The following is a 72089-nucleotide window of genomic DNA, read 5'->3' on the forward strand; positions in this document are numbered from 1 at the left end:
TAACGAGCTATTGTAGTCTGATGAGCCAGTGAGGAGAGGGCAACACAGTGACTCTGCCAGCGCAGAAGGGGGATGTACTGCCCGGACATGAGATAAGGACCAATACAATCTTGAAGGAAATATTATTACCCTATGTGTGAAATTGCTCCCCAAAACAGGCCTATCAAGAGAGGTCAGACTCTTCTTACAAACTGAGGTCATACTGTTGTTGAATAACACTTGCTATCTTTAATTCCATGCCCTCACATGAAGGCAACACATATTGCATGTAGCTGAAGCGCTAAAACAATATTCCTACCTCCCATGATGCTGTGCGAGTGAATTATGTAACTTATAGCAAGCAATAAACAGCCGGCGATCATGAATAAGGTTGTTTTGCTCAGAAGAAATAAGCATGTACGACTGATTTCGTTAAATGGCACATCACTCAAAGCACACAGAAGACTCACCTGGCTGAAGTAACAATGTGACACTCTAATAAACATATTGTATACATGCATTCCATATATAATTTCATAAAACTTTTTAAAAGCCGTTTTCTGTACAAAACTGAATGCAGTACATTGTGGGATTGCATTCTACATATAGAATAAATGCTGCTTGCCTTTTGGAAAGGCCTTAGGGAACACAATTAGGATTCCTTATAATATTGTCTAAAGATGCAGCTCACTAAGTTTCTGAACAGATCAGAATTTTAGAATTATGCAAAATGCATTTTTCCCATAGAAACCACATTTTGTATTTCCCCAATGTTCTGCAGAAAAAAATACAATAAACCCACTCTTTATTCCTTAGTATATAAAATGTTTTTAAACATGCATGTTTATGTGGACACTTTCAAGTTAACTGCATTTCTTTTAACCCTTAACACAACACGATGCAATGATTAATTCAAAATATGGGTGTGAAAAATGAATATGTAAAGTCTCTTCATATAAAGACAGTATGGTACATTGGGCCCAATTTTTACAGACTTTTCTTACAGTGCAATCATCATACTAAAAAATACTACCACTTAAGCTAAAATCATGGACATGGATATAGCCAACTTAAAATAAATAAATAAATAAATAAAAAATATGTGACGCAAACCGCATCAAAGTTATAGAGCTAAGAGAGAGAAAGAGAAAAAAACGCTCCGCTGTCTGTCATTGGTGACGATAAAAGATAGTCCCGCCTCCAAAATAATCATTGGTTGAGTCCGTGTTGCTCAAACAAGGCTTTGATAGCACCCCACAGTGTTACACTTTTCAGGGAAATCAACCTACAAATGGCTTAATTATAGTTGTCCCTGCATATTAAACTTGAATTATAGAAAATATTTTAGCACTGAAAAAATTACACACATCAGCTTTCATCAAACGTACATGATTTAAGGCCACTTCAGAACTGGAGCACTTTTCCCTTAAGTGAAGTGAAGTCGGTGATTAAGCAGAGGGAAATATTAGATGCCTCTCTGACCACAGCAGGGGAGCAGTAATCTCATATTTATAGTACACGTTAACTCATTTGTAACTGTCTTTATAAATCAGCAGATAGCTGTGGCTGAATAATTTTGTGGCTTCGTAAAACTAATTAAAACTTCATTAAATATGAAACTAATTAACTGTTGAGTGCGCAAAATCTGACGAGTAAAAACATCAGCAGCCAAAACTCATTAGAATATCTCAGTTTCCAGGTTCGGTATCAGAATTCCCTGTCCTCTGTTTGCCAAGATGTAGAAAGGAGGAATCAAGCTCCTATGTTCATCCTTCAGAAATCTAGAGTTTTAGAATGTTATGAAGGTCAATCTAAGAAATTTTTAAGCCCGAATAAAGATAATTTAAGGAAACTCAATATGTCAATATGTTCTCTGAATGTAAATGTAGGAGAGTTGTTATATCAACAGCCTGAATGACGGAAAAAAAAAAAAAAAAGTCACTAGAATATGGAAATGACTTACTGTATACTTTCTGATCACACTGCAAAAACAATGAAGTTCTTCTTTCTCAGTATTTTGCCTTGCTTTCCACATATTAATTGTATTGTTATTAACTCAGTTAAACAAACTCACTTAGTTTTGTTCAATTTCTCAGAAAAAAAGCTCAACTATCTTCATTTTGCATCTCAAATAAATGTCTTGATTTAAGGAAGTTTAGATATTTGTAAATGACAAATTATGTGGAGGTTTTTTTATTTATTTATTTATATTTTTCAGTACATGCAACGTTTAATGCATGACTTTATGAATTTTTGACTTTCTGTTCCGATTGAAGACATTTTATAGGCCTTCATTTGTGGAAAGGCAAAATAAGACTTTTTAAGACCCATAGAAACCCTGGAAATAAAAGAGCTTGATGTAATTCACACAATGTTCCATCTGAAAAGATAATTTCACACATTAAAATATCACCTTTCACATTTTGCTGCACATAAACAACTGAAATGAGTCAGAGACAGGGTTGATTGCTCTGTAAAAATACAAAAAAATCACTGTTTAGGCAACAAAGAATTGCAGATGAGGTCATGCACAATAAAAAATGGTCACTTTGGGAAGGAGAAGGCTTCATATTCACACAGTCTAATGCTGGATATTGGATTCAGCATGCGTACAGTTTTATAAGCCCTTTGTGCAAAATCAGAATCTGCCGTCTGTGCGTTCACATACTTTTAGGGTGAAATTCTGCCAAGTGCATGAAGGCCCCAGATCATCTCATTATTACATCTAGCACCAGATGCTTATCATCTCAAGATGATAGACACTCATTTATTGTTTTCCAGGTCTGTGCAATCCTCTAGATAGTGCCGGTCCAATGGAGAGGACAGAGACTGTGACAGCCACTGATGGAGAGGACCAATAATATCACAGCCCTGTTTTCACAATCCAATCAAAACCCCATGGATAAAATCAAGTCAATATTTTTCTCTGAAAATCCTGTTTCAGTCAGAAATACATCACATTAAATGTGATGTGAACGCCATATGATTGTGAGCACTGGCTAGGCTACAGTATGTTGCAAGAATAATGCAAAGATTGCACATCAAATCCAGAGAATCTTGCAATGCAATTAAACAAATAATAGAAAAAAGATCTGCACACTGTTATTCTCCTTTTATCCAAAAAAGTTATGGCAACGTTTTGGTCAAAGACCTTCGTCAGGCAAACATCCTTTCTTTAATGGAATTAAACAACCCATAAGGAAGTTTTCTCTCCCATCCAGCCTTATGATATGGCTTTGTCAATGTATTTATTTACAAAAATGGTGTTTAAACAGTAAATGTGACCTAATAAACAACAACACTGAAATCTGTTATGTTTATTATAAATCAACAGCCGAGACAAAAGTACCGTTTTTGCCAAACTTACATTAAAGAAAAAACAAAAAATTGCTGAAAATGTACAAACCCTCGGGCCATTCAAGATGTAGTGAGTTTGTTCCTTCGTTAGAACAGATCTGGAGAAATTTTGCACTACATCACTTGCTCACCAATGGATCCACTGCAGTGAATGGGTGCCGTCAGATTGAGAGTCCAAACAGCTGAAATAAACCTCACAATGATCCACAAGTAATCCCCACCACTCCAGTCCATCAATTAACATCTCATGAAGTGAAAAGCCATGTGTTTGTAAGAGACAAATCCATTTTTAACTTCAAATTGTTGCTTCTGGCTAAAGTATGAGTCCATAATCCATAATAAGACTTTCAAAGTCCATCCCTTGTTGTCATCTCGCATCAAAATCCACCAAAATATTTATTTAGAATGGTTTTGGACTATTTACATGTAAACAGTACATATTTCTCTCCTGATTCAGACAAGATGACTTCTTCAATGGAGAAAGCAATATTATGGCTACACAGTAAAAAATGGGGTGTTAATATTTCAGAGTAAAGTTATTTTAACCCAAATAGAGTATTTTCAACATTTGGGAGAGTAAAGTTGCTCTATCAGTGGAGTTAAAAGTGAGTGTAAAAATCTGCAGAAACGCATGACAATTTCAACTCTACAGCAGTGATGAATACCCGCCACTCTGTTGTGCTGAAGATTGGCACGTTTGTCGGTGGAGAAAGATCGCTCTGGAGTAACGTTAGGCCACTGATATTGCTAGGTAAGTAATAATCCCTGTGTTGTCAACACACAAACGGTATTTTTTAACTTTACATAATTTTAGAGTTGTGCTGATATTAGTTGAGGTCATAATACAACTAACCAGCTAATCTGTATCGGTAACTGTGTTTCTTACTTGCAATATTTTCACGAATGGATTTGGTCAGAATGATTTATGTGTAAAATAACGTTAGCTCGGTCGATATAACAACAAAATATTTAATATCTATTTTTTTAGCTTCCCATTCAACGTTAATCTGGGTTTTTTATACTGGTAATGTTAGCATGATTCTGATGTTGGTCTAGCTCTAGATCACTGATTGCATGATGTGTTTGTTTAACATGGCTTAACCATTTTAACGGGTTACTGTTTGAACTAAAATAGCTAATGAGCTAGCTAACTTTGGCACAGTTATTTGGTAGCTAGTGGGACGCGGTGCCTCTAAACTTTAACTAGCCTAAGTTAACGTTAACCCATTTGCTGCAGAAAATAGCCTAACGTTATATTCAACCAGCATAACTTTGTCTTCTTCAGCCACTCTTTGTAATTGCAGTGTAACATCTAAGTAATGCATAGTGCATTGCCACTACTGAGAGAAATGGATAGATAATTCTTAGTTGAACCAGCCCTAAATTATGATTTTGAATATATATATTTTTTTGTTAACAGGGGCAAAATGCTGTTGCGTGTTCAATTCGGGGAAGAGCAGAAATATGTCAAGCTGTCTGAGCTGACATTCGATGCTTTCTTGAAAGAAGGTGGGTCATTAGGTTAAAGCAATATCACCCAATGATACAGCACCTATTATGTTATGATATCTAGCTAGGTCAATAATCATTTCTGCTGTGCTTTATATTTTCAGTTACATAAAATCGGGTGCAGATACTTGTCTTTCATCATTTTGTGAATACATGAGGCAAACTTAAATATGACCTTTGATTCTTGTGAGGGAATGCATGTTTTTTTATTTAATTTTTTTTAAACAGCGTGTCTAAAATTCAACATACCAGAAAGCAGGCAGCCAGACATTAAGGTGTATGACCAGTCAGACACAGGTTTTTGAAGAAATAGTGAAGGAGTCACCTGGAACTTTCAGAATCATGCTGGGCAATGGAGGACTTGGTATTCATTCAGACAATTCACAAATTAGTTTGTTTAGTTCAAAGGCCGGAATGAGAACATTTATTGTTTTAAAAATATCTGTTTCTTGTAATATGTTTCTATGTTTTGTACAAATTTCATAATGAACAGGTGCCTCTCAATCATCATCATGCTCGGGTACATCTGATGACACCGTCATCCTGAATTTCACGATGTGTGACCCTGTTGAAGAAGTAGCTGCTGCCGAAGGAAGCCAGCCTAAAAGGCCATGTCACATAAACTATGAGGCAAAAGCGGTAAGTGGTGGAAATTGCTGTTAAGTCCAATCTGAATGTTGTTTCACCATGGGAAGTGTTCTTTAGATAGCTCTTTTTTTTCAGCATTACATATGGTTTTACAATAACGGAAAGCACATTTTATTCCACCTATAGTTGATTGAAAAAATCCTAACATCAAAGCCTGGTGGTGAACGCATTATGCAAGAGTATGGAAAAACCAAATCTCTGACAGATGCCACCAGAAGACAGATGATTAACATACTTGCTGCTGAGATGACAGAAACACATGGGTAAGCATTAATCATATAGATGGGCTGTAAAGAAACATTGTTATTGTTGTACAGTTATTAATTATGTAAATTGTGTTGTGCAATGTCAGTTGAGTGTGATGTTAAATTTGAATTCATATGCTAGGACATCCCCCCCCAAAAGTGTCAGAGTGATGTATGCACAGGGGATAGTAGCTTTGTTTCCCTATCTAGAAGACCCATACTCACAGCATGGATATGTAAGTAAATGGGTTATTGCAACATTATGCACATATTCACTCTTTGAAATGTTAATAGTACTCATTTATAATTTATTTATAATCACATAGGAACATTACTACGATCCGGAGAGTGGTTCGGGATACCTTGCATGGCGATTGAAGACCATACAAAAAAAAACAGCAGAGGAGAGAGGTGCCTCAGTCAGCAAATCTCCTAAAGGTATGTTTACTGATCAGTGATGTGATTATAGTGGTGACCTGTGAATTGTACAGAAATCAGTTCTTAACATTGTATTTTTTCTTAAGTTGGTGGGCCAGGCCGTGGTCGTCAGCCCGTCAGCCCTTCAGCCCTTCCGCCATCTGATGAGGATGTGGAAGCAGCTATTTCTGTTTTGAGACACTCTGCTGATGAAAAGACTGTCCGCGAGAAGATGGAAATGACCTTCATATATCGGCAAGCAATGGTCAACGATGAAGCCAAATCATCAGATGTCTTCTTGGTCTTCCCACGATTTCTGATCAGATCAAAGCAGGATTTGGTTTTTTTTCATGTCGACAACCTGCATTACCCTAGGCCTTTTGACATACAAATGTCATATGGAGGGACTGACACAACTCTCCTTGTCGTGCCATATTGCTTTCTCTGGTAAGAGAAAAATGTTTGTAAAAAAACATTGTTATACATGTCTCTGTCAGATACAAGGCATTGTAAATTCAATGTTCAACTCAATTCAACATTGAAATGCTTTTTCACAATAAATTGTGAGTTCTGTGATCTAGTGTTATTGTGCTTGTTTTTATTTGGATAGTATTGATAGTTCTATATAATTCAGTAACAATGCATCTTATGATTTATATATATTTTAAAACACTGTAGAGAAATAAAGTAAACATTACACTTAAAGTGTCATTTTTTTAAGTAAAATTGTAGATAAATTAACTCTATACTGTGTAATCATATTACTCTTAACAGTGTGATTAAGCTACAGTGTTAAATACTTTTACACAATTCATTGTTATTTTTTACTCAATATTGAGTAGAATTAACTCTAAAAACTTGACACTGACCAAAGAGTAAATTTTACACTGATTTCGAGTGGGACCAAATGTTATCTGAAACAGAGTCAAATTCAACTCTTTAGGAGTTAAATTAACACTTCTGTTTTTACTGTGTAGAGAACTCATATTTTAGCCAGAAGCAACAGTTAAAAAAAAAAAAAACTCTTAATAATGGATCTGTTTCTTACATACAGGTTTTCACTTCACAAGACACTAATTGATGGACTGAAGTTGTGTGGATTACTCGTGGATTATTGTGATGTTTTTATCAGCTATTTGGACTCTCGTTCTGACGGCACCCATTCACTGCAGAGAAGGGTGAGTGCATTTTCAGCTAATTTGCATTTTTGGTTGAACTATTCTATTAAAGGAAGGACTGATTTCTAGAGACTTGAGTATTATAAAGACGTTAATGTGGGCTACTTGAACTTAGACTGGTTTGTAAGCACTTAGCACACATGAAACTTGTATTGAAAAGTGCAGATCTGTGTTCTGCTCTTTGTGAGTTTGCATTGATACTGGGGCATGTGCTGAAAATAACTTTATTGTTGCCAACAGAGTCTCTCCAAACAGCAAAATAGGGAAATAAACAGATACATATTTCTGCAGCCAGTAGGGCAGATGTGCATAGAGAAACTGTGTCCACTTACCCAACTTTAACTAGCTCTGAGAGAAGAATCCTGGAATCACATCATGAACAGAATCTCTCAGCTTTTCCAGATCCAGATCCAGGGCAATGCCATTCTTGTCACGAGGATTTGTTCTGTTCTTAGAATGTGTCTGGAAGAGAAATGACAGCATAAACAAGGTTATAGCGAGCTCCAGTTCAACAGCCTGGATTTTACAATCTACTTTCCCTCTGCTGCATCTCCTTTTAATGCATTTCCATAAATGTACAGCTCTCTGTATCTGGATATCTGTATATAATAGCCTCTATAGCCCCGTCTTGAATCCTGCCAGGGATACTGTCAGTACTGTTGCAGGAGATAATTCAGACACACAAAACAACTATTTTGCACGGGCATGACAAGATAAGCAGCTGTGATTAATAGGTATGAGATGCCAGCAACAACAAACGCCTGGTTTTCAGAACTGAGTCTGCTTAAAAAGAGAGAGTGGCAGACTTGCTGAGAGAGGATGAGAAACAAAAGAGACCTTTGTTGGTCTGAACCCAGAGGAGACTTTTAATGACTTCATTTGAATTTCTTATCAAGTCAGTCATCTGAAGTTAAACTAATGAAAAGTTGCAGCGCTGGACGTGGCGTGTGTCCTCGCTTTGCCTCTGATAAAAATTCCTGTTAGACACTTTAGCTTGAATGATAGATTGACTTTTTTAATCACCGTTTCTATCAATGTCTTTAATTTACATTTGTGAATATGGCCGATGTTTTTAATCCAAAGTGACTTGCACTGCATTCAATGTGTACATTTTACACTTCATGCATTCCCTGGAAAGTGAACCTTTGACCTTGGCATTGTTAGCATACACAGTAAAAACAGAAGTGTTAATTTAACTCCTAAAGAGTTGAATTTGACTCTGTTTCAGATAACATTTGGTCCCACTCGAAATCAGTGTAAAATTTACTCTTTGGTCAGTGTCAAGTTTTTAGAGTTAATTCTACTCAATATTGAGTAAAAAATAACAATGAATTGTGTAAAAGTATTTAACACTGTAGCTTAATCACACTGTTAAGAGTAATATGATTACACAGTATAGAGTTAATTTATCTACAATTTTACTTAAAAAAATGACACTTTAAGTGTAATGTTTACTTTATTTCTCTACAGTGTTTTAAAATATATATAAATCATAAGATGCATTGTTACTGAATTATATAGAACTATCAATACTATCCAAATAAAAACAAGCACAATAACACTAGATCACAGAACTCACAATTTATTGTGAAAAAGCATTTCAATGTTGAATTGAGTTGAACATTGAATTTACAATGCCTTGTATCTGACAGAGACATGTATAACAATGTTTTTTTACAAACATTTTTCTCTTACCAGAGAAAGCAATATGGCACGACAAGGAGAGTTGTGTCAGTCCCTCCATATGACATTTGTATGTCAAAAGGCCTAGGGTAATGCAGGTTGTCGACATGAAAAAAAACCAAATCCTGCTTTGATCTGATCAGAAATCGTGGGAAGACCAAGAAGACATCTGATGATTTGGCTTCATCGTTGACCATTGCTTGCCGATATATGAAGGTCATTTCCATCTTCTCGCGGACAGTCTTTTCATCAGCAGAGTGTCTCAAAACAGAAATAGCTGCTTCCACATCCTCATCAGATGGCGGAAGGGCTGAAGGGCTGACGGGCTGACGACCACGGCCTGGCCCACCAACTTAAGAAAAAATACAATGTTAAGAACTGATTTCTGTACAATTCACAGGTCACCACTATAATCACATCACTGATCAGTAAACATACCTTTAGGAGATTTGCTGACTGAGGCACCTCTCTCCTCTGCTGTTTTTTTTTGTATGGTCTTCAATCGCCATGCAAGGTATCCCGAACCACTCTCCGGATCGTAGTAATGTTCCTATGTGATTATAAATAAATTATAAATGAGTACTATTAACATTTCAAAGAGTGAATATGTGCATAATGTTGCAATAACCCATTTACTTACATATCCATGCTGTGAGTATGGGTCTTCTAGATAGGGAAACAAAGCTACTATCCCCTGTGCATACATCACTCTGACACTTTTGGGGGGGGATGTCCTAGCATATGAATTCAAATTTAACATCACACTCAACTGACATTGCACAACACAATTTACATAATTAATAACTGTACAACAATAACAATGTTTCTTTACAGCCCATCTATATGATTAATGCTTACCCATGTGTTTCTGTCATCTCAGCAGCAAGTATGTTAATCATCTGTCTTCTGGTGGCATCTGTCAGAGATTTGGTTTTTCCATACTCTTGCATAATGCGTTCACCACCAGGCTTTGATGTTAGGATTTTTTCAATCAACTATAGGTGGAATAAAATGTGCTTTCCGTTATTGTAAAACCATATGTAATGCTGAAAAAAAAGAGCTATCTAAAGAACACTTCCCATGGTGAAACAACATTCAGATTGGACTTAACAGCAATTTCCACCACTTACCGCTTTTGCCTCATAGTTTATGTGACATGGCCTTTTAGGCTGGCTTCCTTCGGCAGCAGCTACTTCTTCAACAGGGTCACACATCGTGAAATTCAGGATGACGGTGTCATCAGATGTACCCGAGCATGATGATGATTGAGAGGCACCTGTTCATTATGAAATTTGTACAAAACATAGAAACATATTACAAGAAACAGATATTTTTAAAACAATAAATGTTCTCATTCCGGCCTTTGAACTAAACAAACTAATTTGTGAATTGTCTGAATGAATACCAAGTCCTCCATTGCCCAGCATGATTCTGAAAGTTCCAGGTGACTCCTTCACTATTTCTTCAAAAACCTGTGTCTGACTGGTCATACACCTTAATGTCTGGCTGCCTGCTTTCTGGTATGTTGAATTTTAGACACGCTGTTTAAAAAAAATTAAATAAAAAAACATGCATTCCCTCACAAGAATCAAAGGTCATATTTAAGTTTGCCTCATGTATTCACAAAATGATGAAAGACAAGTATCTGCACCCGATTTTATGTAACTGAAAATATAAAGCACAGCAGAAATGATTATTGACCTAGCTAGATATCATAACATAATAGGTGCTGTATCATTGGGTGATATTGCTTTAACCTAATGACCCACCTTCTTTCAAGAAAGCATCGAATGTCAGCTCAGACAGCTTGACATATTTCTGCTCTTCCCCGAATTGAACACGCAACAGCATTTTGCCCCTGTTAACAAAAAAATATATATATTCAAAATCATAATTTAGGGCTGGTTCAACTAAGAATTATCTATCCATTTCTCTCAGTAGTGGCAATGCACTATGCATTACTTAGATGTTACACTGCAATTACAAAGAGTGGCTGAAGAAGACAAAGTTATGCTGGTTGAATATAACGTTAGGCTATTTTCTGCAGCAAATGGGTTAACGTTAACTTAGGCTAGTTAAAGTTTAGAGGCACCGCGTCCCACTAGCTACCAAATAACTGTGCCAAAGTTAGCTAGCTCATTAGCTATTTTAGTTCAAACAGTAACCCGTTAAAATGGTTAAGCCATGTTAAACAAACACATCATGCAATCAGTGATCTAGAGCTAGACCAACATCAGAATCATGCTAACATTACCAGTATAAAAAACCCAGATTAACGTTGAATGGGAAGCTAAAAAAATAGATATTAAATATTTTGTTGTTATATCGACCGAGCTAACGTTATTTTACACATAAATCATTCTGACCAAATCCATTCGTGAAAATATTGCAAGTAAGAAACACAGTTACCGATACAGATTAGCTGGTTAGTTGTATTATGACCTCAACTAATATCAGCACAACTCTAAAATTATGTAAAGTTAAAAAATACCGTTTGTGTGTTGACAACACAGGGATTATTACTTACCTAGCAATATCAGTGGCCTAACGTTACTCCAGAGCGATCTTTCTCCACCGACAAACGTGCCAATCTTCAGCACAACAGAGTGGCGGGTATTCATCACTGCTGTAGAGTTGAAATTGTCATGCGTTTCTGCAGATTTTTACACTCACTTTTAACTCCACTGATAGAGCAACTTTACTCTCCCAAATGTTGAAAATACTCTATTTGGGTTAAAATAACTTTACTCTGAAATATTAACACCCCATTTTTTACTGTGTAATACTTGACAATGTGTGTTATTGAATCGTTTTCATATTAAATAACAATACTTCAATTTTGTGTATTTGCTAACACACACACAACATGGCTGTATTTGCTTGATCAAAAATACAGTACAAATAGTAATTGTGAAATATATTACAATTTAAAAGAAATGTTTTCAATTTCAGTTTTTTTAAAAATATAAATAAGTCCTGTGATGCAAAACAGCATATATTTGAAATATAAATCTTCTATAACCTAATGTTTTTACTGTAACTATTGATAAATTTAATGCATCCTTGGTTTCTAAATTCATTCATTTAAAATTAGTAATAATAATAAAAAAGTCTTAATGACCCCAAATATATATCATAAACAAATGTCAAATTAAGGGATTATAATAACTGTAAAATATAACTGAAGAAATAGATTTACCCACCCTCCTTGGACCAGCATGACCCATTCTATTGGCTGGATTAGGACAGATGCCGCTTGATCACCTCTTAATGAAAACCAGGCTTGAGGCTTGACTTATATCACTTTGATTGGCTAAATTATCATGCTGTCTGTCATCAGGCTCATGAGGAATCTCTCTGATCTGCCTGTAAACACATGACTTAACACTAGAGGCTGCAGCTCTGAAGACATCAGTGCTATATCCATGTTTATAAAGGAATAGTTAACCTAAAAATCAACATTTTAACATCTTTAATTCATTTGTACATCTTGATGCCCACTGTGGTTTTGAGAAAATGACAAAAAAAACAACAAAAAAAACAGAGTCCATATAATAGAGTGAGAAGCAATCCACTTATGCCGCGACTCCTGACTTGTTTCAGGAGTCAACCCCATTGTTTTCTCTTGGTCATAACTGAAGATGACACTTGCTCTTCCTTCCTTTCTCCTCATCATGTATATCTCTTTGCATCTCGTCTTTTGTGGAGGGAAGGCCGGAACTAATTAACGTCTCTAAGAACAGAGTCTAGAGCTCTTCATCTTTAAAGGGGAGAGGAGAGCTGCAGGTCACAACCACAATGAAGAAATCCCTTAGAGAAACACTCTGCATTCAAACAACCCATCAGCTATTGCTCAAATAAAGCCTTTAGACGAGAGTGGCCAATTCCAGTGTCCAACACAGCAGTTGACCTTGCGTTTTAGTTGAAAGCTTAGTTGAAAGAAAAAAAATAACACAATGCAAAAAATTACAAGCAATTTGAATGATTTAGGTTAAATTTAATTAATGAAAGGCTAGCATTGAAACTAAATAATAATAATAATAAAATAAAAATAAAATAAAAACTTTTAGGTCACTAAGTTATATATATATATATATATATATATATATATATATATATATATATATATATATATATATTTTTTTTTTTTTTTTTTTTTTTCTTTTTTTTTTTTTGTGTATGTGTTTGTTAAATAAATCAATTATTTTATTTGCATTAAATTGATCAAAAGATCAATTTATAAAGTTACAAAACATTTATAAAGTTACAAAACATTTATAAAGTTACAAAAGATTTCCATTTCAAACAAATGCTGTTCTTTTGAACATTCCATTCATCAAAGAATCTTGAAAAAACAAAAAACAAAAAAACAGCATAACTGTTTTCAACTTTAATAATAATAGCAAATGTTTCTTGAGCAGTGAACAATGTTGATTTCTGATATCAATAATTAAATTGTTGACATCAGAAATACATTTTCAGATATCAGAAATGAACATTGTCACTAGTGACAATTTAATTGTTGATATCAAGAATAGACATTTTTACTACTAAGAATTGTATTTCTGATGTGAAATTGGAATTTCAACTAGTAAGAAATTAATTATTGATATCAACAATTGATTTTGAATGGCAGCCTATGGTGACATTTAACTAGTGAAAATACAATTACAGATATCAACAATTTAATTCTTGATTGTTGAATTGAATTAAAATTGAATAAAAATTGAATTGTTGATATCAAGAATTCATATCCTGAGAATGAATAAAATTCAAAACGGCTTGCCATAGTACCACACTACTATTAGACAGCAAGCTAAGTTAGCTAAATTTTGCTTGATAAAATTAATTTTAAAGTGAAGTTATTGAAAGTTAGCTAAAGATGATGTGAGCGCAGTGCTCATTCACTTATGTTCTATTGGCCTCTCTTACTAACCAAGGCTGGAATCAATTAGCCGTTAACACATCGCCCACTTAACATTAATTGACTGGGTCTGAGATGGGCTGAGTGCTTCTTGATTAGTTTTTAAATGCTTGGATGATATTAGACCACATGTTCAGAGGAATCATACCGATTTAAACACGCAGTCATTACTTTGCCTGCTTTTTCCCAAATAAATACAATAACATGATTAATTGTAGGTCTTTTCTCACCGTGGTCGGTGTTGTGCTGGTGGAACGCTTATAAAAAGACTTTATAAAAAGACTGATTTTCCATTGCCTGAGTGGAACCAAAGGGTATTTCTCACCAAATTCTTAAGGCTTTAAAGATGGTCGATCCATCAGAGCGAGCCAGACTGCTTTTAACCTCGTTACACTGCATAACCTGAGACAGCCTATAATTGCAAACAAGCGAAAAAAGTTTGTCATCACAAATAAATTTTGACACAAAGCACCACAGGTTGAAAAAAACCCCACACATTTTAACACCCAAAGTCTGAGATTGTGTACCTTTGGTACCTTAAATGGATCAACATGACCCAGGAACAAGATGAAATCATTTAGACGACCCCTCTCAGAGGAGTACAGGTGGCACAACACAGCAAACCTATGGCCTGCTACATTTCAATAATATGCATTACCAGTCAAAAGTTCAGAATAATTGTTATATAATAATATAATATATTATTATTGTGAATAAGGATTACTTTAATGCTTTTAAAATAAGTTTCTTAAGGCTGCATTAAAAAAAATACAATAAAAACAGTAATATTATGAAATAATATTAGAATTTAAATGAACTGTTTTCTAATTTAATATATTTTAAAATAGAATTTATTCATGTGATGTAAAGCTGAATTTTCAGCATCATTACTCCAGTCTTCAGTGTCACATGATCCTTCAGAAATCTTTATTTATTTTAATTTTTTTTTATGTGAAATAGAAAACTTTGTAACATTATAAATGTCTTTCCTGTGACTTTTGGGCAATTTAATGGTTCCTTGCTGAATAAAATATTAATTTCTTTCTTTTTTATATTACTTACCCCAGACTTTTGAATGATTGTTATATTATTACGCAACAAAAACATTGTTTTTCACCATTGATAATAATGACAAATATGCATTCCAAACCAAATAATAATTGTAATAAAATAAATAATCAATTTAAATAAAAAACTTAAAAAAATTATGTAATGCAATAATATTTCACAATATTACTGCTTTGATGTATTTTCAATCAAATAAAATGCAGCCTTGCTGAACAAAAGAGACTTATTCCAACAAATATATAAAAATAAATCATAGTTATTCCAAACTTTTGACTGGGATTTACAAAAGAGTGGGGTCCAAACATCTTAAACCTGGAAATAGTAGTTTGAATAATTTAACCAAAGATGTTATGGCATAAATGAAGAAGTAATATTTCATGATTTTCCAGTAAAAAAAAAAAAAAAGTCTCTCAAATAGTGCTGGATCTGGTTTTGCGCAATATTGGAGTTTATTTCAGCTCAGCATGGTTATACAGTTTGTCACTTATATTATCAATGCCACATATAAACCCACAATATCAATAAACACATAATGTCAACAGTATGTTGAATGTGTGTGTATACAGCAGGGCAGCAGCAGAATAAATCAAATAAACTAGATGGGTCTAATCCTACTATTACCAGATCGGCAGTGACCTTGTTCACAGATGGAGGCCTGTGTATTCACTGTCTGTGCTTGTTCTCTTTCCAGGAAACAATCTGTGGTGACGTTGCCAACAGCCAGTGATAAAGTGGGCTATCAGGCCAAGTGGGCTTCTATGCTCGTTTGGGATCTCTGTCTCTGTGTGCATTTCCCTTTCCGGTAAAGGAAGCAGATGCTTGGACACATAATGATCATGCTAAGACAAGCGTGTCTTTATAATAATGCAGGCTAGAAGAATGAGGATAGTGTCCTGTCTGGGTCTGTAAAAAAAAATAGATCACATATAATTCATATATATATATACTACAATATTTTACACATGTACTCACAATTTTAGTAACAATTTAGTACTTACTTTCTTCTATGGAAGGACATCATGTTCCATATTTCAAAATAGGATTTACACCAATAAGCTAAAAAAGGCTGAATAAAAATAGTTATTATTAATAGTATTTTATGTTTTATTTGTTAGGAACAGATACAATAGACATAGATGAAACTGAAATAACAGTCATGCATGTATTAGTTCATATGACTATATTCTAAAACTTCTGAAGCTATACAAGAAGAACAGACAGAAATATAAAAGGAATAGTAAAATAACAGAAATAAATAAGTACTTAAATATATTTTAATTGTTTTTATCTTTTGCATTTTAGTTGAAAGCTTGAAGGATTTTTTTTTTTTCTTTTTTTATAATTTTGAAGAGATTGGAAAAGCTTATCGCCAGACACTAGCTTAAATCCAATGGAGTACATCAAACTTATATTTTATTATTTTATCTAATTTATTATGTTCCAAATTACAAAAGAATCCCCCCCACCCCCACCCCAACAAAGCTGTTCTTTTGAACATTCTATTCATCAAAAAATCCTGGGAAAAAACTGTATAATTTTCCATAACTGCATGTAAAACTGTTTTCAACATTGATAATCATAGGAAATGTTTCTTGAGCAGCAAATCAGCAGATTAGAATGTTTTCCGAAGGATCATGTGACACTGAAAACTGGATTAATGATGCTGAACGTTCAGCTTTGTCATCACAGGAATACATTTCATTTTAAAATATAACTGGTATTTTAAATTGTAATATTATTTCGCTGAACATATTTTATAATATTTTTATATTAGTGTCTCATGATCCTTCAAAAGTCATTCTATATGCTGATTTGCTGCTCAAAACACATTATTATTATCAATGTTGAAAACTTGATTCTTAGAACAGAAAGTTCAAAAGAAGGCAATTTATTTAAAATATAAATATTGTGTAACAATTTAAAAGCATTTGCTGCCTTTACATAATTTGGCATATCCTTGCTGAATACATTTTTTCAAAAAAAAAAAAAAAAAAGAACTTGAGAACATGAGGATGTTGTTCCTACTATTCCTTTTAGTACAAACTGTGTCCATAGAAATAAGGTTTGTAGGTGTGCATCAGTGTTCTGGACAGTTTCTGAAAGGAAAATGGGACAAATAATGATTATTCCAAACCAAAACCAGAATGAGAAGACTTAAAAAATGATATCATGATGCATACAGATGAACCAACTTTAAAGATTTAGGTTATCAGGTTTACAAAACCCTCACAGCTGACTTCAATTGTTCACTTTGAACAAAAAATACTCATGTTTTCTATAGGCACTCAACACACTAATAAGAGTGTGATATTTCTCCTGCCTCCAGCGACCCATGTGATGTAGTAATTGAGCAATTGACAAGGAGCTAGTGGACAGTTGCCATGGCAAAAGAAAGCAAAAACAAAAAAATAAACATGGCCAACACAGCAAACAAGGCTTTCCCCGCTCGTTTATCTATCCACAGGTCAATACAATAACGACACCAGGAAACACCACAGTCGACAATCTCATCACTCACTCCAAACCTCAGAGAGAAACAGAACATTGAGAGGTGCAATTACCCAGCACTCCGTCTCAATAGTGCATCCCCACTTCACTGGACCACACTCCAAATAGAATAAACATTTGATTTGTTTGTTGAACATGACTCTAGTGGTCCTCGCTGTTAAATGGAGCAGTCTGAACGAGCTATGAGACACTGAGGCCAATTTTCCCAGCCTCAGCCTTCAAATCGGACAACAGATCGGTTTTCTCCTGATTGGTTGGCATTCAGAGAGAAGGAACCCTGGGTTTATTGGGCTGCATGCTGTGAATACACAGAACATGTCAGACGCAACATGTCACGGAAATAGATGGGCTTTCCACTCTCCTGGAGAATAAAGGATGAGGTTTAGAGTTCACACAGATTAAATCCTGCCATTATTGTTTTCCTGTGGAACAAAAAGGAGAATTTTTAAAGAAACTCTTTTCTAATAACAGTTCATAGTGGCCATGTCTGTCAAAGACAAGAAAAAGACACAAAACCCAAAAACTATTTGCAACCACCCAGGGCTGCGTTTCCCGAACAACAACGTAACTCGCTGATTAACCACCATAATACGATGCATCGCTTTGGAAACTAACTAGCTAGTCACGACTGCTTCCTGAACATGGTCGCATCTCCGTCGTTTGAATCACATTAGTTCAACAACATAGGGCCATTGTTCATAACATCACATGAATGTGGTGAAAGAATAACTTATGCTATTTAACTGATTAGAGATCTCTAAGATGCTACTGTACTGAATATGGCACTAGCCAATCACGAGCCTTGGTTAAAGGTTTTGCTAAAGGTTAAGAGATTGAAGAATGTGATGAATTTAAATGCATTTACAATGAAAAAAGTACTTGTTCATGAAAGAGGACAAATAAAATAAATTATCGTGCTTTATCAGTGCAGTCACAAGTGAAACTTGTTATTTTATATAGTTGGAATGAACAATGAAGGCAGCTAAAAGCCAAGCCACTTTCATGTAACCTAAAACTCAGGATTGGTGCAAACTAAACTTCCACTGTCGGGCCAAAAGTGGGCGCGCTAGTGCGTTCCAGGGCCAGTCGCGTTTCCACTGTTACTTCCAGGGCTTGATCGTGCCTCGTCGGTGCTTCCTCGTGTCCAAAGGCCAGGGATTTTTGGCCCAACGAAAACCTTGGGCCAAAGCTGACCAGCTGGGGCTAGAGGAGTGGTTATTAACAAAGGCAGAGTTTCGAGATCGGGCTGGAAAAAAAGGCTTTTTTTTCGGTAGCTCCCTCTGCTACTCAGGTCGTATTTTTGATGGAAAAATATAGAAATGATCATCCTTTCTAAATGTGATGTATACTGTGACTACAAATAAACAGAAACAGACTCGACTGAATGTATGTGTCGTCTTTCTTTTGTGAAATAACGGTTTATACCACTTTATTTTTGTGTGACTAATTTTAAATCCTGATAAATTAATTAATTATGATCATTTATCACTTATTATTGTAAACATTGATGCTTTTGGATTTAAATCTTTAACAAAACATGCAAACAAACGGCCACTTTTATCATGTTCGTTTTGTGGCCGCATGCTAGTTCCAGTGACATATCTCTGATTAGTTTTCTGATAACTTCTCTTTGTTGGTAAAATGATGGGGTTGCGTGTGAAGGACGGGTTTTAGTGAAGTGCAGCGAAGCTTCTGGCCCAACGGTGGAAACGCAGACAACGAGTGAGTTAATTATGGCACAATGTCCATTTTTAGATGAACTATTCCTTTAAAGAGAGGAAAAAAAAAATATTCTGTCATCATTTACTCAACCTCATGTCATGGGTTTCTTTCTTCTGTTGAACACAAAAAATATATATTTTGAAGAATGTTGGGAAACAAACAGTGGTAGCCATTGACTTCCACGGTATGAAAAAAAAAAAAACCTTCAATACTAACTGCAACCGTTTGGTTACCAGCATTCTTTTATGCTGAACAGACTAAAGAAACTCATACAGGTTTGGAAAAAATGATGTCAGAATTTTCATTTTTGGATGAACCGTTCCTTTAAGAGACTAGTGTCCAGGAGTAGTTCTGCTCTAGTTAGCTTGACCCAGCCTCAAACTCTTCTGTATTCAGTGCTGCCGATACGGCTCACTGTATGAGACTTACTCGCTTGAGTAGAGTCCTCCACACTTGTGTTCCATCTTCCCTTTCCACCTTTTTATTGTTTCCCGACACTCTCATTCATTGAGCAGATGAATAAACGGAGAAGGAAGAGTGACTTCCTGGTTTCTAATGTGCAAACGCCTCATTTGTGTAATTGTGTCATGCTTACATTAGCATGGGGCTTCAGGTGCCTAATTGCTCTGCTTTAATATTGCATACGGGCCCTCGTTTCCTCACAGCAACGGCCGCTAGTTCTATCGACTGATCTCAGGAATGAAGGAGAAACAGAAAGTTTATTTTTCAGACACTGAAAAAGAAACTTTCAAAGCCCAGGAGTATAAATATAGAGAAATGACAAGTAGAGTCTTGTTCAATTTGTCAACTCTGAGCTTCTAAGAGTGAGTCCTTTTTTTTTGGGAGTGATACTTTACCACCGAGACAACAATGCAACTTGCGCAATTCCAAGTACATATCACTCTTATCAGTGCACAGCTGAAAGGATGTGGGCGATAAAGTCAAGGGTGGTTACGGTGGAGTGCAGACCAGTGCGCTGAGGATTCATCAGAAGGCTTCGACAGAAATGAGCTGCTGCCCGACTCTCTGTGAGCAAAATAAAGAAGCAGTCAAGTGTTTCCTCGAAAATTGAGTGCTGAGAGAACAAGTATATATCAGTTTATCAGAAGGCTAATGAAGCTAATACATGCTCCATTATGAAGACTGCATGACCTGAGGGGCTTTTGTAAAACAAACTGAGAAGACATGAACGAAGAGGATTAGAATAATTAACATAAATGACTCAATCGGCAAAAAAAACTTCCGCAAAAAAAGTTTCACTGCTCTCACTAGTAGACCTGCACCTGATGCCTAGCAAATGAATTCGAAATTGTCAACAGGTGTCTGGCAGAAAACATCACCACTCAGTTTTTTGTTTGTTTTTTTAAATCATTTTTTTCCGTTTTTTTATATCAATACATGTTGATATCATCATCATCATCATTAAGGTAATTAGAAGTTGATAAATGTACATACTGTCACTAAAAAACAATTGAATTAATAAAAAAAAAAAGGTGTAGGATTTACTTCGAAACATTCAGAATTATTTCTCAAAAAATTACAAAGAAACAAATAACATTTTGGAATTAACAATTTTTTTTAGTAGAAAGACAAAATAAAATAAAATGACCCAATAATCAGTTTTATTTACATATTTGATTTTTTTTTTTCTTTTCAAAAAGTCAAAATCATCAAGTGCAAATTAAACTGTAGGTTTACAGGACAATACTGTACTAAAAATTTATGTATTGATGGTAACGTTCACACAGGTCACCCTTCAAACAGATCTTTGCAAAAATAACTACAAGTTCTGTATTGTGCATGCCATGCCAGTAGTTGGCGATGTCACTTTGTAAAGAAACACTACATGTCTCTGCACATATGCATTCCATGTAATATGCATGTGCTTGACATCACCGTTTTCACAGATTCACGTTTTTATAGTTTACACAGAGATGATAATAGCATTGTTTTCAAAAACTTGCACTTTAAAACCCGTTTTCAAAAGTTTGTATTTGCAGGCCCCCAAAACATTGTTGTGTAAATTAATGAAATGAAAAACGAAAAAATGAAATAATTTTTGATTAGTAATATGCATTGCTAAGAACTTCGTTTGGACAATTGAAGCTAACAATTATTATTTTTTTTTTCAAGAAGTTTTTACAGTAGGAAATTTACAAAATATCTTCATGGAACATGATCTTTACTTAATATTGTAATGATTTTTGGCATAAAAGAAAAATCGATAACTTTGACCCATACAATGGTTGGCTATTGCTACAAATATACCCGTGTTACTTATGACTGGTTTTGTGGTCCAGGGTCACATATAGTTATAACATCACAGTCACGATCCTGATCTGCATTCGTGTCTGTTGCAAATTATTGCAAAATTATCTATATCGATATTTGGATAGAACAGGATTAGGCCAAGACTTCCCCCAAAAATGAAAATTCTGTTTACTGAAAAACTATTTACTCACCCTCAAGTTGTTCCAAACCTAAGAATTTCTTTCTTCTGTTGACCATAAAAGAAGATATTTTGATGAACGTGTGTAACCAAACAGTTGCTAGTCCCCATTGACTTCATAGTATGGAATACTATGTAATTCCAGTTTGGTTACTCACATTCCTCAAAATATCTCCTTTTGTGTTCAGCAGAAGAAAGAAACTCATACAGGTTTGGAACAACTTAAGGGTGGGTAAATAATTACATCATTTTATTTTTTGACAAACTATCCCTAAATCAGATCATGTGCCTCAGAACAATGCACATTCAAAAATAATGAACATTTTTGGATGAATCTCTAGTCCATTTATCATTTCTATAGCAAATATGCCTTTCATGATTTATAAAATGTGGCAATGAATTTCACTCCATGAAGTTTCCTATTTAAAGTTCACACAAGTTACCCAGGTTAAAAAAAGTACACGGCATAATGCACTTAAAGTGCTTTATTTTTCTGGGCTAATTTTGTTCTTAATATACTAAAAAATGATTCTTTAGTACTTCTTAAGATAAACTTAAGATCAACTAAGTGTACTCAACTGTGCTATTTTGGGACACCATGAATATGAACTAAAATGCGCTTTTAACATACTATCTCTGCATTTAAATGTATTTTTGTAACACTTGAACACATCTTTCATACACCAGTACACTCACGTGTACAAGTGGTGAATAAATACATTTTTTTAAATACAGAGATAGTATGTTAAAAGTGCATTGTTGTTCATATTCATGGTGTCCCAAAATAGCTCAGTTGAGTGCACTTAGTTCATCTTTAGAAGTTCTGTACTAAAGAATCATTTTTAGTATATTAAGAACAAAATTAGTGCACGAAAACAGAGCACTTTAAACACATTATGGAAGTGTACTTGTTTTTTAACCTGGGCATTTTAGTGACTAGTAACTGCATTAAAATGTTAGATTTTTTCATCAAAATGTCCATATTCTTTCTTGTGCTTTCTTAGAAACAGCATTGTATTATCTTCATCATTATTAATATTTTTTTTGTTGTTTCTGAGTTTTCATTTATAACGTGCTTAATTCATCATACACATTTGCATTGCCAAAGCATCTGCAATAATAAATGCACATAAAGTGAGGAAAATAGACAATATGCAAAGTAATTTAAGCATTGACTCTATTGCTCTCTCTCTCTCTCTCTCTCTCTCTCTGTGTGATTCAAACACAGTCCCTATGATTACAAATGTTCACTCTTTAGAATTGGCCCGAGAACTTCAAAATGCAAGTAAACGTCTAAAAAGAGAGCTTAATAAGATATGGGCTAATGATATGGGCTAGAGCCTAATAAGACATTGATTTCCCTGAAAAGAAAAGTATGGCCACAGGAATAACTTTTACATTCCAATTACAATAAAAGTGTAAGGAAGTAAAAGGTGATGGATTTACAGAGATTATCTAGTTTTTTTCTCCTCCATATTTCTCAGTAGGGAATAATATTCCTTTAAGAAAGTAGTGATATTCCTTCTGAACTGATTCAGATTTATCTCAGAAATGTGACTGGAGCAGATACCGATCTCACGGCTCTGCTGTTTTTCTTTGCCTGTTACGATGATAACGGGAGCACGCGTGACGTCTCCGGGCTTCTTAGCCCTCAGGTGAAGTGACATGCTGGTAAACACCTGCGTCCTGGTGGGGCTGATGTGATCAGCGTGCGTGTGATGCTCGGCTCAGTGGCCTGTAGATAATGGGAATACGCAAAGGTGTAAATGAGCTCTGTGCTCGGCTGACAGGGTCTTTATGGATGGCCGCCCGCTATCGCACGCCTAAGAGGCAGATCCATTTCTGACGGCCATTAGAGTGTCGCCCCGGTGCAGGCCCGCTGACGCTTTGCAAAGATCAAATTTAACACACCGCGCCCATTCACGTCCCAATAACATCAGCTCTCATCCTGTGGGTGGCCGTCATAAGCAGATATCATTGTGCTTATCAGGTTGAGATGGGTCTAGAATATGTGAGGTGGATTTTTCTAGCTTTTGTTCGGTGATGGAGGCCCGGAAGTGCTAAATTTCAGTCAGATCATGCTGCTGCTTCTTATGGCAGTGGTGCAGTTTGGACAATTTAGAAGTTAAATTAAATGAGAAATCAAAATTGACCCTATTTTTGTATATAACAAAATCCAATTAAGTCTTACAGTACTTTTACTCTGCTGAAAATCTGGAAAAACATCATGGTACGAAAGTAAAATGACATGACTGAATGTTAACTAGACCTCTGTGGATTAGTAACCTGGAAGGATGATGTTCTTTTGTGCAAATGAATCCATCACTTTTCAGATACTTTTTTTTTTGTATCTGGTAATGCAATCAATCAGGTCACTGTGCACTGGTGCAAAAATAATTGCTGAATAAATCCCGAAGATGTGATATTGAGCGCAACTGGAAGTGAAATTTGATGCATATAGCCATTAGATACTTTTAAAGATTTATTGTATCCTTGCCATCTTACAAAGGCTGCAAAAAGAAATTAAAAAAAATTAAATTGTCATTTGTCATCTTGACTTGGTCTCATTCCCCCTCTTTCTCTCCTTTTCTTTTTCCTTACATGTCTGTTAATAGTATTAGCAGGTGGTAGCATCAGTAATATGATAAAGTTGGCTCAGAGCTGTCATCTCTGCTGGGGGAAAAATGTCATTTAGCACTGACAACGTGTGCAGGCCTGTGTTTTAGTATGAATCAGCACAGCTTATGAGAGCAAATCTTTCACATGGTGATTGGTGTAAGATAAAGGAAGGTGCGATTTTAAATATAATCACAAATTGCCTGTTTACAAATATCACCCTATATATTATGTATCACTCTTGGTGCATTTTAAATAGTTAACATAGTATAATCACATTAGTTGAAGCAGTGGTGGAAAGAGCAGTCAATTGTACTTAAGGAAAAGTATTGCTAGGAATAATTTACTTGAGTACAAGTAAATTTACTAAAAAATAATAAGACTCAAGTAAGAGTAAAAAAGTAGTTTGCTGAAAAACTACTCAAGTTACTGCGTTACAAAGTACTTTAGTATTATTTTTCAGTTTTTACCCAAAATGAGACAATGTGAGCATTATGGAGCAGGGTTAACCCTAATCCTAACACTAATGCGCTGGAATGTCTGTTTCACAAGTGAGACCCAGGAAATCCCTTATATGGACAAATGCATCAGATATCACTACAGCTGAATAACAGATAGAGAGGCTTTGACTGATGAACCATGGAAGACAATAAACACACAATTGCAATGCAATGCTAAATGACACAGCTTGTATCACAGTAAAGATTTTTATAAAAAAAAAAATCTGTCTCAGTATGATAAGAAGCAACATGGAACCACAGAAGCTAACAGTTAACGACTGATGTTATATTGTGATTTTGGAGCAAAACATGATATCAGTCTCATAAATTGTCATGTTTGACGCTATGTTAAGCAAACATACTACCTATCCCTGCTGCCAGGAGTAACTGTTTTATTACTAATTTTGAAAAGTACATTCACGTATAAGATTATGTGGTTGTTTTTAAGAAGGGCAAAAGCAAAGAAGGGTAAGTGAGGGTTTCAAAGCAAAGAAAGGGTTTAAAACAGTGTGAATAGAAAGGTGCCAATAACAAATAATGTGGGGTATGGGTAAGGTTGAGCATCGTTTGAATTTTAATGATTCCAATTCCTGGCAATTCCTAATTTTGATTCCAATTAGGTTATATATATATATATATATATATATATATATATATATATATATATATATATATATATATAAGTGCTGTCAAACGATTATTCGTGATTAATTGCATCCAAAATAAAGGTTTTTGTTTACAAAATATGTGTGTGTGTACTGTGTATATTTATTATGTATAAATAAAGACACACACATACAGCATATGTTTTGAAAATATTTACATGTATATATTTATATTCATATAAATTATATCATACATAAATATATAAAACTATGTAAACATAACATATTTTTTCTTAAATATATACATGCATGTGTGTGTATTTATATATATATATATATATATATATATTTACAGTACACACATACATATATTTTGTAAACAAAAACTTTTATTTTGGATGCGATTAATCGCGATTAATCGTTTGATATCACTAATTTATTTATACATATATATTTATATATAGTCACGGTTTGGTTTCTGTTCAGTTTCCCTTTTGCCCTTATTTGGTTTTTCCTGTCATTAGTTAATCATCGTTCATCCTGTTCACCTGTCTTGAGTTAATTATCTTGTTTCCTCGTTTGGTTGTCCCTTTATAAGTCCTGAGTTCTCCCCTTGTCTTTTGTCTGATCTTAATGTTAAGTTAGTTTTCAAATGGTTACGTGTGTTGATGTTAAATAAAGATACTCCTTTTTTTTCCTACTCCTCGTCGTGCGCTCCTTGCTACAACCACATACCCATAACATATATATATATAATCTTAGATATCATTCACATTTATTCTAACTCTTATTGCAAAATATTTCATTGTTAGCTGAATGCTATGACTGAAAATCAACAGGCTAAAGAACACTTACCCAAAGATGTGTGCGCAGCAGAGAAAACAGGCCGCGCGTCTTCTTGACTTGAATGGTTTAAAATGACATTGAAAGAGTAGTTTGTTATAATAACAAAGGTAGACTCCAGTCACATTTTCAGTAGGACACACACAAAAAAAGAGCATTTTATTTAACATTTTAATCCATACCTAGGTTTGGGAATCCAAAATCTATTCCAATTCTTTGAATAGGATGCTTAAGGTCAGGAATCATCTAGTTGTTATAAAATTACATTTTCGATTCCTCTTATCGATTCCTTTGTGCGCATTTTAATATGACTTTAAACCATTCAAGCACAAGAAGACTGAATTTCAGAAATGAGGGGGACAGAAATTTATATAAAAAAAGCGACTTTTGCCTAATTGACAGGCTTTATTTTTTTCTTATATATTTTAATTTGATAAGAAATCAAATAAACTGCTGGATGATAACAAATAATTTCTATAATATTGTTTTCTGTATTTTCCTAATGACAATTTTAGATTGGTTTATACAAACACATACTAAGGCAGAATAGTTTATATTCTGTATTAAATGTTATGTCAATTAGCACTGCATTATTCATATAATATATTTATTACCTGGAAATGACCTGAAATTACCTTTTTTAGCTACAGCCATTGCAGGATGCTTTTGTCCATATTAGGGATTTCCTGCACGTCATAAGGTATTACTTCTACAAGGCCGTTTTGGACTTTCTGCGTGACAGTGCAATCTGGCTTCAAGTATGAATGAAACATGCACTGCATGAGAGTGTTTAGCGCTCCGTAATGTTCACATCGTCTCGTTTTAGATATGAATATATTGTCCGGTCATACATAGACTATCTTGTTTCTTCGCCCTTGTGCTCACACAAGCAAAGCATGCACACAGAAAAAGTGATTTTAAATGCATCTGATTAACAGATAAATCCTGGTTGATCAATCAGCCAGATGCACGTAAAAATGCATGTGCTTTTATTTCAGTGTTGCTGTTAATGTTGAGGTTATTTTAGCTTTGTACAATTTGTTTAACTGCACTGTTAAACACTTACATTGTTCTTGCTCCATCCATGCAATAACTGCGTCCTTCTATCAACCGAGTTTCTATTTACTTACTGCTGTGTGTTCTGGTAATATCGACGATATGACTCATTTCAGGAGCTGACAAAATTACGATTTAAAATCAGAGCATAGCTCACATTCACTAAAATACTGAAACACTAATGATGATGATTCAAAACGCCAATGCCAGTGATTGACAGTCAAAGTATAGCGCGGTTTGAACGCACTGCCCCCGCAGCTGAACTGGACATTTTGATTGGTTTTATTCTACTCAAGTAAAAGTAAAAATACCACAATTTAATTGTAAAAATGTACTCAAGTACTGCAACGAAAGTATTTGTAATTAGTTACTATCCACCTCTGAGTTGAAGTGGTGTAATCTGCTTTGTATCCTCATGAATATGTACATAAATGTGGGCACATGCTATATAGAGGCCCATTTATGTCATGCTTCAGTGAGAGGCACTGGTAGATAACTGTGTTATTGACTTTGAGCAATTTTTGGGTCCTGTCCACTTTGTCTACGAGAGCATCTTTTGCATAGGAAAATAAGACTATATATCTTATATATATCTTAAAAGAAGACTAAATAAAAAAATAAGTGATTGTTTATTGAATATTGAGTTTTTTAGTTATTTCAACATTATTTCATTAAAAAAACAGGCAGAACAAATAGAGAAAACACAACTAATTGCAATTATTATTATTATTATGCTGCAGCATTTGGCACATGGTCAATTAGTAATTAGTAATCTAAAGTCTTTCTATAGATCTCCTGTTGCTTCTGATGAAAAGTTAGTTCTTTGACCTGCAGTCAGTTTCGTCAGGACTCATTGTGACATCAGAGCTTGTAACCGTGGTGACAGCCCGGGATCACTCTGAGGAGAGGAAGTGAGGGCTGACATGCTGTTCGGCGCACGCTCAGTGTTGAGCGCTGAATGTGGAAAAAGCACATGCATATTTTATAGATGCCAGCACTTATTTAGGATCAGATTAAGAAGGGAAATGCAGAGTGGAGGATGAGGACGGAAGGGAATGTTGAGTAGGAGATGCTGGAAATACTGTGTAACTAGATTTTTACATTTTCTGAAGAAAATATGAGCTGTGCTTGCCTGTGTAAAACTCACCATGATGCTAAGGTTTTTTGAGTGGTTCTTGGAGGGATCTAGGCGGTTGCTAGGGCGTTCTGGATGGTTGCTAGGGTAAGTTGCAAATCTTTATAAAATCACTTTTAAAAGTGACAGCACCTCTTTTCTCGCCAAGACCATGGATTGTAAGCATAGTTTATATCAGGGCCGTCGCTAGTGGGGTGAAAGGTGGTGACAATTCTAGGGGCCCCCACCGCCCAGGGGCCCCACAAAATCCAGGAATTATACTATATAGGCCCATGTTTTGTGAATAACTCTAATATATTATTAGTTGTATAACTGAGATATTATGAAAACCACAAAAAAGCATGCAAATTGGTTAAATACATTTTCTAATATCTGCTCCTCTACCCTCCCGAAAAATGGTTAAGAAGTATTCTCAGAAGTCCCACCCCAGATCGTGAACAAGACGACCAATCAGAGCTGAGACGTCAGATGAGGTTAGTGATGTACATTCTGACTGACAATGTCGGGGAAAAGAAAATATAAACCAGGTTACCAGAAACGGAATGAAAAGAAGGAGAGAGAGGCCAGGAGAATTGCCGTATCCCAGTCCATCAAGACCTAATTTAAGACAGGTTAGTATGTTGTCATTTAAACTATCGACCACCGCTACCGCCATCACATAATTTTATTTAGGCTACTGTATCGGCCGCCGACCGCATTGGTTGGTCAAAATCCCAGTCTTTTTTTTTTTTACGCGACTGTAAATATAGTTGGTTTGTATAACAAACAGAAAAAAACTGCCACGAGTCACGACGCATTATGACAAGCTTTACAGACCTGCCGGCTGTGTTATGGTCAAGAAAACATCAATGCAACACAATGCTCTTGGAAGAAGAAATGTAGCTATTAGCTTTGTTCAATAGCCTAATATATTATGCAGCACCCTGTATTATCTAAATTAAGACAATGAGTATTAGATTGCATTATTATCTGTTTATGAATTTTTACTTTTTGATTTACGAATTATAACAGGCTGGTGGGAAAAATTATTATATTGCTGGTCCTTTAAAAAAAGGTTTTTATTATTATTTAATAATTCCTTTGTCTTTTGGTAGTTTTTTATTCATTTGTCTTAAATAAGTGCATGAAGTCTTTAAATAGTGTTTCATAAGTTATGGCTTAATGACATTAAAATAAATGAATAAATAATTTAATTATAGGATAAAATAAATTAGATAAAATATTGATAAAATAATTTATTTAATTAACTTTAAAATAAAAGGTTTACAACAACATTGCCATCTTTGCAAGTGATCACATTGCAAGTGATGTGATATTAATTTTTTTATAATGTTCTGCAGCATAAGATGTGGCATCGTCTGACTCACAGCCATTTTCCAAAGATGACTTGGAGGGTCAGTGCAGACGATACTCATTAGGTATATTGACTTGTCAGGGAATCACTTTATTATTTCTAGTAACGTGTATTTTAACTGAAATTAACTGCAAGGTATTGGTTTATTTTTGATACTCTTTGAGTCATGGTATTTGTTGTCTACAGAGGCAGGTCCCTCAACTGAACAACTGCATGAAAATAGGCCAACATCAGTTAGTGAAGGTCAAAATGAAGAAGCTGAAAGTAGCAGCAGTCAAGACACAGTCACAGACAGCCCAGACTCAGCAAGTGCAGGGCGAAATGTAGGCGAGAATGAAGATTTTTTGACAACTGATCCAGGTTTATGGCCAGAGAGGTTAACAGATCATGAATGTGAGGTGATTGTTAGAAGGCTAGCCACTGTGAGTCAGATAGACCTGATAATTGTTATGCCAAAGGATTCAGAAGGAAAGAAATTTCCTGAGTATCTCCAGTTTAGTAAGTCAGCAAATGGGAGAGAAAAACAGAAAAGAGACTGGTTGACATACAGTACAAGCATGGATGCATTATATTGTGTGCCATGCATGCTGTTTTCACATGACGACCTTAGAAAGGCATCAACTAGTGCGCTAAATACTAAAGAAGGGTACAAGACAGCAGATTTAAAATGGCGGCGAATGTACGACAAATTCCCTGACCATGAAGCAAGTAAGGCACACAAAGCATGCTACCTCAAGTGGAAAAAATCTGAAATATTCTTTGATGGAAGAAAAAGGAATAGATAGCAGCTTACAAAAACAAATACAGCTGGAAGTTGAAAAAAACAAAGCAATTCTTGAAAGAATATTAGATGTCACACTTTTTTGGCATCAAGAAACTAGCATTCAGAGGGACCACAGAAAATGTAGGTGACGTTCACAATGGAAACTTCCTTGGCACATTAGAGCTGTTGGCTCGTTATGATCCTCTGCTCAGTGAACATTTGAAAAAAGTGTCAGAGAAGAATAAAGGCTCAAGAATGGCACATTACCTTAGCCCGGAATAACAAAATGAGTTCATTGAACTCTGTGGAGAAAAGGTCTTGAAAGAAATATTGAAGGAAAGGGAGAATGCTATTTATTATTATGTGATTTGTGATGCAACTCCTGACATATCTCATGTGGAACAGAATGTGATTCTGTCAAGATATATAGTAAAGAAGGAGAATAATCAGTGGGAGATAACTGAACGTTTTTTACAGTTCAAAGCTTTCAATGGAAAGTCTGGCCGGGAAATATCAGAAATGACATTGAAGACTTTGGAGGAGCATGGCATTGCTATTTCAGATTGCCAGGGACAAGGATTTGACAATGGGGCAAATATGTCTGGCAAAGTGAAAGGGGTTCAGGCTGAAATAAAGAAAATAAACCCTCTTGCCACATATTCACCCTGTGGTTTACACTCCCTGAATCTTGTAGGTGTACAAGCAGCAGAGTCATGTCCTGATGTGTCAACATTTTTTGGCTGTTTGAACCGCTTATACAGTCTCTAGTGCAAGTCCAGAGTGGTGGGCAATCCTTAAAAGTAAGACTGGCTGCTCCCTTCAACGTTTGTCAGAGACCAGGTGGAGTGCACGCATAGCTGCAGTTAAACCTGTTGCAAACCACTTGCCATCAATCATAGAAGCTCTGGACACCATCCTTGCAAAGTGCAGTTTAACCAATGAAGCCAGGTCAGAGGCCAGTGGTCTAAAACAGTACTTCATGTCCTTCAAAGCCATAGTTCTTCTCACTGTATGGAAGAAAATCTTGCAGTCCATTGAAGACAGAAACCTAATTCTGCAATCAGGGAAAATTTCAATGGAAGTTGAAATAAGCAACATACAGGCACTGAAAGAAGAGATGGAGGTTTTGCGTAACTCATGGGATAATCTTTTTGCAGAAGCCTCCCTCATTGCAGAAGCTATGGATGTGCCCAGGGGGTTTCCAATCAGCCACAAGAGAAGGAGAAAGCGGTTTGCAGATGAAAGTCAGAGTTCAGAGGACACTAATCAGCAAGAGATCGATTTCGAAACAATGTTTTCTTTGTGGCATTGGATAATATAATCTCTGCATTGGATACCCGCTTTCAAACCACTGCAGAGATATTTGAAGAGTTTACTGCAATCTTGAAGTTAAAAGATTTAGAAGATCAGATTCACCCAGCTTGCCACTCATTAGTGAGCAAATATACACAGGATCTCACAGCAGGCTTTGAAAATGAAGTGAGGCATCTTAAGTCTGTGTATAATGCCACATTTGTAGACTGTCAGTCTCCCCTCGACCTGCTGAATTCAATTTACAGGATGCAGCTCCAGAGCATTTTTGGAGAAGTGTGCGTTGCAGTGGGAATCTTCTGCTCTTTACCTGTCTCTGTTTCTGGTGCAGAAAGGGTTTTCAGCAAGTTGAAGCTTGTCAAAAACTATCTCAGGTCTACCCAAACTCAGGAGAGGTTTAATAGCCTTGCCCGACTTTCAATTGAAAGACATCATAAGTGACTTTGCCAACAAAAAATTCAGACAATGGGATTTCGGTTCATCCTAGGTGAAGTGACGTGACATGTCATCAAAGTTTAAAGATCAAGCAAACCAATATAGATCTACAATAGAATTGATGTAATAAGAATGATTTGCATAATTGTCATAGTTATTTCAGTGTTCATTACTGATCAAAATTATTTTTAGTTGCTTTACTGTTGCTATTTATTTGCTATAATGTTTGTTTTATATTTGTGTATTTTTCTTGTGCTGATGTTCAGTAAAAAACCTTTATATGCATTTATTTGTTAACTGTTTTGTTATTTTGTAAGAAACACCTATTATATATATATGTGGGCCTCCATGCTTGTATATTGTACAGTATATGATTTGTGTGTGTGTGTGGGGGGCATATCAATATTTTTTTCAGGGGGCCCCCAATCCTCTAGCTACGGCCCTGGTTTATATCCATCTCAGCTGAAAAAAAAAACAAACAAAAAAAACACTTAAATGAGCCAGAGTTCTTTTGCTGGTCTTAACTGGTTTGAGCTGGTTCGTTGGTCTTAACTTTTTTTTTTTTTTTTTTTTTTTTTTTTTTTTTTTTTTTTTTTTATTATGACACTATCAGAGATAAACAGATAAACATTAGAGCATGAACATGAGAATATAAATACATGTGAACATATGGGGGATACAATGAAAAAATAAATAAACTAAAAATAAAAAAAATCATAAATATTCAGTCATACACAGTTATACAAACACTTTACAACCATAAAAATTACAACTTATTTATCAATTTTTTTATAATATTGGATGTTTTTAAGGCTTTTTTATTAGAGGAGATTCTTTGAAGAGATGAGTAAACCAAAAGTAGATCAGAAGAGAAAATTGTATAATTAGGTTTAAAGTTAAGGCATCGCGCTTTGTGAATGTGGAATTTTCCCATCATACAAATAAAATCCAGGGCATCCTCTAGCTCCCTACTGTCAGAAACCACCGAATGAAAGAGAACCTTAACTGCAGAAATGTTACACAGTCGAAAGAATACAAAAAATAACGATGCTGAAATTTGAAGCCAAAATTGTTTAGTATAGGGACAGAAATAGAATAAATGTGAAAGAGATTCTTCCTCTTCTTGGCAAAAAGAGCAGAGTGGAGAAAGATTTTGTATAAATTTACTTAAATATTTGTTGCAGGGGTAATAATGATGGATAATTTTAAAATGAACTTCTTTTATTTTATTGTTAAACAAAAATTTGTTTGGCACTGTCCATACTTTCTGAAAATTAACATTTGGATAAAGTGCCAACCACTTTCTATAAGCTTTAAAAGATGAAGCATTATTAGCAGTAATAAAGTTTCTCAAAAATTTGTTTGTACACTTATTATCCATAATATTAACCCCTTGAATACATAATCGAGGGATAATTAAACAAAGACTGCAATACATTTTATAAGTCTTAATTAAAAATAGCAACTTAGGAGGAATGGAATTTGTAAGCAGAGTATAGTCCCGTTTTGAAGCATTTATCCCATATTTATTAAGAAAATCAACATAAGCATAAAAATCACCACTGTTGCTTATCAAATCTGATATAAACACAATGCCCTTGGAGAACCAATCAGGGAAGAAAACAGATTTCCGAGCTGATAAAACATACTGATTATTCCAAATAATATGAGGGGAAAAATTGTGTTTAAAGATTAGCTTCCATGAGTCTAAAGCTTGCTTATGGAAATTTGAAAGCTTCATAGGGAGCCTTGTGGACTTAAAATCACAAGAAAGCAAAAACTGTAAATTTCCACATCTCTTGAAAATCATATTAGGAATCCAAAACCAAATTGAATTACCCTTCAAACATTTTTTTAGCCAGTTTATTTTAAAAATTTGGTTTAGGGTAAAAAAATCTAAGACATTCAACCCTCCCTTTGAATATGGCTGTGTTAGGGATTTTCTACTGATGTGTTCCACCTTATTTTTCCATATAAATTTAAAATTAAGAGCGTCAATAGATTTACAAGTGTTAGAATCAATATAAAGGGGTATAGAAGGGTAAATAAAGCGTGAAATACTTTCAGCCTTAGATAACAAAATTCTGCCATAAATTGTAAGATCTCTTTGTAACCACAAGCTGAATATACGTTTGGCAGAATCTAATTTAGGATGAAAATTCAAAGAGATTCTTTCTTGGGCTGATTTACAGATATAAATGCCAAGATATTTAACAACATTCTTTACTAAAATTCCATCAACAGAGGTCACATCAGAATCATGGATAAACATTATTTCACTTTTTTTAGTATTAACTACCAATCCGGAGGCTTTGGAAAAATTATTTAGACTTTGAATTATCAAATTTACTTGACATTGATTCTTTAAAAAAATGCACGTATCATCGGCCAATTGACTTATGAGTAATTCTTCCTCTCCAATTTGAATTCCTTTTATACCAGTGCAGTTAACTACATATAGATTCAATAATTCTGCAGCGAGTAAAAACAAAAAGGGAGAGATGGGACATCCCTGTCTAATACCTCTGTTAACATAAAATCTTGGAGAAGTGCCATTGGAAAGAGAAACACAACTATTAATATCATTGTATAAAGTTTTAATAACACAAATAAAATTATTACCAAAACCAAAATTAACTAAAGCTTTAAAAATGAAATTATGTTCAACGGTGTCAAATGCTTTAAAAAAATCCAAAAAAAGAATAAGGGCATCATTACTAACCAAATTAGAATAATCTAGTAAATCTAGAATGAGGCGAATGTTATTGGAAATATGTCGATTTTTCATAAAACCAGACTGTGTTTCTGAAATTACTTCTTCTAGACATTGTTTAAGACGATTTGCATACACAGCTGCCAGAACCTTATAATCTATATTAAGGAGAGATATAGGTCTCCAGTTATCTAAATTAGAAACGTCTTTATTTGGCTTTTGAATTAAAACAATTAAACCTTGTTTCATAGTGGTGGTTAGTTCTCCTTGATCTATGCATTCTTTTAAAGCCTCAAAAAGCAAATCCTTAATGTGATCCCAGAAAACTTTATAAAATTCAAAAGGTAGGCCATCTGGGCCAGGAGATTTATTTACAGGGGACTTTGATATTACATCATCCAATTCTTTCATTGTAAGTGGCTTATCACAAACTAATTTATTATGTTCCGAAATTTGAGGAATAAAAGGAGTTACATTATCAAAAAAAGAATCAGCCGCAAGATTATTAAAAGCAGAAGAATATAATTTTTTATAAAATTTAAAAACAAATTGAGATATCTGAGTTTTACAAGAGGAAATAGAGCCATCAATTTGAAGGGAGTGAATTGACCTTTTTCTTCCATGTTGTTTTTCCAGATTAAAGAAGTAAGATGAATTTTTTTCGCCAAATTCAAGCCATTTGGCTCTAGATCTTACAAAAGCTCCTTTTGCTTTTTCAAGATACAAGGAATTCAATTCCTCTTGTAAAGAAGATAGCCTATATTGATCTTCTTCTGAGAGCTGTTTATTTAAGAGATCAGAAATATTTTTAAGTAAAACTGCATATTTATTTTTCTTTTCAAAGGAAAGTTTTTTACTAAAATAAATTGAAAATTTTCTGCACTCAAATTTAAGGAGCTCCCATTTGGCAATAGGAGATATATCTGCCCTTGTTTTGATATTGTTGATTAATTTTTTTATATCTGAGCAGTAAGAATCATTAATAAGCAGGGAACAGTTTAATTTCCAGTAGCCAGGGTTAAAGGTTCTAGAATTTTTTGGCTTCAATATTAAATCAATACCACAATGATCAGTTAGTGGTGAAGGACTACAAGAGACAGAAGTCAAAGATGAAATCAAAGAAACAGAGATTAGCCATAAATCAATGCGAGATTTTTGAGTTTGATCTGGTTTAAACCAAGTAAAGGAGGTGGAACAAGGATACAGAAATCTGAATGCATCAATCAAATCTAGAGATTGACAAAAATCTGAAATTACCGGATTAAGAGGATTTTGATATCGTCTTGGAGGATATCGGTCTTCAGAATAATTAGGGGCTTCATTAAAATCTCCTCCAATAATCAAGAAAGCAGAGGGGAACTTGCGCTGTTTTTCAAGAACAAGCAAAGAGATCTTTGACATAAGAGTGGCATTCATATCAGATCTATTAAAACCATATACATTAACTAAAATAAAATAAGAGTCATCCATTTGTATCACAACCATTAACCATCTTCCTTCTGGTGAAGACAAAAATTCAATAACTGATCCATTGAAATTTTTACCAAGTAAAACAGCGACACCTCCTGCACGACGGGTCCCATGACAAAAAAAAATCTTATTACCCCATTGATTTTGCCAAAATTTCTCATCCTCCTGACATGAATGAGTTTCTTGCATGAAAAAAACATCTCGGTTAAAAGATTTACAAAACAAAAAAACTGATTTTCTCTTAATTAAATCACGTATCCCCCGAACATTAAGTGAAAAACAGGAAATATTTAACATTAGTGAACGATGTAAACTAAATAAACTTGGCCTATAAAGTTAGAAACAGACAAAGGATAAGAAGAAAAATAAAAAAGAGACTAACAAGTTTGAGCTTGCTCAGAATACAAAGGCAATCATGGCTTATTTTTATAAGAAAAAGCAAAATGAACAAATTTCACTCTATTAACACAAGTATGTTAAAGCGAACTGAAGTACAGTTAGGGCATTTACCTCGATATTTTTTTACCTTCTACATATGCGAAAGCACCTCTAAAACCTGCCCTTTTCCCTTCATCTCTTGCTTGTTTCACTAGAGGCCACAGTTTGTTGCGTTCCTCTTTCATGTTCAATGACAAGTCCTCCAAAACCCTGTAGTTGTTCCGTCGCAGGTAGTCAGAAGATTTTGCATCTTTCCAGATTTTGTCTCTTATACTGCGCGAGGCAAACTGGACAATGATGCGACGAGATCGATCTGTAGCAGATTTGGGACCAAGCCTGTGTACAATGTCCACTGAATTAGCAAGAGATGCGGCAGATTCCGGTGAAACATTTCCAAAGATTTCCAGGATTACATTTTTTACATTCTCATTGTTAGATTCAGGGACACCTGCAACACGCAGATTCCATCTCCGTTTGTATTCATCCAGTTCCAAGCATGACTGCCGAAGAGATTCATTTTCTTTCGACAGGGAAGAAACCACTTTCTCCAGAGATGCAACTTTTTTATTAACGTCTTCAATTTCCTTGCCAAAGAACTCCATAGCAGAAGAGAGGGAACGAATAGAAGCAGTGTTCTCCTGAACCGACAGTTCCACAGACTGAAGCCTTGCCAATGATTCCTCTTGAAGTTTGCCTATTTTTTCAATCGCAGTCAAAAGAACAGAGTTTGGTACATCGTCATTCAGTGCTACACGCGATTTCTTGGCCACAGGAAGTTTTTCTGGTGTTTCAGGCAGAGGAATTATTTCAGCATCAGAACTTAAGTCCATAGATATGGCATAATCATGAGTGTCCATCACATTAGACTGAGAAGAGTACGCCATGGTTTCTAACGTTAACGTTCCCTGATTTACCGCTGGTAAATTCGAGAAACTTCTGTTCTTGTTTTTTGCTGAACGTTTGCCCATAATAAGTCCAACAACTCAAAAAAGCAAAAACATCAATAAGCCATGAAAAACTATATATAATACTTCACATAACTATAAAGTAAAACTGAGCTTTGCTCACTAACTCACGAGCTACAGGCATGAGCGTGTTAACATGGCGCCATCTTGCGCGCCCCCTCGTTGGTCTTAACTGGTTTAAACAGGTCTCACATCCTTGTCAAGCTAGTGATTACAGTAACATTTGAAAGTTGTATAAAGTTTTATACATTTATTTGATGTAAATGTTGATGTTAAATGTTTTAATTTTAATATATTTTAAAATGTAATTTATTCATGTGATGGAAAGCTGAATTTTATATTGAAAGCAGTTGTTAATATTTTTGTGGAAACTTTGAGAACAGAAAATTCATAAGAACAGAATTCATTTGTAATATAAATATTTTAGCATTATGCATAAATAAAAGTATTAATTAATTAAATAAAAAATAAAAAAAACACTTTAACTGACCCTAAACTTTTGAACATAGTTGGCCAGTTGATCAAACCTAATGTAAAACCAGCAAATAGACCTGGCTGAAAGACCAGCAAAGACCACAAAACTAGTTTATGCTGGTTTAAGATGTTTTTTTTTTCCAGCATGGGGTAGGACAAACAACAGCTAATAAGGTCTGAATGTATAAAAATTGTAACATTGTCCTTTGTTTGTCCTTCGTAGTCTTGTGATGGATCACTTTGCCTATGTGGCTTTCTTCAGTTCCATGATAGAGTCAATCTAATGTCTGTAGGTGAACTTAATTTTCCCACATACCTCCTTCACTCGAATGAATTTCTATCTGTACTCTGATTCGGCATTGTGCTATTTGGGGGGTCTTTCGCAGTCTCCCTTTCTTTTACCGTCCTTCTTCTCCGTCCTTTCTCCATGTAGTACTCCTATTGGTTTTCCTCTTTCTTTTTCTCTCTGGAACTCTCTCGTCTTTTCCCAAACGGGATTATTTACTTCAGATTCCAGCTGAATTTCTCCATTCACCGCAGGACTGCCTGAAGCCACATAGCAATCAAAGCAGGATCATCCTCTCCTCACAAACCCCAGAGAGATACAAAGAGAATATGGAGAGATGGATCTAAGGTCATGGCTTTGCTATTCTTTAGCTGCAGGGGAATAAAGGTCACGAACAGAGAATAATCGGGTGCACGAGTGAGAAATATAAAATAAAAAAAAAAATTGTCATTTACTCACACTCATGTCGTTTCAAACCTGTATGACAGTTTATTTCCTACGAAAACAAAAGATACATTTTTGAAGAATATCCTGGCCACTTTTTATAAAATAATAATTATGAACACGTATAAGGACTGTGGCTGTCAAGCTCCAAAATGCCTCAAAAAAGTACCATAAAAGTAGTCTATACTACTCGTACACCAGATTCAAACTATTAATCAAAGTCAAAAGTGTTGCGTTTAAAATTTTGTTCAGTGTATAAACACATAAACATGGCTGTGTGGCTGGGAACTTTGGATTCCCACATAATTAGTTACTTGAATTTGGATATATATTTAGACATGATTAAATACATATATCAAAGTTTTTGCATTAGTCAAATCTGGACTAATGCAAGAAAGCATTTTGTTACTCATTCTTGCTTCATATAATAGCTTGATCGGTCACATTAAAGTAATCAGAATCAATACTGAAATTTCAAAATATACAATTGAGTGTTAAAACCCATAAACAAAGATATGGTTTGAGAAATTGACAAATTCAGATTTAAGTAGCTTTATTGGCATAGCAAAAAAAGGTTTTACAAAGTGTAGCACTCCGATACCATAGTGTTGAGCATTGTCACATAACATAATTTTAATTATAAAGTTTAACACGAGATGGCGGAAAAAAACGTCTTAGGTTACGTATGTAACCCCAGTTCCTCAAAGGAACGAGACGCTGCGTCAGGAGATGCTTTGGGGGATGCCTACAGCGTAACCGGCTCTGAATACCAATGAAATCTGTCCAATGGATGGGAGGGACGTCACGGGCGAGGTGACGTAATGACCAGCTGGTATAAAATCACATACGGTGAAACTGGCGTCAGCTTCTAGAATGAAGCAAGCGCTGGCAGGGATGCCGGAAGTGTGGCCTCGCGACGCAGCGTCTCGTTCCTTCGAGTTGAAGGACTGGGGTTACATACGTAACCTAAAACGTTCCTCTTCAGGAACGAGACGCTGCGTCAGGAGACGCTTTGGGGAACGAGATACCCACGGCACCTGACTTCCAAGTCCCTGCCCTGTGTGTATCCAACGGAGCACAGCCAGGGCGAGAGAACGGAAAACCTGGAGTGGCTCGTTTGTCTAGGCTATAGAACCTGACAAGGTCAGGGGCATAGACCATCCCGCAGCCTTGCAGATGTCCTGGATAGGGACACCTGCAAGAAAGGCCTTGGAGGCTGCCACACTCCTCATGGAATGAGCTCTGACTCCCATGGCGAGGGGAGGTCAGAAGACTCATAGGCTATCTGAGTGGCATCCACGAACCGTCTGCCTCAGTGCACCACGGAGGAAACGTGTAACTAGGGGTTGTCTGCCCACTGTCAGTCCACCAAGAGGGGTGTGGTAAACCGAGATTGCAGCCACATAGACCTTCAAGGTGGAGTGGGCTAACCCTGCGGAGAGTCAAGCCTGCAGGAACTCCAGCACTGTACCAACCGGGCAGTTAACTGGGTCGAGCTGGCAATCTCCGCACCATGAAGTGAAGAGTCTCCACTTCAGGGCGTACAGTCTCCTCGTAGAGGGAGCTCTGGATTGGAGAATGGTCTCAACAACCTCGGTTGAGAGACCGGAAGCTATGAGCTGTGCCCCATCAGGGGCCACACCCACAGCTTCCACCACTCCGGGCGGGGGTGCACAAGGGTGCCTCCTACCTGTGAGATGAGATCCCTCCTGACTGGAATCTCCCATGGAAAGCCGTCGAGGAGGGAAATCAGGTCTGAGAACCATACTCGGCCCGGCCAGAATGGGGCTACTAATAGCAGCCAGAGAGCAATGCCAGCTCGACCAACCAGGAGAGCTCAGCCTCATGGCCCACGCAGGGATCTGGTATGCTAGCCTGTACAGGGGGCCTCGGGGAGAACCCCTTGGTCTTGCACATTCACTCTCCCCAAATACAATTCCTGCCAGCCTGAGACTCGAACTCGCAACCTTTGGATTACGAGTCCAACTCTCTAACCATTAGGCCGCAACTTCCCCAAACAAGTGATGGAATACTACATTTCTACAAATCTGTTCTGATAAAGAAACAAACTAATCTACATCTTGGATGGCCAAGATAAGCTGATAACATGAGGATTGTTGCTCACTGAATCAATAAGAAGAGTCAGTCTAATTTGTGAACGTATGGTTCAATCTGATTTGTTTACTGGATCAGTTGGTTCTTTGGAAAGAATTGACTCAAAAGAATGATTCATTCACTGACCTGATTCCCAAGTTCAACTCACTGTGCTCCATGCAGTCAGTTCGACACTCAGAGCTACAGTATCATAGTCTAATGCTTCAGAAGTGTGTTTGTCATTTTTGGAGTTATATACAGGATCTATGCAGAAATGGAAAAAAGCTCTCATTCTGAGCTTTATAGAAAAATGTTACTTCATACAGTTGGTAAGGGTGAGCAAATAATGACAGATATTTTTATTTTTTACATGAACTCTACTTTTAACCTGATCACTCAAAGTTGAGTATGTACTTCAATGGACTCTCACGCAGAATCTGCAGTCATCGAAACTGAAACTCAATTCAACACCTCATTGAGATTCACCTTGCATTAGCTGTCACCTCGTTTCAATTAGCATGTAGGGTGGTGTACTGAGTACACAAATAAATGTTTTATTCATCATTAACAAGTCAGTGTTATGTAAGCGGAATTAGGTTTCCATGAATGATTAATAAGCCGGAACATTTAGTCACTTTAAATACAGCTAATCAGCTAAGGATAGCATAAACTGTTAAAGTGTTACAAGTAAGTTTACACACTCTTTAACAGATAATTGCTCCCACTGAAAAAGTTACAAGGATTAGATTTTGACAAAATATAAGGTATGTAAGATTTTGTTATATATATATATATATATATATATATATATATATATATATATATATATATAACAAAGCTGCATTTATTTGATCACAAAATACAAAACAATTTTGTGAAATATTATTACTATTTAATTGAACTGGTTTCTGTTTAAATATGTTTTAAAATGAAAAAGCTGAATTTTCAACATCATTACTCTAGTATTCAGTGTCACATGATCCTTCAATAACAACAAATATTATTTATTATTATTATTATTTATTATTATTATTAGTATCATTGAGTGCTGAAAACTGAAAAATATATATATATTCCCAGCAAGAGCATAAATTAGAGGTAACACTGACCCTTGATACCAGTGACCAATTATTTCCATTATGCAGATGCTTTTCACAAGATATTTAAACCTTATAATTAGTGGGAGTCATGGCCTAGCAGTTGATGTCCTAAACGCTGGGTTTATTATTACCCTTTTGTTCTCATTGAAAACTTTTATTTAGGATACAAGCTGTACTTGCTGACAGGAATTAATTGTATCTTTATTACAAAAAGGTCTTTATATGGATACGCTGTCATTGAGAGAGACTTTAGCATCAGATGCTGTTTAACTCAGATAACCTAAGTGCTGATCTATTGAAGGCCAGGGATCTTTCACCAAATCTGAAGTGTCACAAAGTGCTGTGAATAACTCTGTGTGAATCACTCTGAAAGGGCAGACAAATCTTCACAGACACCCAGAGACAATGCTTCACACAGAGAGAGAGAGGTTTCCTTGTGGATTGGGACAGAAAGAAAGAAAGAAAGAAAGAAAGAAAGAAAGAAAGAAAGAAAGAAAGAAAGAAAGAAGGAGAAGTTATATGAGATGCAGATTAGAGGGTGCGGGAAAAAGAGAAATGAATTAAAGATGACAGTGAATCATCTATGAAGATTTGAGGGTAGAGTGGTGTATGAGTAGAGTTGAGAGGAAAAGGCCTCTGTCAGTAAGTCTAATGTCCCTGAACGGCACAGAAACATGCGAGTGCACACACACACACACACACACACACACTCACAGACACACACACACACACACTGTCTGAAGAAAGTTCACTGTTCTTACACACACATTGGTTTTTCTAGTGCTATTCCTCATTCTGTTTCTTTCTGCCTTTGTGTTCCCTTGTTCTTATAGTGTAATTAGACTTCTCACTGACTGCAACTTATTCTGGCCATGAATCGACCACTTAGATGAGACATGAAAAGTTTTTGTTTGTGCTTGTTGTTTAAGAGCAGGTAAATCTGAAGTAGAGCAGCATGATAATAGGACGGTGCAGGAGAAAATCTCTGTAAAGATTTAGAAAATAAATGAGTAGAAATACATTACTGTTCAAAAGTTTGGGGTTAGTATATTATTATTATTGTTTTAATAAAGAAATTAGTCTTGTTCAGTAAGGCTTCATTAAATTGATCAAAAGTGCCAATAATAATATGAAGCAGCTTAACTGTTTTGATCATTGATATTAATAATAAATGTTTCTTGAGCTGCAAATCAGCTTATTAGAATGTTTTCTGGTTAATCAAGTGACACTGAAGACTGGATTAATGATGCTCAAAATATAGCTTTGCATCACAGGAATAAATGACATTTTAAAGTCAATTTAAATAGAAAACCATTACTTTAAATTGTAATCATATTTAACATTATTCCTGTTTTACTGTATTTTTGATTAAATAAATGCCACCTTGGTGATTTTAAAAAAAGACCTTGATGTTTAAAAAACCTTTTTAAAAATATACAGTACTGTCCTTAACTTGTTTATTTATCTATTACTCAACACATTATAAAGTGAGTACTAAAGGGGGCGATAGATCTTTTTAAAGTGGATGTTTATATAGGCAGTTACTTATATGACGTCAACATGCAGTTTAACTAACTTTAATTGACTTGATCATAGATTCTCTTCCAACATGTGACAGTAGTTGACCTCGAAAGCAAAATGATACTGGTTTCTGATTTGACTCTACAAGTCAATTAATCAATTTTATATTGATTAGACAAATTAAAAGGGAAGTCGTGGCCTAATGGTTAGAGAGTCGGACTCGTAATCGAAAGGTTGCGAGTTCGAGCCCCCGGCCGGCAGGAATTGTAGGTGGGGGGAGGGAATGTCCAGCGCTCTCTCCACCCTCAATACCACGACTGAGGTGCCCTTGAGCAAGGCACCGAACCCCCAATTGCTCCCCGGGCGCCGCAGCATGGCTGCCCACTGCTCCGGGTGTGTGTTCACGGTGTGTGTGTGCGCGTGTGTGTGTGCATTTGTTCACTACTCACTGCTGTGTGTGTGCACTTGGATGGGTTAAACGCAGAGCACCAATTTCGAGTATGGGTCACCATACTTGACAATACGTCACGACTTTTTTTTACTTTTTACTTTAAAATAATTAACTCTGAAGTTTGAAACATACATTCATTGATAATGTTTGACCAATGAAAAAGTGAATCACAAATCAGACTAGTCTTATCACTCTGTTTGCTTGGATTGTTGCCTAATTAATGTCTTGGATTGCTCTGAACATATCTTGTAAAATGTAAGATCAGGCTTAGCTAGAAGGCTTTGTGTTGACATTGCTGCTTATATTGTGATTTAGTCCTAAAACAACTATAGAAATCAAGCTAGACAGAATTGTTTGGGTTGTATATCAGTTCTGTGGCAGATAATGGATTTTAAAGTCTGTGCTTGTCAGCTTCTCTCTTATAAGCAGTGAAGGTGTTGCTATTTAGAGTAAGATTTTACAGTCCAAGACTATGCCAAAACCATGGCACTCCTTTCCTTTCAGAAAATGTTTCCACATACACCCTTTTCTGTTTAAAGAGTGACTTTTATACGCTCTGTAAACTGAGTCGGACACTGATTGAAAAAGCCTCTGTTGCAGTGCAGTTATTTGTCCATGCATGCTTATAAAGTGCAATGGTGCAAAGGCATCGTTGTGTGTATTATGATATTGTGCATGTGTGTGTGTGAGAAATTGCGCTTTGTGCTCTAGACAGAAACTCAGGACAGTAAAGCATCCGTTAGGAGACAGGGATTCATGAGGCTGCAGTGGCCTATATTCAGGATTTACAGCCTGGGCTCTGCTGCAGTGGGCAGAGGAAGGTAACGCAGGGACTCACTGCCTTGTAACTTATATATAATATATATAATGACAATTTTAAATCTGAAATTGCTGGTAAATTTAGAAGCAGCAAAGAAACAGCAAGTACCACAAAAAAAAAAAAAAAGAAGCATGTTGCTAAGTTAACGACATGACATTCTAAGCATAAAATTAGCACACAGTGTTGGGTAAACCAATGCATTTTAATTTTATTGAACCTTATTTTATTAGTACTTTTAGACATGGAATGGATTTATTTTGCTACTTTCATCATCGTGTCTTCACTGATCTAATCAGAAAGCATTCTGCGATTGTGTTCTCCATGAAATTTATGATACTGTCTTACACCTTTTGTGCATCGCCTCCCATCACACCTTTAGTTGATTCACTTTTTTTTTTTTGTTAAGGCTGCAGAGCTACGATGGTAAATGAAGTAATTTAAATAGCTTATTTTATCTATTTGTATGCATTAGATTCCTTATGTATCTTTTTTTCTTTTTAATCATCACATCAAAAGCAGATTATGGTGTTCAGATCCCTGACCAAATATAAATCATGTTATCTGTTAAATGTATATGCATTCGGCACTACTAACATTTTTTTCTATTTTAAAACAAACTAGGACAATTTGCATACTTACAGGTTTAATTTTTGCTTAACATCTTTATTTTATTTTATTTTATGCCATTGGTTTAATTTGAACTTTATATTAGTTTTCTTTCTTTCTTTCTTTCTTTCTTTCTTTCTTTCTTTCTTTCTTTCTTTCTTTCTTTCTTTCTTTCTTTCTTTCTTTCTTTTTTATACCATTGGATTAATTTAATTTAAATAAAACCAATGGCTTGAACTGAACTGAATTAGTGTGTTTTAAGCCTGATTAAAGTCTAGTTTTCTCTGAAGTGGCCAGTTTTCTAAGAAATCTAATCCTGTCCAGATTATTATACATTTCTCGTTGCACTGCATGGTGCACCTTCATTGTGACATTTTTTGCCGACTTTCTGAGAAAAACAGCAGTCGTTCTGACATTTGAGTCCAGACTGTTCAGAACAGCGTCAGGTATGATACTCACCTAAATTATAAATTGTGATGTCCCATTGATCACTTCCAGTGTAAACATGGAGGCTGCAGTGGCCTACATTATTTCATTATACTTCCTTTATTTCATTTCCTTCTGCACCTTTTCCCTTCTCCACCCTCTCTCTCTCTCTTTCACCACCCCCATCTCTCTAATTCCCACTTCAATCCCAGCATCCCTCTCCGCTCCGCCACATCCTCACCCGAGGGTCCCGTAAAGCAGACTGTGACACACTCTGGTGATTTGGATAACCTTGGAGAACCGGCTGGATGGGGAACACGGCTTACCAGCAGCCACGGACAGGTGTGACAATGGCCCAGCATGCAACAGGAGGAGCAGGGAGATATATTTAGTGTCTGATCTCTCTGGTGGCCAGGGTTTGGTGGTATTAGTGGCATAAAGTGTAGATTGGTCAGACCAGCCTATGTGTCTCTGTCAGTCCTGACAGTCTGTAAAAATGGAGAGTTGTCCTTCACCGGGCCTTGGCTGATTTTGGGCCAGTCAGCAAGTTCATATTTCCATGGTGTTTAGATCGCTTATCTCTCCATTTCTAAAAACAAATATATATATATATATATATATATATATATAAGAATTTGTACGATCAGCTTTAATTTCAGTTTTAGTAATTTTAGTACTTAAAACGTTCTAATTTTATGTTTTTGTAAGTTTGCTTTCATTAAATATTAATTTTATTTCAGCTTTATTTAAATAAATACATAGAAATGTAAAGTTGCAGTCCGTAAGTTTTGCCTCTTTGTCGCCATCTCTGTTTGAAAACCTGAAATTGCAGCTCTGTGCAGAATTATCTTCCGTTCGTTGTGAGTTGGCTCAAAGGTGAATGTGTGGCTGTCAGTCACTGCACCGGTGTGGATACTGTATTTAGGAATCACAGATTCTAGCCTATGTCTTGGATTATATGACCCAAATAAGAATTTTAACCGTATATTGTCATCTGAACAAGTATGTAACAAGTCTGCCACGTTTGTTCTGACCAACTGAGGAAAAAAGCATTAACATAAATCGCGCTACCAATGGTGATTACATCTAAAGATCGGTTAGCTCATATCACATCAAACCATGCAAATTATTGTTATACTTTATTCTCAAATGATTAATGTTAACAACATCAGCATTGCGTGACTATGAGTATACTGTGTATTAGCCAGTAGATTTCAATTTCTGTACAGTCTAATATCTAATTGTCATTCGAATTTCATATTAAGAAATTATTTTAACCCAAAAAGCAAATTATGCTCCCTTCAAACTAGTTTTGTGTAATCCCATGCCATCTGTAATCAGAAGCACATTTAAAACTGGAATATCATTTAATTTCATTCACATGTATTTCATAAACACATAATCATTTCTGGATTACAATCCGCCATCAAAATGATAAATTTAATTATTCCAGCTGCTGTGAGAAAAGGCTATAAACGAGCTGCCACCTACAGGATTCTCACATGCGATAGCCTACTAGGCGGGACAGCTTCTTTATGTTTACACGTAATGACGTAATGACGCAGTGCCATGTTCAAATTTCTCGTGAAAACCTACCCGTAACACTCAAATTAGAAAACATTATTATAAATTAACCGTTGTGAACCGGGCTAAAGTAAGGCGATAGTTTTGAACACTGGCTGGTTATGTACTTGCTCAAATATTGATTTAGTATAATTTTTAACCAAAAAAAAGTTACGGGCTGCAGCTTTAAGTTTCAGTTAACAATAACAATAGAGATTATATGAAGAACTGAATACTAATATAGATCTGATCTCTCTCTACATATCAGAGAATCAGAAGCATATGCATACATTTGAACTCAATAAAAACACAATTATTGGGTATTTGTTTCATTATGTGATTAGTTGATCTATTCCCACAATATGTATCTTGTTTCATTCATCTTTCACTGAGCTAGTTGAAATGTATTGTGGGAATTTCATTAAACAACAAGGTTTTGCCTTAACGTCACCTGTGATGCCTAAAACTCATTTCTATTTAGGGAACTCACTAGGTTTTGTAACAGAGCTACAGTCTATCATGTGCATCTAATTCATGAGCGTAACATTTATAACCAGACAAACAAGATACTCATAATTTCATTGCCTTCCCCTAGTCATCCATGCACATGCTGATCTCATTTTATCATACAGAACCTCCTGCAGTCCTTCTTACTGTCAGCTCTAGTTAAGGACAGGAGGAAGTGCTTCAGACCGACAGGAAACCAGAGGCCGTAAGAGGCTCTAATTGCAAAGTGGGACAGAGTCAATAAAGATAACAAATTAAAAATGGTGGCTAAATAGAAACAGGCCTCATCTGATTGCACAGAGGTGACAGAGACTAGACAGAAAGTTAGTGAGACATATAGAGAGATACAAGATGCAATTAATCTTTTCCCCCTTTTTTTCTTTTGAAGAAAGAACGAGTATCTAAATTGGAGCAGTTTAAATGACAGAGTGATTCGTTTCTTTTTTAAACCTCATCTTAATGATTTAATACTACTAATGAACATTGCACATGTATCAAAACTTATGAAGTGCTCTGTTTTCTCTCTCTCTCTCTCTCTCTATTATTTTATTTTATTTTTATAGAAATAAAGCCAGAAACAAACTAAAAATGTTATAAAATAACTTTACAATCTTCTATCAAGGACTGAAGCACTTACATGCTTTTCAATATAAAAAGAGCGACTGCACAAAACACTTGAGCTAGAAAGAAAAACGATACAAATTGAGAAAAAGCCCATTAATCCATATGTGTCACTTTATAAAACTGAAGTGTGTCTTTTCATAGTTTATGGCATCTTCTCATTATTACATAATTATTGTTTTTATTGTATCTGTGTGATGAGTTGGAGAGTGTTCTCTGAATGCTGCTTCATTTTATTAGGTATTATTTATTTATTATTTATTATTTATTTTTATTTTTATTTTAAACAATGTATGACAATCCAGAGTGATCTCATAGGCTTTATTATGTAAATTGGATGCATACATTTTGATTATTACACTTTTTTACTGTATCTAGTGTTCATTTTAACTGGAAACCATATCATTTATTATTATTATTATTTTTTTTTTTTTTTTTTTTTTGCAGAAAAGTAGGTAGAGGCATGTATTTCCATGAGCTTGAATAGCGTATCTGATATAATTATAAAATTATTAACTTACAGATACTTATTAATACGAATGAGCAAAATGTTTATATGAGAAAAAAATGGAGTAGGAAACAATTCAATTTTTTATCCTTGAGTTTTGATGTGATTTCAGTGGCCCGTTACTGAGAGATCTGTTCTCCCATCAGAACAAACTGAACTGAGAACAGATGAATTGCTATGTGAGTTGTTGAGATCAGATTGTTCTCATCTCTGAATCGCCTTTCAAATATGCCCAAATGAAGTCCTTGCATATTACTAATCAAAAATTAAGTTTTGATATATTTACAGTAGGAAATTTACTAAAATATCCTCATGGGACATGATCTTTACTTAATATCCTAACGATTTTTGGTTTAAAAGAAAAATCGATAATTTTGACCCATACAATGTATTGTTGGATATTTCTACAAATATACTCGTGCTTCTTAAGACTGGTGTTGTGGTCCAGGGTCACATATTGCTTGACCGAGGCTATGGATTGGTATAACGTTGTAAATAACGTTCAGTTTCTTCACAGACCGATTGTTTTGCTTCATAAAACCTAAATTTGTTGTCAGTAGCCACGGGTGTTAATTTTGCTCTTTTATATGTCTTTTTTTATTCTCAAAAACAGGCAGCTGCTGACTTGCATTTAATGAATCACCAAGCACCACAGTTTCAGCAAAAATAACTCTATGGATGAGCAATGAAAATATTGATATTTGCCGTAGCACTATTTTGTGCCCTTTTGTATGATTGCTATTTAGCACAACACAAAGTAAATAATTACTAACAAGAAAATAATCACTTACCTAACCAATAATCATCTCTTTCCACCCATGCTCTAAGCAATCTCTCTTACATTATTAAGAGGCCAGGGGGCTGAATTATAACTCTGAGAGCGCTTGCTACCCAACCTCTTCACTGTGTTTATCAGACCACCAATTAACAATATCTCAAACAGCAAACACACTTCTGAATATAATGCAATAAATCAATTGGGCTGCACATCGGCCATGAAAGCCATTTGCCTTTTTCCAGTGAGAGAGAGAGAGAGAGAGATGACAAACATTGGATTTGACATTATGAAATGGATTACATTTAAAACCAATTAAAATTAAATGGGCTGCAATGAGTGTTGACCCTGACCAAATTGGCCACTACTGATCTCATCAGCACTGTATCTCCTATTGGCCAGACAGGGAGTCTGATTCCAGAGAAAATGAGAGGGAACGAGAGGACTGATAAGCACAGCGCCATGCCTCTGGAGGAGCCTGCGTGCATCTGTGTTACTTCATTCATATCACAAATAAATTGGTAGTAACTTAGTATACTGATTCAAACGGCTCATATTTTAAATTGTGATACATATTTTTTGTTTCCAGAGTTTTACTGATATTTTTAGTCAATGATTGTGCCAAAAGCAAACATCTCTTAGGCAAGCAACATCTATCATTTATTAGTGAGTTCATTGTTGTTGTTGTTATTTATTCAAAGGTTTTCAAATACAAGCCATCCCATTTTGGTGTCCGCATCAAAATAATAAATGTAAAGTGATTTTATATACCAGAAAGTGTTAGTAAAATGCTAGTAAAGTGTCTACTTTATAGTTTCAGATAACTTTTATGAAAATAAGATGTCAAATATTGTTTCACCGTCATTCAGCATTACAGATATGTTTATGTAAAGAAACAAAACACTTATTTTGACCTTATTAAAATATATAACAGAATAAGTGAGCATACTAAATTTCATTATATTTTATATGATCAAAAACGTCTTTCTGACAAATGGTTAAAACCTAGTGGTTTCAAGAATAGTGGCAAAGATTTATAAAGATTTAAAATGATAGTTAATTAGTTTTGGGGTGGCTGCAACATGATCATTTTAATGTCATCCAATGATTTTTGTTCTAAATATGCCTGACAAGATTTTTTGGTATGTGATTTTTTTTATTTTTGAATTTTTTACATTGAATGACATTTTAGTGGGTGTCTTCTGTAAATCATGGTATACATCTGTATGGTATGGCATAATTATTTTTTGCTCATAAAAAAAATTAATAAATAAAAGAATCAGGACACATTCAAATGTATGGAGAAAAAATATAAATGTAAAGCTTTATTTAACTGATATAATTTTTATGCTTAAAGGCCCCTTATTTTTTATTTATTTAAAAAATAGACATTTAGTGTCACTGAATCATTATCATAGCAAATGTTGACACCACTAGTCATTACTGTATTACCTGTTTTTGTCAGTTTCATTTAGCTTTTGCTGGGTTGCCAAAGCTCTCTTATGATTCACTGTAAACATATGCTGTGTCTTGCTGTTTATTCAGCATTTCCTCAAGAGCGCACAGTGTTTTAAAGACAGTTTGTTTTATTTGTAAAAATCTATTTTAAATGCAACTTTGTCAGTTCATTTTAGATATTTATGTGCAATTTATATTGTTTAGAACAGTCTTTTTGAGGATATTTTCTCTGAATGTGTGACACAGATGTACAGGAAGACTGTATACAGCATATGGGTCCGTCCATATTGGTCCTTCATTCTCTGAGCTTCTTCCATCCTGAGAGGCACTTCAAAAGCTCGCGCTTACCCGCAACAATTAAACATCGCAGTGTGGCAGACGATGTTATGATTGCTCATTAAGATGGAGAGGCAGAAGCCATTGCTGCAGATGCTCTTGTTATCACGCGGGATAATTAATGTGGAATGAACAGAGAGTAATGGAAAGAAAATCAAAGGTGGAGAAGACGGGAATGGCGATAGCCGTGCAGAGGCGAGCACTCACCCCCTCTTCGTTAGAGACAAGAGTCTCTGTTTAATGTCTCCATCAAGGCAAGATGACCTTAGAGTCAGCCGTATCAAGGGAACTGCTGTAATTGACATAGCAGCCTATCAGAACAGAGCTTGTGAACTAAGTTAACCTACCAACCCGGCCCTCATGCTCGTATATTATATGAGAAGAGTCTCTTTGCTCTTTGTCTACTTTTTCCTTTTTTCAAAAACTTTTTTGAAGTTATTTTTTATGAACTTATTCAAATGGTGTGAGATATAATCATATTTTTTTATATCACCATGATGGTGTCCAAGATGGTGTGAATATATAATATTATACTCTGCAATTTTTATAAAAATCTACATTTTCACTCTCCAATTCACATGATATTTGCCTTGAGACCCTCTTGACAATATTGCCAAAATTTGATTCATAAAATTGATTGTGTATGCTGCATTAGAAGGTCTCTAGATTTTGGAATAGAGGTAATATTACTGGTATTACTAAAGTAAAAAGTAAAGTCATGACGTATTGTCAAGTATGGTGACCCATACTCGAAATTGGTGCTCTGCGTTTAACCCATCCAAGTGCACACACACAGCAGTGAGTAGTGAACAAATGCGCACACACACACACACACACACACACACCGTGAACACACACCCGGAGCAGTGGGCAGCCATTTATGCTGCAGCGCCCGGGGAGCAGTTGGGGGTTCGGTGCCTTGCTCAAGGGCACCTCAGTCGTGGTATTGAGGGTGGAGAGAGCGCTGGACATTCACTCCCCCCACCTACAATCCCTGCCGGCCGGGGACTCGAACCCACAACCTTTCAATTACGAGTCCGACTCTCTAACCATTAGGCCACGACTTCCCCTACGTGTTACTACGTGTTTAGATGCTGACCTGAACTGCATCTCAGCTGCATTAAAAATGAATAGTTGAACAAATGACTGCGCTGCAGAGTGGAATCTTGTCTGGGACATTTGCGTGTGTTGTGTGTGTCTGTGAGAGAGGAAGTGTGTTTGTTTGTACGAGAGTGTGACGTGACCGGAGATCAGTGTCTGCCCTTTAGAGGTGTTACTGTGCTAAACATGCTGTAAACTCTTATATCTCTAGTTTTTTCCACTTTGCTGAGTACTTTCTTCTCCTCTCTCTATCTTTTCTTTGCCTTATGCTCACTTTCTGAGGAACCCAAGAGGTGCAGACAAATTAATGAAGCAATCATGCAGTTAATGTAACATGGATGTTAAGCACTCCAGTCTAACATGTTTTCTTGCAGTATACACATCTGTGGTGTAGTTACATTCGGTTAAGCATGCTGTAAGTGTTTATGTTTTGGAATAACATGTATAAAATATTCATACCTCACAGAAATGATAGAATATTTTTCCCCTGATGATTGTTTAACATAATGGACCAAATGGCCATGTATTTTTGACTCACTGTCAATGCAAATCATACATATATATATATATATATATATATATATATATATATATATATATATATACACATATATATATATATATATATATATATATACACATATATATATATATATATATATATATATATATATATATATATATATATATGAAGTGAAGTGACATACTGCCAAGTATGGTGACCCATACTCGGAATTCGTGCTCTGCATTTAACCCATCCAACGTGCACACACACACAGCAGTGAACGCACACACACACACACACCGGAGCAGTGGGCAGCCATTTATGCTGCGGCGCCCGGGGAGCAGTTGGGGGTTCGGTGCCTTGCTCAAGGGCACCTCAGTCACGGTATTGAGGGTGGAGAGAGCGCTGGACATTCACTCCCCCCACCTACAATCCCTGCCAGCCCGAGACTCGAACCCTCAACCTTTGGATTACGAGTCCGACTCTCTAACGATTAGGCCACGACTTCCCTATATATTATATACAGTGCCAATAGAAAGTCTTCATACCCCTTATTTTTTTTTTTCACATTTTGTTATGTTAAACTGCTTTAAATTACTTTTTCCTAATTTTTCCTTTCTACACCCCACTCACCATAATGGCAAAGCAAAAACCGGATTTATCACAACTTTACAAATTTATTAAAAAGGAAACAACTCCGACTGGAGCTGAACCTGTGGCAAATTTTGTCGGAGTTGTCCAATTAACTGAATTTGCCACAGGACTCATTCTTCCCACTGATCTCACTTTTGTGACTAACTTTCTCAGTTGGTCGCACGAGCACATAATTTGGTTGCAATTTGTTTGTTTTTTTGCTACAACATTTGATTAACCAATGCATGCTGATTAAGTTTTATCATAGTTTATAGTTATATGTTAATGAAAGTGTTCAACATTAAACTCGTTCTTTTTTATCAGTATTATTTGTGATTTAAATTTTGTAAACAGGAATTCCTTTTTTCGTGTGCTTTCACTTTCAAATTTGCGATCTTGGTGTCACATTTTACAAGAAAAGATAGATCTGTTTTGCTTATATCTACACCTTTCACTTTTTAAGACAAACAAAAGATGGATTCAATGTTATTCTTAATTAAAAAGCACAACAACAATAAAACAGGTTACAGGGAAGTCGTGGCCTAATGGTTAGAGAGTTGGAGAGTTGGACTCGTGATCCAAAGGTTGCGGGTTCGAGTCTCGGGCCGGCAGGGATTGTAGGTGGGGGAGTGAATGTCCAGCGCTCTCTCCACCCTCAATACCACGACTGAGGTGCCCTTGAGCAAGGCACCGAACCCCCAACTGCTCCCCGGTCGCTGCAGCATAAAATGGCTGCCCACTGCTCCGGGTGTGTGTTCACGGTGTGTGTGTGTTCACTGCTGTGTGTGTGCACGTTGGATGGGTTAAATGCAGAGCACGAATTCCAAGTATTGGTCACCATACTTGGCTGAATGTCACTTCACTTCACAATGACAAACTAGCTTACATAACATTTATCAACAAAAACTAATAAGACGAGGCATGGCACAGGACACATCACATGCTGTATTATATACGACTAATAAATTACATAATGTTTAGCAAACACTGAGGAATCAGATAATAATTATATAAAAAAAAATTAAGGAAAGCCTCCATAGCGTAACGTGAGGTAAACAGCGAAGATAACAAGCGAAAACAAAAAGAAAAGTAAAACTAAACTGGCTGTCGCTGACAGGACTTGAATGTTTTTTCTACAAGAACACCAGCATGTTCACCTTCTCTGGTTTAATAAGAGGTCTTTTACTTTAGTTTGAAAACAAAATCCTCCGCGCTCCTGCTGGCGCGGCGAATATAAACCAGGCTCTACCCACGAAGCACTCGCGCTGAGAGCACCTCTCTTCTGTCTCTTCAGGTGATCAGTGAAATCTGTCTCCTGCTATAATGTGCTGCGGCTGGCAGCGCGCGCTGTACGAAGCAGAAGTTTTGGAGCAGCGCAGACCATGCACTCGTACAAATGCGACCACGTCAAATTTTAACTCGCAAAAAATTACCATTTTGGTCGCAGTCTAGAGCCCTGTCATGTTAAATTTAATCTTTGTATTACAACAATAAAAAACATTTTATTTATAAAAAGCTTTAGCAGCAACACTAATATTAGCAGTAAGCAAAATAAACATAGAATGTCTAATGTTTTCAAATGGAGAAAATAAATAAAGGACAGGAGTCATATCAACTTCATTTTTAACTACAGTTTTAGTAGGTTTATAAGCTGTTTAATAGGCTAAAGTGAAGAATAATTCACTGGATAATGTTAATTCACTGAATAATATTCTCTGGAATATTGGAATATAACAAGCATTGTATTTTATTGCATTTCTCAACTGGCATGCTCTAAATTATGCTGCTGACAGCGCGGTTTATCTATGCATTTACACAGAACTATAGGCTACTCAAACTGCGATCGATTGCAGAGAATTCCCATAGAGTTGTGTTAATTTAGATGTTTATAAACAAAATAATGGTTATATAGTAAGTGTTAATACAATTTAGGGTGCTTCAAAAAAGTGAATCTTGTTAAAAGTTACATGCGGTGGCCGTGCTGAGCATTTCTTGAGCATCAACCGCTGAGTGAATTGCAATATGAAAGCGGCTTCACGAGACTAATGATGAGCATATAGACAACAGAGAGAGAATTCAATTCAATGCTTTTATTTCCAACACGCAATCATTCATGGCTGTATTATTTCATTCATGCAAAGTTACGTCTTTATTTGGAGAGGACTTGACGGATTATCTATGTGACTCCGACTTCACGAGACTAATAGACTACAGAGAGAGAATTCAATTCAGCGCTTTTATTTCCAGCATGTGCTAATTCATGGCTGTGTTATTTCAGGTAAAGTTATATCTTTATAGGGACAGGGCTTGACAGAGTATCTTATTTATGATATTTCTTAGAGCCAAGTTGCATAAACTACATATCAGGCATTTATGTAATACATCTAATTTGTGCATTAATGACTGTAATATTAAATAGTTTACTAACTACTGCAAATCAAGTACCTGCACGCTGTTGTTGTTGTCTCGTCTCCCCTCAGATGCGCTGCAATTGCGATTCTGCACGCAATTCTCAAAACACCCACAAGATGGCAGTGTTTATCGGTGAATCCGATATTACAAAACCGATATCCGGTTATGGGAAAATGCTTAAATATCGGGAAAATATCGGTAAATCGATATATCGGTCGATCTCTAGACTCTTCCTAGATCTAGCCTCCTGGCCAAACTGAGCAATCGAAGGAGAAGGGTCTTGGTTAAAGGGGTGATCAAGACACTGATGGTCACACTGGTTGAGCTCCATGATCTTATATGGAGATAGGAGAAACTTACAGAAGGACAAACATCACTGCAACACTCCACCAATCTGGGCTTGATGGAAAACTGACCAAACTCAAGCTTCTGAGTAAAGATACATGTAGATGTAGCACATGTAGATCTGTGATAGAAATCACGAGCTACAGACTTTCTTGGATTGGTTTCAACCAACTACAAGACAAAGACTGAGACTGAAATTATTTAGGAGACCTTTTAACCTCTCTGGTCTTCGCAGAACATGTCTTTTAGTTCTCCACAGAATTACACAGAGACTGTTGTTTCCATGTGAACCTAAAATCATCTTAAAAGACTTATGAGCAACTAATAATTTAAACTTCAACTGGCAACTGAAACCATCTCCAGCCAACGCCCAACGATTGGCTTCCCAAGACATCACTACAAACGACCACTGAACAGCCAATCAGCAACCTCTGTAAACCCCCTTTCCTGCAACAACGACGACAAAAGGGAAACCCTTAACTCCCAGGGCAACGCAAACAAGTAACTTCCAGATTTTTGCTGAGCTGGTGCATTTAATATAAATTTTAGCCTCATTGAGAAACTCAATGCGAGGGTTAATTAAGTGATTGATGGTTGCTCAGGTCTATGAAATAGCACTTATTGCTGTAAACTTGGAATATCACATTTTCATTCTCTTAAACTCATTCTTTCCTCACTTTCTCTTTTCCTGCAACGTGTGAATGTGTGAATGCTTGTGTTCGTGTGTTAGATTAGTTTATCTTGTCTTAGATTTATTAAATAAAGCCTTATTTATATTGAAAAGAGAAGTATATTGTGTTTTGTGCTTACAAGTTAATGTCTTAAACTGCCGATCTTTGTTACTGTGCTATTTAATAGTGTTTTCACTATATTATGGATTTACGGCTCGTTCAGTGAATCGCTGCTGTGAAACAGTGAATCTGTTCAAAATCATAAATGATTCCCTTTGAGCTAAATTGACCTGTTTCCTTTAAATTACATAATTCCTTTACAGTATGAAGACTTGTGCAATGTCATTTTTTCAGTGTTTCCTTTTTAATAAATTTGCAACGTTTTTTGCTTTGTCATTATGGTGAGTGGGGTGTAGATGTTTGTGGAGAAAAAAAAAAGTAATTTAAAGCAGTTTAACAATAAAACAACATGACAAAATGTGGAAACAATTAAGGGGTATAAAGACTTTCTATAGGCACTGTATATGTGTGTGTGTGTGTGTGTGTGTGTGTGTATGCATGTATGAAAATACATGGTTGGGTTGGTTGGTTAGTTAGTGAGTTATTTTGGTCATTCATTTCAAAATCTACCCTTTTTGACTTGTGTCAGTCCTGTTATCCTGTAGAACTCTATTTTGCCATAATTACCGTCTAACTGTACAATATCCTTTCCTTAAATTTCTCCAGCTGTTGAGGGGAGAATTCAGATTGATTTTGATTTCCCTGTTGTTGTTTATAAGTCACTTTGCATGAGGACAAAAGTCGCGTCTGAAGAAATTCTTGATGTAATCACTGTTAATGCTAGCTTAGAAATTGATTTTTTTAATCATAATTAATGACATGACATAAAATGACAGTGTTAGGCTGAAGGGAGCAAAATACAGTGGTTGTTTCTTAATGAAAGCTTTGGCTCGTTTCCACACTGACTGGAGATGTCCTCAATCCCTCTTAGCATTTTATTAAGGGCCAAGGTGCCCTCATAAACTATTCTGATTGGACCGTTTCAAATGGACATACAGTTTAACCTTTTATCATGAGAGGTGTCCGAAACGACCTCTTTAAGGAGTTATGCTAAAGACCGAAGACTTCTATAATTCTACATGAGCAGAAGCCAGATGCTGCAGGGATTCAATCACAAACATGATCTTCATCACATCATGTTGTAATTGGCATGTTTATGGTGCTGTTTTCTCATTAATGAGGTTTGAGAGCAGAATGTTAATGCATGCAGTTATTTAAAGATGAACAAAAGTCTGGTTAATCCTGCCTTTTCTTTTAAACATTAAGAAGAGTCATCTGGCAGATTGCAGTACATTTATTATTCAGACAGAAAGGAGATAAACGTTTTATGGGTTCCACGCAATAAATGCTCCTATTTGCATAATTGCAATTACAAAAATCACTCCAGTATGATGATTTGGTGCTAAATAAGCATTTCTTATTATCAGTTTTGAAAACATTTGTGCTGCTTAATATTTCTGTGGAATTTGTGATTATTTATTAGGATTCTTTGATAAATAGAAAGTTTTGTAATCTATGTATGTATAGGTGTCTGTATAAATTGACCTTCCATTTCCAGTTTCTTGACGCAGTATACCGTAGGATGCGCTTATTAACGTAGCACTTGGATGGCACTCCTGTTTACAATGTTATTTATTGCATAGTGCAATCTTTTTCGCTTACAGGAATAGTTCACTCAAAATTAACAAATTGTTGAAAATGTACTCACCCTCAGGCCACCAAAGATATAAAATGAGATTGTTTCTATATTGAAACACATTTGGAGAAATGTAGCATCACATCACTTGCTCACTAGTTGATTCTTTGCAGGGAATGGGTGCCGTCAGAATTAGAGGAAGTTTTATTATGGATTACGAACTTGAATTTTGTCCAGAAGTTACTATTTAAATTTTAAAACACCTTAGTGGATTTGTTTCTTACAAATATGCAGCTTTTCACTTCACAAAACATTAATTGATGAATATTTATATTTTCAGCAAATTTATTTTTGAATGAACTATTCGTTTACTACTTTTGATAGTTGGCAGTATGCAGCAAAGCAGTATGCTTGTACATACAAGTGATCAGGAAAGCATGGGGTGAAGCACAATGATTTGTCAGACGTGACAATGGTTTCTCTGTTTACTTATACATTTTTAAACCGTGTTCATGTGCTAACATGGCACTTTATGCTGATGTCAGCATGTACTATGTCAGTTCAACCTGTCTGGATGGCTGTTTTTTTTTTTTTGAGCATCTCTTCACAGGCTGACTGCGATTGCCTCTGATGCAGCTCCCTGTCAGCGCGTCAGCCGGGCTCTCTGAACAAGTCCTCTTCACCGTCAATCAGTCCAGAACTCACTGCAGTCCCCCATGAAGGTGCAGGTAATTTAGAAAGATGATTTGTGCTGCAGTTGAAATAAGTGAGAACAGGAAATGCATGCAAATAGAAGCTGCAGGAATTAATTTATAGCTGCAGGTTTATGAGAGCTAAAGAAATTAAATATGCTATGGTATGTTGGCATATTTGGTATTTTTTCATACAAGAAAAGCCAATTATACTGCCAAGGTGCAAAATGACAAAATGCACCATAAATGTGTCATAAAATCAGTGTATAACACTCGTGCACTATATTCCAACTCTTCTAAAGCATGATAGCTTTCAAAGTAATCTCATTTACTAATTCTCTCAAATTTCATTTAGACGTGTTCATTTAAATGTAGCCTTACATCAAGCTTAATGTCATTGATGCCAGACATAATCGGTTTTCGCATGCCATTTGTGACCCTGGATCACAAAACCAGTTTTAAGTCGCTGGGGTATATTTGTAGCAATAGCCACAAATACATTATATGGGTCAAAATTATTGATTTTTCATTTATGCCAAAAATCATTAGGACATTAAGTAAAGATCATGTTCCATGAAGATATTTAGCAAATTTCTGTAAATATATCAAAACTTAATTTTTGATTAGTAATATGTATTGCTAAGAACTTCATTTGGACAGCTTTAAAGGCGATTTTCTCAATATTTCAAATTTTTTTGCACCCTCAGATTCCAAATTTTCAAATAGTTATATCTCGGCCAAATATTGTTCTATCCTAACAAACCATACATCAATGGAAATCTTATTTATTTCGAAAAATTGAACCTTATGACATGTTGATGCTTGTGATATAATCAGCTCCATATGTATGGGTTTTCTAACATAGTAAACTTTCTCTGTAGCTCACATGGTACAGTATTATGTTTGCAGTGTGGAACACTTGGGTCTTAATTATAAAACACGAGTCGTGATGAAAGAGCTCAAAGACTTAAAATGGCATAATTTTCAAACACGAGTTAATCTTTTAGCACCACTCATTGGTGGACACTTTATTTCTGAACAGCCACAATACAGTGTGTGCAGAATTATTAGGCAAGTTGATATTTTGGTCATATTTTTTTTTGTCCAAGCACATTTGACCAATTTCAAACCACATCAATCTAAATAAATACTATTGATTTTGTATTTAATCATTTATAAGTGATACATAATTGTAAACTAAAACTCAAAATGCCCTTAAATCCCTTAAACTCTTAAATGCCTATGGAAGGATGCAATACTAATGCACTAATATAATTTGCAAAGTTAAGGCATGACCATTGGGCAACAAAATGCTCATTTGGTCCGCACGGTCAGAAAAAAACAGGTAGAGAAGAAAAGACACAAGCAAACTGCAAAGGAATTAAGATTTAAGTTGAATAATTAGGTGTGAAACCATCAGCAACCATTTAGTCTCCAGCGCCATCATTTAGTAGAACTGCAACCTTCCTCCTCTTGTACCACTGTTTGAAGAATTGATCTTCCAGAATCTGGCAGTAAGTTTTAGGAGCTCATTTTAGTCAATCTCTGCAAGACAGACTTTTCAGGATAAGAGATGGACTAAAATTGAACTCCCAAAACTTACTGCCAGATTCTGGAAGATCAATTTTTCAAACAGTGGTACAAGAGGTGCTGGTCCTTCAAGAGTCACTCACAACTTATCTATCCATAAAGCCTATAAAAAAATCAGGCTTAATGTATTTCGCAACACGTCAGCATGTTATTATTATTAACTGAGGGTCATTTTTTAGGATTTTTTACCCAAGCATACACTGTAAAAAATTGCTGTTAAAAAACGGCCAAAATCTGACAGTAACATACTGTTTTCCATTAAAACAGTAATGTACTGTAGAAAACAATGCATTCTGGGCAATATTTTGCTGTTTAAGAAATTGCTGTTAATTTACAGCTCATTTTTAACAGTAGTCTACTGTATTTAAGGAATACGGTTTTTTACTGTTTGCAATGCATTGTGGGCTCGTTAAATACAGTACAATGCAGTATTTTTATTTTTTTAATTGAGTGTACAAGTGTGGTCAAAGTGCATTGCTGTTTTGTCAGTTTGGTTAATTTGCTATTTTCAATCATCCGAAATCCTTTTCATTGAGGTACTTGTGATGACAATTTTTACAAACGTCATTTGTGAAGCCCTTTTTTTTCCTGAAGAGGAAACAAGTTTCTAAGGACTTCTGCTTCACATCTCCATTCGCCATCCGATGCCCTTCAACAGCATTGACCTGCATCTGCACCTACAAGGTAATTAAACGCATTTCTTATATTCCTCCCCAGTATTTTATTCAGGTAATATTACCAGAAGTAATGTTATGACATCGATGATCAGCAAACTGTCGAGCTAGTGAGTGTATGGTTTTAAAATGGTCCTTCAGTGCTGAAATGTGAATATTTCAAACATATTTACACACATTTACAGTCACCAAGTTTTATCAGTTGTAAAACGTCTCTTCACCGCGAAATGTGTGAATAATTCAAACATATACACGCATTTTACAGTCACCAAGTTTTATCAGTTGTAAAACGTCTCTTCACTGCTAAAATGTGTGAATAATTCAAACATATACACGCATTTTACAGTCACCAGGTTTTATTAATAAGTTTGTTTTAGATAATCTCTAAACTAAGACTGTTAGTCGTTGTTGTAAACTGGTCAGTTAACAATCTGTTGCTCGTTGTGGCTTCAAATTCCACAATAATCACCAAACAAACATGGTGTAAGAAATGTCGATTATTTAATGTTAGTTTAAAGGAGGCATATGTTTAAAATGAGAATAGTTTTAGTGTTTACCATCTACAGAAAAACATATATTTTGATAACTTGATTTGCGATTAGAAATTTAGGTGCGAAGATTGACACGGGTTCAGCCATTATATTTGTCTTATTTCTGATGTATTTTAGCCGAATATCAAAGGATGTTTAGTGTGAACACTTATTCAAAATGTTGATTACATGAAATTGACTGCCTTGAGCAATTGTATGGCAATCGTGTAGGCTGCTTAATTTTTTTCTTCAAATTGACAGCAAAAATGTTCTCCTGTCAGGCCTGTGGTCATAACTGTGCCACAGTATTGGCTTATGTAAGGCACATGAGAATTCATAAAAATACACCTAATTTAATTTTTAAGTGTGTTCTGCCAGATTGCAGTAGGTGTTTTCAAAGGTTTCCAGCTTTTAGGTGTCACATTTACAGACACGACAAATCTGTGGTTAAGCCTAGGTTGTGTCATGAAGTTGAATTGACATGTCATGTTGATTTCTGCAGGGAAAAGTGTAAGAATTTGAAGTCCTTTTATTCTCATTTGAAAATACACATCAGAGAGGGGAAAACAGTTGCTTGCCCTTATAGACAGTGTGACAAGAGCTTTCATGTTTTATCCACATTCACATCTCACGTGAGTAGGAAACATAAAGATGGTGCTAATGAACATCTGGTTGATTCAGTAGTGAATCCTGGCATGTCCCATGTGAGCGAACAAGAGCAGTCTGACATGCAGATTGACCCTCCCAGTGATGCAGATTATGAGCCATCAGATGTATTTGCAGAAACTGCTGATGAATCCCTATTCTTGAAAAATTTAGCCCTGTTTTATTTGAAATTGCAAGCAAAGTTATTGCTGCCATCCTCCGTCATTCAAACAATTATCGAAGATATTCAGGAAATACATGACATAAGCCAATCACATTTACTTTTCAAACTGAAAGAGAAGCTGGTTACACTTGGGGTTTCAGAAGCTGACACAAGCAATGTGATCAATGTCCTGAAAACTGAGGATCTCTTTAGGACCTGCAACACTCAGTCATTGCAAACTGACCAGAGAAGGAAAACTGTTTTCAAGAATAGTTTTGATTATGTTGAGCCAGTTCAGATCTGTCTTGGTCAGAATGAGGCAGGCAAAGAGTGTTTTGTTCAGTATATTCCCATTAAACAAACACTCCAATCTCTTTTTCATTATGAGTCAGTGTGGGATCAATATAAACAAGTACACTCCAGTATTGGATCTAAGGATATTCTTCGGGATGTGTGGGATGGCAGAAATACTGCAGAGAATGTGTTATTTCAGACAGAGAGCTCATCACTGAGCTTAATCCTATATCAGGATGCATTTGAAGTGGTCAATCCACTGGGATCTGGGAAGAAAAAACACAAGATACTTGCAGTATATCTTACTCTTGCAGATTTAATGCCACATAATAGATCAAGCACTGATCACATGCAGCTTGCTCTTCTATGTAGAGAACAAGACTTGAAGTATTTTGGTCAGGACTTGGTTATGGGCTCCCTGGTCAAAGACCTTAAAGATCTTGAGCTCAATGGCGTTACCCTGTCGGATGGAAACGTCTATAAGGGAACTTTGTGTGCCATTGCAGGGGACAACCTAGGTTCACATAGCATAGGAGGCTTTGTTGAGAATTTTAGCAAGAGTTCACACTTCTGCAGATATTGTGAGATCACCAGAGATGAATTCAATGCAGATCCTCTTATTCAAGGCAATGAACGCACAAAACAGTCATACAGTGATCATGTTCAGACCAGTGATGGACAGTCTTCATCCAGTGGAGGTGTTAAATTCAACTCTTTATTTAATACACTCACATACTTCCATGTATGTCAGCCAGGGTTACCTCCTTGCCTTGGCCATGATCTTTTTGAGGGTATTGTATCCTATGATCTGGCATTGTACATTAGCCATTTTGTTAAGGTGGATAAACTGTTCAGCTATCTCTTGTTGAATCGGCGAATAAACCAGTTCAAGTATCTTGGTAAGGATGCTAATGACAAACCCTGTGAGGTCAGTCCAGAGGGTGGAAAAATTGGAGGGCATGCTGTGCAAAATTGGTGTTTGCTCAGAATGTTGCCTGTCTTGATTGGAGACAAAATTGAAAATCCAGGTGACAATGAAATATGGCAGTTGGTATTACAACTTAGAGAAATTGTGGAGCTCATTTGTGCACCAGCCATTTCAACTGGTCAGATAGCCTACCTAAGAGTTATTATCGATGAATATTTGCATTGCCGAAAGCAAGCCTTTCCTAATCACCCACTGAAGCCCAAACATCATTATGTCAGTCATTACCCAGAGCTCATTGTCCAGTTTGGGCCACTTATTCGTCTATGGACTTTAAGATTTGAGAGCAAACATACATATTTTAAACAATGTTTGAGGAAATTGCGAAACTTTAAGAATCCATGCTCTACTCTTGCAGAGAGACATCAACTTCTACAGGCCTTTTTGAGTGCTGGAAAGTTCTTCCCTCCAGCTGTTTTAGTGGAGAAGGGCACACCGTTTTTCTCAGGAGATTACAATGATGACATCAGAGAGGCAGTTGCACAACACAATTTTGAGGCTGTAAACACTCTAATAGCACATGAGGTGGCGGTGAAGGGTACAAAATACAAGAAAAACATGTTCATTGTGATCAATGATGATGATAAGGGATTGGTAATTGGAAAAATCAAAGTGATTCTCATTCACAAGGATTCAGCTGTATATTTTATTGCTGAAAAATATCATGGTATGCGTTATCCTGACATTGGTGTCTATAGTTTTACACTGATGCAGAAAAGCTACAGTTGTGTTAATCAGGAGAATCTGCTAGATTACTACCCCTTACCGGAGTACTCTGTCCATGGCACACCAGTGATAATTCTTCACCATTCTTTCCCTTTACTCCAGAATAATGACTAATTTGAGTGAAGAAATCAAGGGGATCATCCACAAGACCTTGCCAAAGCTCTCAGAAGAGATTCAGTTACAGATCATTTCTAAACTTCAGAGTTCTGGCTTGGAGTCAAAAGAAGATCTAAGATATGTACAGAAGGAAGATATTGCTGATCTGTTACCCATCATTCAGCTCCGAAAACTCATGGATGCGTTTAAACAAGGTAATAAATTAACATGCTAAAATATGGTAAGCACAGAGAACTTAAATATAATTTAATCATAAACATTCTGATACTAAAAGACGTGTGTAACTACAAAACCATACCGTGTTTATTTTGTGGATTCGTCACAAACATTTTTCGTAAGATGCATATTTTTATATTTGATCTCATTTGTTTGTGTTTATTATGGGTCAAGTCAGTACTTGATGATAGACAATAATTTTCTATTACAGACATGCCATGTAAATGTCACAACATTGACACTTATGTATGTTTTATCTTTTATTTTGTTTAGAGACAGAGACCATCACATTGGATCTACAAGTTATTCCACCCTCTTCACCACTGAGTAGTACTTCGTCAGTTTCAGAGCCTTCATCAGGCCCTTCAAGTCATTGTAGTTCATCACATCTGCCAGCCACCGATATATTGTCAACACAGACAAGAAACAGTGATCCAAGCAACAGCCCCTCCCCATCTCAAACATTCAAAACATGGCCAGAAACCTTTCAGGTTCCATGGGAAAAAATGCCAAAGGAAATAAGATCTGCAATTGTGGATGGCAAAAGACCGAAACCAGTGGAGCGACGTCAGATGGTGCGAGTACTTGTTGATGAAATGAGGATGTATGAGGCCAATCCAACTCGCTCACAGTGTCTCTCTGTGATCCGAAATATCATCAGGCAGTACCCTAAAAGTTTTGCCGATATGGCGGCAGACGGGTCACTTTTGGGTGGAGGTTATACATCACTTTTGATTCAAGTGAAAAACCGCATCGAGAATGTGAACCGTGAGGTAAGCTTTACATGTCACAGAGCCTCTAGAAGCAGTTCCAAGAGAGGGCCAAGCGACAGTTATGGTTGTTCAAGATTTCAGCCAGATCTCCCTCCAGAAGAAACTGACGAGACACTGGAGCAGAGCTGCCAAAAACTGATGGAGATTTACAGTCAGGAAGGTGCAGGTGGAGCTGAAAGAGCAGAGGTCAAAAATCTAATGGAGCGCACATTCTGTCTACAACGCCGTGATATTAATGCCCTTCCACCACCTGACGTTGAAGATTTGCAAAACAAATGGCCCTTTCTTTTCATTCAGAAGTTCATATATGGTCATTTTGAGTTGCTTACAGACATCACTGTGCTTCGTAGCTTGGAACGCAGTATGGAGGAATGTGGAACATCCATCACACAATACTTCACAAGAAAACCTACCAATCAAGATGTCAAGGATGTCCTCTCCAAAAGTGAAGATGATGAGATGGCACTTCGTGTTGTTCAGCTGCTCATGGCACACTTTGGAGAGAAACTAACAGGACTGATCCTTTTTACAGATGTAAGTTTATATTTTCTTTCTTCCCTGTCTTTCAAATTCTGAATGCCTTGTCTATTTATTCACAGCAAGTTTTCTGATAATTGTCCGTTTTGTTTATTTTGCTCTTTAAATGGTTTGTTCACCCAAAAATTAAATTTCAGGCATTAATTACTTACCCTCATGTCGTTCCACACCCGTAAGACCTTCGTAATACAATTTAAGATATTTTTGATTAAATCTGAGAGGTATCTGAACTGCACATAGGCAACAACGTCATTGCACTTTTCAAGGCCCAGAAAGTAAGTAAAGACATCATTAAAATAGTCAGCATGACAATAGTGGTTGAACTTTAATGTTATGAAGCGACAAGAATACTTTTTGTGCGTTAAAACAAAACAAAAATAACGACTTCATTCAACAATCTTTTCTCTTCCCTGTCAATCTCCTACGCTGTTTACGTCTTAATGCAGTGGTTCCGTGTTTTACATCAGAACACCAACTAACTATTGGCCAACGCTGGTCATGTGAGCAGCACAACGCATGCGCAACGTTCTGAGGTAGAACCTGGAAGCGCTGAACTATGTTTACAACATAAACTGTAGGAGACTGACAGGGAAGAGAAAAGATTGTTGAATGAAGTCATTATTTTTGTTTTGTTTTAGCGCACAAAAAGTATTCTTGTCGCTTCATAACATTAAAGTTCAACCACTATTGTCATGCTGACTATTTTAATGATGTCTTTACTTACTTTCTGGGCCTTGAAAAGTGCAATGGCGTTGCTGCCTATGTGCAGTCCAGATACCTCTCAGATTTCATCAAAAATATATTAAATTGTATTACGAAGATGAACGAATGTCTTACGGGTATAGAACGACATGAGGGTGAGTAATTAATGACTGAAATTTCATTTTTGGGTGAACTAACCCTTTAAAAACATCTTTTAAAATGTCTGTTCCCTACAGGTGTGTGCCACTGCAGCTGACGTTGAGACAACCCTGACTGTACCTGCAAGTCCTCGCCTGATTCTACTTGGTATACATTTCATTGATAGACATATTACATTGCTATTTTTCTGTGAATGTACAGATTTTTATGCAAGGTGAGATGAATGTTGCCATTACTTGGAAGTTTCAGGTGGAACAGGGCAAGTCACTATTGGGGGCTGGATGATCACACTTGAGGGTCGTGTCATATCTGAAGGCATCACACCAACCTTTTTGACGGGACTTGCTGCTGTATTTGCAATCTACTACATGTTTAACCTCCAATATCAAGAAGAAGCAGCCTGTACTCTGGAATTCATTCAGAGGTGAGACTGCTTGAATTTCCTTTTCCTCATTGTAGCTTTTCTGGTAGCACTTTAATTTACAGTACGTGTACTTACCTGGTACATACATGGTAAATATCTTGTACCTACTGGCAAATGAGTGGTAACACAAAGTACTTACCTGAAGTGTATGTACATGGTAACAAATAAGAAACACAGCTGTACTTAACAGTCGTATATGCATGGTAATTAGTTTGTACATACAGACAAGTGTGGGTAAGAACGGTCACTTACAGGTAGTGCCCGTACATGGTAACTAATTATATACTTTACTGTACTTACTAATGTATATACATGGTAAATATATAGTACTTACGGACAAGTGGGTACAAACAGGCAGGTCCTTACAGTATCCATATATGGCGACTAATAAGACATTACTGTACATACTAAAAATATGTACATGGTAAATATGTAGCACCTATGGAAAAATGTGCTATTATGTGGTAACAAACAAGACACATACGGTCTTTGGTATACACGTGGTAAATATGTAGTACTTACAAACAAGTGTGTGTTCATGTTAAATTGCTCTCCACAACAGTGCTTGCAAAGTTTGAAGAATTGGTAATTCCTGTGTAATGTTTATGTAAAATGGTGCACTTTATTTTAGTCATATTTCCATATACTTACTATGTACCATCTACCATCAATTACTCAACAAGTACCTTGGTCCATGTTCATACCCCCAACTTGAGTACCGCATAACTTATTCTGTACATTAACTAATAGGTACATACACAAGTACTTTCATAGTAAGTATATGGAAATAGGACTATAAAATAAAGTGCACCATTTTACATAAACATTACACAGGAATTACCAGTTCTTCAAACTTTGCAAACTTTGCATACTTTCACACTGCATATAAGCTTGAATATAGGCATAATACTGTCTCCTGTGCATAGTAATACACTTGTCATTTTTAACAAGTAAATTACTTCCAAGATATAGAAAAACAGCAGCAAAATTTGACAAAATACCTCATGATCTCAGTACTAGTTATTAACAATGTGCAAAACCCAAACTAGCCTTTTAAGTTTACAAGTCATTCCTTAGTTTTTCATTCAGTCTCTGACGATTGTAATTCCAGGCGCTTCATTGGCATCAATCCCGAAAAAGGCACAAAGGCCACCCGGGGAAAGGTTACCTCGAAGAAGACAGGGGCGATTGTCCAGAAAAAATTCTCCACAGTGAATACACATGTCTCCACACTATTGAAGAACCTAATCGACTTTCAGTGGGACTTCATATAGGTCAGTGAGCTCTCCTCTTGATTCTGTCTGTGTTGTTTTGACAGACTGATGTTGCCACATTAATCCCCAAAATTCATTTAAAAAAGTAAAAGCGTGCTAAAAAGAACAAAAGCAATACAACCTTTAAAAAATGTTTCAGGAGTGTAAAGCAATGAAAATCTAAAAAATTTAAAGCTACCAAATCAAATAGACCAGTGGTTCTCAAAGCTGTCCTGGAGTATCACCAGCCCTGCGCATTTTGTATGTCTCCCTAATCTATCACACCTGATTCAACTCATGAGCTCATTAGTAGAGACTGCAAGACTTGAAATGGGTGTGTCAGATATAGGGAGACATACAAAACGTGCAGGGCTGGTGGTACTCCAGGACAGCTTTGAGAACCGCTGAATTAGACCAACCACAGTTGATTCCATTGTAGCTGAACATTTGTCCGGGTGTTAGTTATTCAGTTTCATTACCATCTAAAACAGGCTCTCTCAACCCTGGTCGTCGAGGGCCACTGTCCTGCAAAGTTTAGCTCCAACCTTAATCAAACACACCTGAACCAGCTAATTAAGCTGTTCAGGATTACTAGTAAGCTACAGGCAGGTGAGTTTGATCAAGTTGGAGTAAAACTCTGCAGGACAGTGGCCCTCCTGGACCAGGGTTGAGAACCCCTGATCTAAAAGGTAACATTTTAGGAATAATTTTGTGCTGTAATGTAAACATGGACCATTCAGTGAATCTGAACAGCAGTGTTGCCAATTTAGCAATTTTGTAGCTAGATTTAACAACTTTTTTCAAAAGTTTAGGGACAAATATAGCAACTTCTTGAGTTCAAGTTCACATCTTGTCTTTATATAGATCAGTGAATTTGCCAGTATTATGTCATATAGTGACATTTAGCTACCAGTTTTAGCTACTTTCAATTGAAAGCAGTTGGCAGCACTGCTGAACAGTAGAAACATGTAAAAACAAATAGTGTTATGGAAAAATGAGTTGACTTGAGACATGCAGGAAGCATTTTGTTAGTCAACACTATCAGCAATCTCCTTGTTATCTGAGTTGTACTCTACATTGACAATTCTAGAGTTATTTTGATCAAATGTTTTGTTTGCTGATGTTTTACAGGGGTACCAGTTGGAATACCTCAGGAGACAACATGCAGCCAGGTCGTCATGGTTAAGTACGTGTAAAATGACAAAGTCATTCACCTAGGACTAGAACTCTTTTAAAAGGTACACAAGCCTCCTCACTGGAATGTTTAAAGAAGTTTAAAGAAAAAAATTTTTTTTTTCACTAAAATGTTTCACTAAATTTGTTGCATGTTCTGAGTATATCCAAAAATGATACAAAATGTAAAAAAAATGTTAAATGTTAAAATGTTTAATGACTTCAGGTTGTCATGTTTGTAACTTATTTTATGTTTGTCTTTTTTTTTTTACTGCCATTGTTTTTATTTTTAAGTTTTTGTTTGTTAGCCAAAATCTGTCTTCACAGGTTTTTACCATTTTTTTTTTTGTTTTGAATCCTTGTTAAATGTTGACTGTTCTTTTAAATAAAACTTTATTTTGGTTTATATTCATTGAGTGTTTGCTTGTTTAGATATTTCAATATAATGTATTTTAAGTAGATGTGTGTAGCCCACAGAACAATAATGTTCGACTGTAAATCCAATTACAACATCATTGGTTACTTTAAATTCACTCTTTACAAAGGTATAAAATAACACTAGATTTAAAATCTAAAAAAAAAATTAAATTAATTAATCTTCAATTCAATTACTTCTATCCATTTTATGCCTTTGTACAATAAAGAGTGAATTTAAAGTAACCATAATGTTGTAAATTGAAATAATCACAGAAATGTTCTGCATTTAATTTTTACAGAAACAAGCTGTTAAATAATTCACAGTATGCATACTGTAGAATTACAGTAGATTGCTGGTGACTCTGCTGCCAGTATTTTACTGTAAAAAAAAAAAAAAAAACGGAATTATACTGCATTTCATTTTTACGGTAATAAACTGTAAAATAATTTCACAGTATGAATACTGTAAAATTACAGTAGATTGCTGGCGACTCTGCTGCCAGTATTTTACTGTAAAAAAAAAAAAAACGGAATTATACTGTATTTCATTTTTACGGTAATACACTGTAAAATAATTTCACAGTACGAATACTGTAAAATTACAGTAGATTGCTGGCGACTCTGCTGCCAGCACATTACCGTTATTTAACGGCACAATTTTTTACAGTGTAGTCTCCGAGAACCTGAAACCTTGTAATTCTGGAGACTCCAGGAAGGTTGCATTTCTGGAAAATGGTGGTGCTGGAGACTAAATGGTTCTTGATGGTTTTACACC

General features: G+C 35.9%; 2 protein-coding genes across 5 annotated transcripts; one reads left to right on the forward strand and one right to left on the reverse strand.

Annotated features, from left to right (window-relative positions):
• Positions 1-4011: 4011 nt before the first annotated feature.
• Positions 4012-6739, forward strand: LOC306882763 (uncharacterized protein). 2 transcript variants are annotated; one of them, XM_079437633.1, is made up of 8 exons: positions 4012-4087; positions 4757-4845; positions 5074-5209; positions 5339-5484; positions 5620-5756; positions 5881-5974; positions 6065-6176; positions 6263-6739. In XM_079437633.1, the coding sequence occupies exons 3-8, from the start codon at positions 5125-5127 to the stop codon at positions 6604-6606; spliced, it is 918 nt and encodes a 305-aa protein (XP_079293759.1). In that variant the 5' UTR covers positions 4012-4087; positions 4757-4845; positions 5074-5124; the 3' UTR covers positions 6607-6739. The 2 variants fall into 2 exon arrangements, with proteins under 2 accessions (XP_079293759.1, XP_079293760.1); XM_079437634.1 differs by lacking the exon at positions 5074-5209.
• Positions 6740-8773: 2034 nt separating this feature from the next.
• Positions 8774-11619, reverse strand: LOC306882599 (uncharacterized protein). Of its 3 annotated transcripts, XM_079437321.1 has the most exons (8): positions 11544-11619; positions 10786-10874; positions 10422-10557; positions 10147-10292; positions 9875-10011; positions 9657-9750; positions 9455-9566; positions 8892-9368 (listed from the first exon to the last, which is right to left on the reverse strand). In XM_079437321.1, the coding sequence occupies exons 3-8, from the start codon at positions 10504-10506 to the stop codon at positions 9025-9027; spliced, it is 918 nt and encodes a 305-aa protein (XP_079293447.1). In that variant the 5' UTR covers positions 10507-10557; positions 10786-10874; positions 11544-11619; the 3' UTR covers positions 8892-9024. The 3 variants fall into 3 exon arrangements, with proteins under 3 accessions (XP_079293446.1, XP_079293447.1, XP_079293448.1); XM_079437320.1 differs by having other exon boundaries at positions 8774-9368; positions 10422-10874; positions 11544-11616; XM_079437322.1 differs by lacking the exon at positions 10422-10557.
• Positions 11620-72089: the final 60470 nt, after the last annotated feature.

The sequence above is a fragment of the Barbus barbus genome (genome assembly GCF_936440315.1).
Source record: "Barbus barbus genome assembly, chromosome: 16".
Taxonomy (NCBI): domain Eukaryota; kingdom Metazoa; phylum Chordata; class Actinopteri; order Cypriniformes; family Cyprinidae; genus Barbus; species Barbus barbus.

Coding starts and splice junctions, on each gene's coding strand:
- LOC306882763 (XM_079437633.1), top strand. CDS start 5,125: ATGACCAGTCAGACACAGGTTTTTGAAGAAATAGTGAAGGAGTCACCT. Junction 5,485..5,619: donor TAAACTATGAGGCAAAAGCG/GTAAGTGGTGGA, acceptor TTCCACCTATAG/TTGATTGAAAAAATCCTAAC. Junction 6,177..6,262: donor AGTCAGCAAATCTCCTAAAG/GTATGTTTACTG, acceptor TTTTTTCTTAAG/TTGGTGGGCCAGGCCGTGGT.
- LOC306882599 (XM_079437320.1), bottom strand. CDS start 10,506: ATGACCAGTCAGACACAGGTTTTTGAAGAAATAGTGAAGGAGTCACCT. Junction 9,567..9,656: donor CATACTCACAGCATGGATAT/GTAAGTAAATGG, acceptor ATAATCACATAG/GAACATTACTACGATCCGGA. Junction 9,369..9,454: donor AGTCAGCAAATCTCCTAAAG/GTATGTTTACTG, acceptor TTTTTTCTTAAG/TTGGTGGGCCAGGCCGTGGT.